Genomic DNA, 72,089 nt, shown 5'->3' on the forward strand with positions numbered 1-72,089 from the left:
AAATTATGTGTTAAGCAAGTGATCCGTAATAAGGAAAGATTGCATCAATTTAACATGAACATATATTTGAAAAACAGTTCGAATTTGTGGTTGTGATGTAGCCAATCCTTTATTTTGTTTTCCGTGTGTTGTTTGGAGGGGGGGGGGTTGCAAACTGGACAAAATCTGCTTTATGTTTATAATAAGTTTACTGTAGGCACAAACAACTTCATTCTAAATAACTCTCTCTCTCTCTATCTACACACACACACGTCTGTATGTGTATGACTAATAAAATAATGTTATTTGTGCCTTTACATGTACTTTTTTTTTTACGGATATGCGCTTATTTATTGTGTACGTTTTGGCACTACCATATCATATACTCACGAGCCGGCACTGAATCCAACCTGGATTTTGTACACCAAAACTCGATTTTCAATTTATTCAAAATATATAAGATGTAACAGTTATTTGGCATACTTTGTACAAAGGCATTGTTTTCAAATTTATCGCTTTAGTTCAAGTATTTTAACCTAAGTTGTACACTGTACAGTCTTATCAAATAATCATCTAGCTTTCTTTTCTGGAAAATACAATTGAAATATATACAAGCACTCGTGGAAATATTTCGGTTTTGTACGGGGATGAAAATTTTATGCTAGATAACTCTACCCCTTTCGTACTTAGAATATTCATTTCAATGGAAGTGTAAATAGACACTGCCATAAGATATTCAATGTTTGCAATATATCTTGAATTTCACTTTCCCCTTACGATATAGAGTATCCTCTAATAAAAGTGACATGATAAAAACCAAGCTTGAGGTAGATACTTCTAACTACATTCATAAATCCATTTCAAATTATCCAGCCCTCTTCACAGGATGTGATCACAAGCAACAGGCAATGTCACTTTTAGTATGGGAAAAAATATAGAAAATGGCCTGTTTGCTAAATTGAAAATGGGATTTTCAAAAATGCTGAGACACCTATACATATATTATTAATGGAAACTTCTTATATCAATATTCGTCGTCATATCTTGAAGGTGGTGTGACATAAACCTAGCTCAAGCTAGGCGCAAACAACGTTTTAAAATTCGTTCCATACTGTTTAGGTGTCTTCCTGTGATACGATCATAAACAATAGGCAATATTTTTATATGGCAAACAAAGTATAGAAAATGTCCCCTTCCCCATTTGTATATAGAATGTCTTATCGTTCTAATTTGGGGAGGCACGGTGGTTCAGTGGAACCACCGTGCCTCCCCTGATACATAGAGTCCCGGGTTCAAATCCCGCTCCCATCAAGTGAACCTTGTGTTGGACAAACACCGTGTACGTGGGCTTCCTCGGGGTTCTCACGTTTCCTCTCTCTTTCTCCATTGCACCATTTCATTCATTTCTTACCATCTCCGTCTCCTTTAGCCTAGCCGGCATAATCGTGGGACGGAAAACTCACTGCTATAATTTCCTTTCGTTCTACCTTGAGGAGCTCGTGAGATATTCTATTTTTCGCACAAATTTTTGAAGCCTTGTACCCCCTTGCAATATGCTCGTAAAGAAAGCAACACGATAATAATAAAAAAAAAAAAAACTAGCCTAATATAATACTAACTATATTTCAAAATTCGTACCGAACAGTTTAGCCTTCGTCCGGAGGTGCGATAACAAACAACGTACAACGTTACCTTTCATGTTGCGAATAAAATTCCCCCTTCCCCGCCAGAGAATTTTCAAAAACGCTCGTACATTTGCCCACTTATTTTTAATGTAGAGTGTAAACGTTATTCCGATTTTCCTAATCCTAACTTAAGGAGCTTGTGAGATATATTTCTCGCGAATTTCTTAACCTTCCTTACCTATATCAGAGTACGCCAGTTAATTAAAGTGATGTGATAGAATAGCTCAAAGTAAGAACTATTTTTTTTTAAAATTAAGTTTCAATTGTTCAGCCTTTTATTTGTGATATGACCAGAAACAAAAGACAAAGTTGATTTGAATATGTCAAAAAAATATAAAAAATCCCCTATCCCAACCGTTAAAATGGGAATTCTAAACACCGATGGAACACATATCCACTCATTTTTAATGAGGAGTTGAAGGAACCTTGAGGGAGGGATTGAAGAAAGTGATTTATCTTAACTTGAAAGGGTCATGAGATATTCCTTCTTACGCATCTATTTTGAATTCCACTTATTTCTTTCTTAGAATATGACGTTTAGTTTCATTGATATGATAAAACCCTAACACAATGTAGGAACTAGGTTCCAAAATGAATTTCAATTTTTTCTACCGTATTCCTGTGATGCAATCGCACACAGGGTAAGTTTCATTCTATATTCGTATTAAATTTATAATAAATTATATTTTATTAATAATATGTGACATGTGAAAAGAAAATGATTTCCAACCCACACAGCAGATTCTTACAAATATTATTTTGTCTTATATAGAGTTATCAATTTACAAACACCCACAGCACGCCCCAGTTTCTGAGACAGAAATTACTTTTTGAATTTTCCTTGCTTTCATTTTACTTTCATGTGAATTGCCATTCTCTCTTTCTCTTTCGTGTGGTTGGTTGCCTTCACAAAATTACGTTGCCAATGCCAACGCGTGATTCTATTTTCTTCAATATTCTCCCGCATACATACTCCGTCCATCAAAAGAATTACCTTGGATCTCTGGCAAACGGAAGCAGAATAGGTCTTTTATCCTTACGTTATGACGGAGAATCCCTGGTTACAAATGAGTCCGAGAGGCCTGCCAGAATCAACAAATCCATCATTCGCTTGAAACATGTTCTACACTTTTTATCCATCTTCACATCAACCAAACGCTGCTGAAGAGAGGTTCTGCTTATTTTACCTATTTCTTGTTTCCCCTACTTTAAAAAAAATGAGTAAAGAAAAAGAGAAAGAAAGATATTTGAGAGACTATACATGAGTTCCAGTTTAAAGTTAGTGTTTGATTTGAATAGGGACATGTACTATGAAAGACTTACAAAATTATTTTTATTTTTCGCATTATACCTCATATAGTGGCATGTAATAGATATTTACTATCAGCAACCATTCCTTTTAAAGATCAATTTTTCATTTGTTTTTTCTTATGTATACAAGTTTAATTGTACTTGCGTTTAAACATAATGGTGTATTGCTCATTACGTCTTTATATCTAGGTATAATAATGATATCATGAAAGACAATACGAAACATAAATCTGACCAGTAATCGGATTTAGTCTTCCCCGCTGGTCAAGTACATTGGATTCCTGGTTTTATTCCTGGAGGGAATCCTACTAAACACAGTATATTGGTTCAAATTCCACAGTATATTGGTTGAAATGTAGCTTCGCATCTCACATTACCTGAAGGTTGAAAAGGGACTTTAATCTTCAACAGATATATAAAATGTAATAACATTTATATCCGAGGATCTAGACTTTCACTAGATTTAAATATATGGACATGCGAGCTGATAGAAATGAATCTTTTAAGCTTTACGTCCTACGGTTATCCCGGCTATGCTAAAGGAAACAGTGATGATGAGAAATGAATGAAATAGTGGAATGAAGAAAGGAGGAGGAAACGGGAGACCCCAAGAAAACCCACATACACGGTGTTTGTTCACCACAAAGTTCACTTTGAGCAAGATGCGAGCTGATGGAGTGGACCAGCTCATTCGAAAACTGTCCCTCTGATAGTGTATTAGATGTTTTCAATAAGTATACGTTGTCTTCTGCTTTTAAATTATTTTCATTAATCATATTAAGATGTTAAACATTTTTAAAAATTGAAAACCAATAGCTGAATGTTTTGTGCAACTGTAAACCTATAAGGAAATGGTAGTAATATAACCCGATAGTACTTCCTTAAAATGTTTTGGTTTTATTAATTACAATTTCAATTAATGTGGATGATGTACTTTCTACAAATATTGGACAAACAAACAATCTCCGTGATATAAATAAACACTTAAATAAACACTTTGTGTCTTGTTTATTATTTATAAATTATATTGATTAAACCTTCTTGCGTCAGATGATCAGCGTGAATGCGTTCAACGCTTCATTTTTCTTTTTTCTTTGATATATATATATATATATATATATATATATATATATATATATATATATATATAACATGCATACCATTAATCCGATCACTGACGAGGTTCATAAGTAATCTTGACTATTTTTGAACATCTAACACTTCTTATTTTAACTATTTAAATAGTTAAATAGTTAAAATATAGATTATACAATATAGATTAAAAAAACTGCACCTACAAGTAATTGGATTGAATTAAATGGTTACCTGTTATGTGAAGAATAATCAACGTACTAAGGGAAGAAGTTTGTAGTATTGCTTATGGCTAATAGAGATTGAGAGAAATATTATATCTCACGAACCAAACTTATTCAGTTGTCTACACTTTGCACACATGATAGTGTTGATTGTTTATTAATGCAGTATTATATGTGAGGATATGTAATATAAACGAAAACTAAAATCTCGACGTCTATGGAAACGCTTTTAAAAACAAGAACACCATTTGTCCATGCGTCAATGATGTGACGTCAAAGTTGTGACTAAGTCCCATAATATTTTTGTACATAATATAGGATTATATTGTATATGTGGATAATACAATATAATATATAATAAAATGATGAGATGAAAACGAATAAAGGAAAAAATAAGCAAGAGAAAGGCTGAATGGATGAATTTGAGAAGTAGATATAGAGAAGAATGGAGATAATTATTTGACTAGAGAAAGATCAAAGAGGACGTGTTCGGAGTGCAGTAGCAGAACAGAAAAGATCAAAATGAGAGATAAGCAGAAGAAAAAGATATAGTGAAATATAATAATGTTCAAAATTAATTTTATTCTGAGGCCGATGGAAGAAGATATACAGAAAAGAAAATTAGGAAGTGTAAAAGAAGACTACATTGAATAGATTACATTAAGACTATCAGAGAATACATGTAAGAACATGTTATCCGAAGCACAGGCGTAACTAGAGGGGGCTAGGGGACCTTACCCCCCAAAAGCAAAGCTGGCCCTCCCCACCGAATTCTTCAACTGCTAAACTCAAGCGATTGTTACCTTCTACATATATGCATATAATACCCATTGGAAAGTCACTATTCAATATCGCTTTTTGCTTTTCATTATTATTATTATTATTATTATTATTATTATTATTATTATTATTATTATTATTATTATTATTATTATTATTATTATTATTTATGAACTACAGTTTGTGGTTACATCCTTAAGGTATAAAGTGTAACCACGCACGCACCCAGAAATGTTTGGCAGAGTTTCGAAAGTTGAGAAGGGTACAATATTGCAAGACAAAGATACGACATTTAGTGATGAGCGCAAGAGTCTTGGTCTTGCAGTTTTTGCAAGTCTTGCATGCAAGACCAAGACCAAGACCAGGAATCCCGATGTAAGACAAAGATCAAGACCAAGGGGTGCAAGATCAAGACCATACCATTATTGCTAAAAATATCATCATCATCATAGCTATTTTGCTATTAATGCTTCGTCACTTGCTGCAACTGAGAAACTTCTATGTAGTGGTCCTCAACTAGTCTCTTCGTCTTGACGTAGGAATTTTCTGTTTTAATACCTTTCTTCAACTACAGTCTCCTTCGCCCTCCCTCTTTTTCCTTCCACCATACCCTCTAGCATGTCCATGTACAGTTCCTTCTCAACCTACGTCACAACTAGTTCCTCTTCCTCTTCTTAATTACACATAAAAATTTTCTTTTCTCCCCTACTTTTATTATTTCTAACACCTCATTCGTTTTTGGTTCAACTGAGTCAATTCTCTCCTATTTTCTCCATACCCACGTTTCGAAAGCCTCCATTTTTTTCATCGTACATATTGGAATCAGTAAAACAATTGGAAGTTTGTTCAATACAAAGATTAGCTAATCATGGTTGAAAAGAAAAAAAAATCTGACGCCTTTTGAGTGTAAAATTAATTTTGCAATTCATGGTATTTCAGTAATCTGTGCCGTCTTCATTTTCTTTCATACATCTCAGGGCTAGCCTCCCCAGTTTGGGAACCAGTGGAGTATTGTATCTTGAAAAAATATAAAAAGATTACGAAACGTTGTGATTTGTCTTATAAGTAGTGAAGCGTGGACATCCATTGAGAAAAATAAAGGTCGTCGCCTATGTTGTACACTATCATCATATTTACATGAAGATAAACTATACATTTAGAAACATACACTGTATTTCTGTTACTATTGGCGCATTATAGAATTTACTATCTCTTATATCCAGAGTATAATTTGCCTATGAAAAGCATGATTTGTTAAAAGCAAGACTTGCGAGAAGACTCTTGCAAGCAAGACCAAGATCAAAACTGGATGTGTAAGACCACGACCAAGACCACCCGGGTCTTGGTCTTGGAATTCCATTTGCTCATCACTAACGACGTTATTCTGCACCCAAATAAACGATAAATAATTTCCAAGTAGTCGTGCACCCCAGGAACACTTTTTAAATTTTGCTTTTGAAAAATGAGTATATTTATGCTATGCTAAAGAAAAAGATATGTTCCTGATAAATCGATATTTTGGTTTCATAGTGCAAAAGTTACATTGGTATCACAGCAATAACAAGAGCCAGGAGCAACTTTAGCCGAACAAGTCATGTCGTCTCTTCGTACGGCACAGGGGGGGGGGCATGTACCAAGAGACTTAAATTATTGTACCTTGTAACAACCTTGCAGAAACCATAGTTCACTTCGTCATTCTCAATAGAATGGGAATTTTGGAATTATCAGGTAAATTTGTAAATACAAGAAATATAATGTTATATAAAACAAATAATAATTCAGTTTTATCCCATTATTTGTTGAAATAGCATGCAATCAGCATGGAACTAAGCATATCTAGTGGCAAGAGCGCCGATTTTTCTGTAAATTTAGGGGGGGGGCACTGAGACGCAGAAGGTATATATATATGAAGATTAGGGTGGGCCGAAAAATTTTTTTTCAGATATTCAGGACTGAGTAGTTATCAAAAGTTGTGCATTGGTACGAAATGAAGCCATGTCAAATATGTTGATTTTAAAACAATATTTAACCGAGCCCCCGTGGCCCTAAAGTTCCAATTTCTTTGTTCAAATAAAATGGTTTTAGGTAATAATAACATTTTACCAGACAATAATATTAATACATAAAACATGAAGTACATGGTTTCAATATACGCAAATAACTATTAAGAGCTTAACTAACTTTCATAACTACCATATTAACACACGAAAAACCTTTGTGTTGAGCCCACCTCAGAACTCTCAAACTTTAGGAGAATATCACTTTTTCGCATCTGGATGCAAAATACATAACACTGGCTTTCCGAAGGCGGCGCTTACATTGCTGAATTCAAATAAACTAGAAACAATATGGCTGCGAGCCTCTCTTCCTGTATTGCCTTGACTTCGAATTAAACATATGATTTTGAATTACAACTCAAAATGCAAAACGATCATTAACCCCATTAAGAAATGAGATATACCCCATTAAGAGCCAAATTAAAGAAATTTAAGAACGGTGCTCAGAAGTTATGTGATATTTTCTCTTGCAAATGCTACGATAGATTAACCTGTAAGTATGGTAAATCAAATTATATACCGCTTTTGGAGTGGGAGCTCATATTAGATCAGAGAAATCAGAGACAAATGACGAGTTGCAATGTAGTTTAAAGCAGAAACCCATAGGCTCAAAAGAAAGCATGACACACAGATCGATTATGATGCTGCGGTACCAATTACAAGAGGGTTACAATCGTTAACCTCAATCCCGTACTTGGAACATACATTAAGCGCTTCTACCCCGAATTCAGACGATGAAGAGTTCGCATGGAGCTATCGTTTAGAGAATAAAACCTAAGTAAACCTAAATAAACAATAGTGAGCTCTAAGCAAATGAGTACCTCAAAAGATTTAACAGGTATATCGAATAGATCGGCTGCTAAAATTGTATCCGCTGTTTTAGAAGATATGAATTTACTGAACAAAACTAACTAAGACAAGGTAGTAGATAAAAACAAAATCTGTACGAAACTAGCAAAAAAAAAAAAAAAAAAAGAAACCGTCTACAGGGTAAAGCTACTAATTTGAAGGGTCTCTATTTTGATGGCCAAAAATACCAAACTATAGTTCTAATTGACAAGTGCAATAGGCAAAGCACTGAAGAATATGCGGATTATATCGATTTCACCGATTGGTCAGAAGTATTAGTAACGAAACCTCCAATTTCGGCTAACGTACCAATAGAAGAACCAACCGAAATGATTGTGGAAAAGAGGAGGTTTCAGTTTGTCACGTTCCCCTTCCACACGCAGGCTTTGGAGAAGTGTCTAAAGGTAGTAACAGAATATTCTTCAGAAGTATGCGGTAGTGTTGCACGTGACGATTATATTCTCGCAAATCTGGAATCACGAAAGTATCTACCAAGCTTCGGACATAAATCTCAATATTTTGTTCCAAGATTCCACTAACAAGTAAGGGACCATATGGTTGTCGCGCAAATCAGATGCAGACATACGCCATCTGATTGAGCATGAAAAGATATGGAGAACACAGAAATTTAAGGTGCTAAGGGCCATAGGGAGCGGAGTGAGGGAAGAGGAAACATTGAATGTAGGCAAAATTGAAAAAAGTCAGGAATGACGGGAAAAGTTAATTTCGTGCAAACAGGGAAAGAAAGTCAACCAAAAGAAAGAAACTAAAGATAACAAGGGCATCAAGGACGAAGAAAGATCATAATCAGAGTTGCCATCCGGACCACAGTGTTGCCAGCGTTGCATAACATTGATATGGAAAATATAGCACAGTATAGCAATTCATGCACTAGGAAAAATATTAGTAACACAAAAGACAATTGAAAAGAATCTGTACACGTGCGTAAAAAGGTTTAACGATAGTCGTGAGTGAATAATGTACATGAGGAGAACAAATATAGATATGAAAGTGAAGGGGGTACACATGATAACACAGAAACGAAAGTGTTTGGGAGCATCTTTCCATGATGATGATGATGATCGGTGTTCTGCCCGAAGGCAGGTTTTGACGTTGCGTTTTTCAAATGTGGCTACTCCAATGAACATCCTGGACAGTTTGAAACACCTTATGCATATTGCTTTGAAAAAGGACTCACAGAGGAATGCTGCAGAGACGCGTGTGACCAGCTTGCTTTCATCCGCTGTGCTCACTGCGAGAAATGTTTGTGTGTTGACGACGCATTGATTCGTGATCTTCACGTCAACTGCAATTGAACTGCAAATGGTGCGTACTGTTCTCTATTTTCCTCCATTTGTATTCACGCGGGTGTAAAATTCACTCACGACTGCGTTAAACATTTTTACGCACATTACAGAGTCTTTTCAATTGTCTTTTGTGTTACTAACATTTTTCCTAGTGCATGAATCGCTATACTGTGCTATATTTTCCATATCAATGTTATGCAGCGCTGGCAACACTGTGGTCCGGATGGCAACCCTGATTATGATCCTTCTTCGTCCTTGATGCCCTTGTTATGTTTAGTTTCTTTCTTTTGGTTGACTTTCTTTCCTTGTTTGCAAGAAATTAACTTTTCCCGTCATTCCTGACTTTCTTCAATTTTGCTTACATTCAATGTTTCCTCTTACCTCACTCCGCTCCCTATGGCCCTTAGCACCTTAAATTTCTGTGTTCTCCATATCTTTTCATGCTCAATCAGGTGGCGTATGTCTGCATCTGATTTGCGCGACAACCATATGGTCCCTTACTTGTAAGGAGCTTTAAATAAGAAAAGGGTGGGTGTAAGGAACTCGTTATGTAGCCATCTCCACGTGGTGAGTTCTGCGCTGGTTTGGTGTTTGTTGGTCAATTTTTCAACCTTACCTTATGTATTTGTGTCCGTACTATTATATCTACTAAACACCAATCAGGCGAAGAGCTGCACATCAGATCAGAACATTTAAAATCCTGGGGTCAAGTCAAAGTATTAGGAATCATAACCAATTTTCTATACATACTTAAAATAATGGTATATATATTTAAAAAGAACAACAAAATAACACTTTTCGGACCCGCAGGGCCCGGTGAAATATTTTTATCTGCCTCTGTTTTGGGGAAGAAACATAGCATTATACAACTTTTGCAAACTCCTTTCTAAAAAAAATATATTTCAAAAATATTTTCACTATTCACAACTATTTCTTTTTCAAAATTAACGTTCTTTGGGGCCCCCGGGGCCTGGTTAAATATCTTTTAATCCGGCTCTGTTTTGGTGAGGAAACATAATATAACATTATACAACTTTTGCACGGTACTGAAACTTAACTTTCTAAAAATATATTTTAATAATATTTTCATTGCTGGCTACTTTTTTTTTTTGAAAATCACCGTTCTTTCGGGCCCCCGGGGCCCGCTTAAATATTTTTTATTCGGCTCTATTTTAGTGAAGAAACATAATATTGTACAACTTTTGCATGGTACTCAAACTTAACTTTCTAAAAAAAAAAAACTATTTCAATATTTTCACTACTCGCAACTATTTTTTTCCAAAATTAACGTTCTTTGGGGCCCCCGGGGCCCGGTTAAATATCGTTTAATCCGGCTCTGTTTTGGTGAGGAAACATAATATAACATTATACAACTTTTGCACGGTACTGAAACTTAACTTTTGTAAAAATATATTTTAATAATATTTTCATTGCTGGCTACATTTTTTTCAAAATTACCGTTCTTTCGGGCCCCCAGGACCGGTTACATATTTTTTTATCCGGCTCTATTTTGGTGAAGTAACATAACGTAATATTATTCAACTTTTGCATGGTACTCAAACTTAACTTTCTAAAAAAAAAAATATTTTTTTAATAATGTTTTCATTGCTGGCTACTTTTTTTCAAAATTAACGTTCTTTAGGGCCCCCGGGGCCCGGTTAAATATCTTTTAATCCGGCTCTGTTTTGGTGAGGAAACATATTAAATAATATAACATTATACAACTTTTGCACGGTACTCAATCTTAATTTTCTAAAAAAAAATTTTCGGCCTTTTTCGGCCCACCCTAATGAAGATGTTAAGACAAATCGCATTCAAATTATGCCAAATCTATATATATAAAAGAGAACGCACAAATCCTTTGTTCCCTCATCACGCTAATACGGGTGAACCAATTTCTTTTATTTTTGGGGGGTTATTAGGATTTGGACCCTAGATGGTTTTTATCATATCACTTTAATTTTTAATTACCAGTGTCTTGAGATAATTGACCATTCAAGTGTCCATAACGTACAAATCCTTTGTTAGTTCATCATAGGTAAAAATAAACTTATTTATATGCAACCCGCATGACCGTGTCACTCGGCGGGTTAACATAAATGACAGGCGATATAATGTTAACATTTACTGCAATCTACTATGGTTTTTATCATATCACTTGAAAGCGAAAACTTCCGGGATGACCGCAGCGAAGCGGGGCGGGTTAACATAAATGACAGGCGATATAATGTTAAGATTTACTGCAATCTTCTATGGTTTTTATCATATCACTTGAAAGCGAAAAAGTAAAAATTATCTAAGTAACAAAGTTTATTGCGTTCCGGGGTGACCGCAGCGAAGCGGGGTGAAGGCTGCTAGTATTGTATAATCATAAATACACTAGGAGGCCCACATGAGATTTGGGAAAGCCCAGGCCCCCCGGTCCCCAAGATCGGCGCCCTTGTATATTGATTTAAAAAAATACAAATTCATAAGTTTATTAGGGCATAATCAAATATATAAATGATCATATGCAAAGTATTGTCCCTTGGTAGGCTATTGGCATCGCCCTATTTATAAATAAAAGTAAATTTAACGAAAGGAGTGCATAATAAATTAAAGCCACCAGGATGCAGAAGCAATACATAGGTATCTTAAATATGCTAGAACATTTACTTGTTACTTCCACTTATGCGCAGCATGAAAACTCTCCAAATGTCAGGAAAAAAATAAAAACATTGATATACGAGAAACATGTATTGCCTTCCAGTCCAATTATTTCTCTCTGTGTACAATTACTTTACCCAAATGAAGTATCCTGAATTCAGTATGAAAACTGAATTCAGTAATAGGAAGGCAAAATTGATACAAAATTCAGGAGAGCTGTAGGTGCCATGTCCCCTGCTATATTATGTCCCTGGAATGCGCGACTTCCCTGCTTTACCTATATCCACAGAGAAAAATTAAGGAACTACTTAGATTGGTTTTATAAGAAAGGAAAGAATACAGAAGTAGTGTAAGATGAAATCTTTAAGCCATATTAATAATTTCTCTGTTAAAATAAGTATAGTTTTATCAAGAAAGTGAACAAATATCTGTCAACTTACTACGATTGCATGCGGTTCAGATCGGATGGACTTTCCATCAGTGCACCCTGGTACAGACAAAACACAATCATAAAATATAAGATTGGGTGTCCCCTGGCTCCAACCATATTTCCCGACGGTTGAAACTAACGATCCATCTACAACAGTACACAAAGAACCTCATATGTAATTCGGGAATATTAAAAGAATTGTCTTATACAGGGCGTTTCAAAACAACACCGACAACGTTTAGGAGGTGATTCCTGACACCAAGATAAAAAAAAAAGTATAGACCAACCTGGATGCACAAAATTATAGGCTGCCGAAAAAATGAAAAAAAAATGAACTTTAAAGGCCCATAGCTCTAAAACTATGGCACCTACCGTAGTCGGGTCAAGACTTCACTTTGGAACTAGTATGTGTCCTATCCAAATATCCAAGTGGCAGAATCCTGCGGTACTTCCGAAACAATTTTTATAGAGCGAGTTTGGCTACGGGCATATAATTTGAAGCACTCACCAACTATCTCTATAAAAGTTGTTTCGGAAGTACCACAGGATTCGGAAGTACCATAGGATAAGATTTGGATAGGACACATATTAGTTCCTAAGTAAATTCTTGACCCGACTACGGTAGGTGCCATAGTTTAGGAGTAATGGATTTTAAAGTTTATTTTGTAATGTTGGCAGCAGCCTGTAACTCCGAAAGGAAGCATTTGTGCACCTAGGTTGGTCTATACTTTTTGTCTTATCTTGATGTCAGGAATTACCTCCCAAACGTTGTCGGTGTTGTTTTGAAACACTTTGTATATGCTGCGAAAAGTAGAATATATTACTTATAAAATCTGACAATGGTTTAAAATAAAAAGTCCTTTTATACCATTTAATTCACTTTCTTTCTTTCTCGGTTAAAATATTGCGAACAACATTATTATCAATCAATCAATTCTGCTGGTTAAATCTTTGTTCAATAAAACACGTGTTGTTTCAAATTATACAATCACTTTTGCTTGTCCATCAGGGCCAATTATCATAAGTCCTCCCGAAAATTTTAAATTGTAAGATGTGAATTTAATATTTCATTGAAAGGGTGATGGAAAACAAACATATTTTATAGGAAAACGAGTCCCTCAATCTGTCTATAAGTATTCTCTTCCTGTATTGTTAAACTGCTCCTCTACTAATTGCATTCTTTTAAATATTTAAGTTGTACGGCAAGTTAGCCAAATATATTTCTCCGATTCTATAGTTTTACATACCATACCATTATTTGCTTTTTTAGAAAAATGTTTTGCGTATGATTGTATCCTTTGTTCCCAAAGATTTGTGTAATTAAGCTGAAACACTAGTAAACAACAAAAAAATATATATTGCAAAACTTAAAATAAAAAAATACACTTTACTTTAAATACAGAAATGAATAAATATTAGAAAGTGACTGATTTTTTTAAAAAAATATAATATTAAATTATGTCACTTCTTGTATATTTGTGCTTCTATTAGATGTAAGAGTAAACTGGAAACATGATAACTTTAGTTAACGTTTACGAGTAATGTACTTACGCTCAGAATTGCACGAGTAAAACAATGATAGAAAGTTATGAGTTTTCATAATTAGAGTAGATTTTTAGATAGTAGCAACAGAATACAGGAAATATACAATTTTAAGCAAATTTCTGATGCAATAGATTTTCATTGAACGATTACATGACAGTGTCGTGGTGTTAGGAGAATTAAATAAATTAAAGAGATGATCATGAGTGCGGAGTAAGGGATATTCAGAATTATATATATATATATATATATATATATATATATATATATATATATATATATATATATATATATATATATATATATAATATAACAAGGTCTTCTAAAAGATTTCATTCAATTTTCAATTTTCAGAAGTAAAGGGCCATGGCTCCCATAGGAAAATATCCTAGTTAGACCAATGATCCGAAGACATTGGAGAATAGTTTCCAAAGGGTCAAGATGGCTCAGTGATAAACCGTTCACCTCTGGTGCTTGGGGTCTATGATCCGATTCCAGCTCGCGCCAAGTGAGCTTTGTGGTGGATGAACACCATGTGCATGGTTTTTCTCGGTGTTCTCTCGTTTCCTACCACTTTCTTCATTCCACCATTTCATTCATTTCTCATCATCACCATCTCCTTTAGCCTAGCCGGATAACGTGGGACGTAAAACTTAAAGATTTCATTTCTCATTTTAAAGTTTACAAATTGCTGGAAATGACGTCAAAGGTTTAAAATATACTTAAGTGATGACTATACTACTCAAAATTTTCCCCCTAAACAAAAGCATATCAATTTCAGCCTTCGCTGTTACAAATGCACACAATTCGATCTGCTGTAACCCTTCTCACTACCAAATTATAACTTGATTGCTCCCTCTCGTCTTAGTTATTAACAAAAGTATTTTGCCCTTCCTTACGCCTTATAACCAAACCTCTAAAATTCCAGTGCCAGTTTCTCATGTAGGTGGCATGTTACACTCAGCTAGGTGTTGAGCTATTAAAGAGAATTATTTTTATGGTATTAAATAGAGATGCAAGGGCTCGAAAAAAACGGCTTTTTTGAAAAAAACTCGGTTTTTTCTGCTTCGCTCTTTTGCTTGGGAAATTTTGGGCTTTTTTGAAACTTTTGTTTCACATTGATAAAGCAGACTTCGTCTCGCTTCTCTACAACACAAAACTCATTTAATTAGTGGTTGATGCAGATAATAATATAAAACTTCTAAAATAAACCATGAATTTCGAAAAGATTTTTTAAAATACTTAACATATTTACATTATGAATTCCAAAGGATTAACCAATATATATAATATATTTTTAACCTCTTTATATACAAAAGTAAGTACTTATTTTAAAGAAACAATATACATAAATAACTAGCAAAATTGTATGTAGTATTTTTACTTCAAAATATCACACACCCTTTTTTTGAAACAAAATAAAGTAAAACATAAGAGAAATACATTTATCACACACCCTCTTAAAAGTTGCACATCAAGAGCTTCGTTTCGGGCGGTTCTGTACATTCTTGAAATTTTTCAGTTAGGTTCTAACTTTCACATACATTGTATAAGTACTTCGAACAAAATTTTCATTCATTGATTACATACGTAATAATCTGTTATCACCTATCAAGTGCTTCGGATCTGCAAAATCGGTAAAGTTCCGAATTCTGTAATGCAATGACTGTTCCTTAAGCTTATTCAGAATCGGGAAAGTACCGAATTTTCTGTTTATGGATCATATGCATAATAGACTGTTCATCTGAGTGTGTGGTTTCCTAGGCTCTAGAATATATAACCACCATCACGGTTTACCCAGTTCTGAAGGTTTCTGAATTTTTAACGAGGAATATATCGTTACGATTTTTTTTTACATAAAGGTACGGAATACATTCAAGAAGAGTGAAAAGAATCAATCACTGTTCCAATTCACAAGGAAGGTGAGAAAACTGATTGTAATAATTAACGAGGCATTTCTCTTAAATTTCTATTAATAAGATTGATCCCATACGCAGATGAAATTATTGGAGTTTATCAGCGTGGAATTTTCGAAGTCGATCAAGTATCAACCAGATATTTACCATTCGACAAATATTCAAAAAGAAATGGGATTATATTACCCAGTACATCAACTGTTTATTGATTTTAGAAATGCTTACGCCTCGGTTAGGAGGGAAACATTGTACAGTAAGGGACACTTCCGGATAGTACACTTTTGTCGTAAATTTCCATATGGGTATACCATCCAGAAGTGTCCGTTACTGTACAACATTCTTACAGAATTTGGAATACCGAAAAAGCTTGTTAGATTAATGAAAATGTGTTTAAATGAATCCCAGAGTAAAGTCCGAGTAGAAAAATGCGAGCTTCCACATCAAGAATGGTCTAAAACAAGGAGTTGCGTTGTCGCCATTATTATTCAGCTTTGTTCCGGAGTATGCTATAAGGAAAATCAAAGACAGCAGCCAGGGTCTAGAGCTGAATGGTATTCACCAGGTATGGCGTATGCTGATGATGTAAATCTTACAGGAGAACATCGAAATAAATTCAGAGGCCTTATTAAACGCTTGCAGCGACATTGATTTAGAAATACATTCTGAGAAAACTAAACACATGGAAGTTCACCAGGATCGTAATACGGCAAATTATGAATGTGTTAAAATATCAAATAATACTTTCGACAAAGTGGATACTTTCAAATATCTAGGATCAATAATACGAGGCCAAAATCATATCCATGAGGAAATTAAATGTCGACTGAAATCAGGAAATTCGTGTTATTATTCAGTTCAAAATATTTTGTCGTCGCGAATCCTGTTGAGGAATTTAAAGCTTAAAATATATTAAATGATAATCATGACTGTTATGTTTTATGGTTGTGGATCATGGTCGTTTACGCTAAGGGAAGAACACAGACTGAAAATATTTGAGAATAAAATCCAGAAATGAATATTTGGACCCAAGATTAACGGGAATGGCACAAATTTCATAACGAAGAACTACATATTTATACGGTTTACCAAACATCGTTAGAGTCATCAAGTTTAGGAGGCTCAGGTAGGCAGGTCATGTAGCCAGAATGGAAGAAGGTAGGGATGCTTTCAAAGTTTCAACTGGAAATCCAGTCGGAAAATGTCCATTAGGAAGACGTAGGCGCAGAAGAGAGGACAATTTTAAGATGGATCTTGTAGAAATAGGAATACAGAGTAGAAACTGGATCGAATTGGGCAAGTCAATGGAGAGGTTTTGTGAAAGCGGCACTGAATCTTCGGATTCCGTAGACCGTTGAGAGAGTACATTTAAGTTAAGCACAACTGCATAACAAACACGAGTGAGTGGTTACCTTTTGCGCTTCTGTCTGGAAGTCCGGGACTCATCCCCGCATTCGACCATTTTGACAAAAGGTTTTCTTAATTCCATCTGTGAATGTAGAGATAGTGCGTGTACTGTGAGTTCTGGCGTACTTCCTTTCTTATCGGTTTTAAATCGTTGTTATTACTAATTACCAGCAGTGACGAATTTGCGAAAATGTTAGGATGGGGATGTCTTTCGGATTGAAGTCTGTACCCCGAAATTATGGAAATTCTAAAACAAACTAGATATTAGTTATGCCTTTACTCATAAACTTCAAGCTCTCCTCAGATAAAAATATTAGGATTTTTTTTTAAGAAAAACTAAACATTCATAAGAAAAACTTCTCCCAAAATACTTTTCTAGATCCGCCACTGATTTCAGTAAAAAATGGTCTTCAAGGTTGTATCCGGAATAATATTGCTGAATATAGCCACCTAGTAATATCATGAATACTGTCACACAAATTTGAATGGGAATAACACAGAGAGTATTAACACCAAGGCAATTTATTTTGGTCATGTTTTACATTGATATGTTGTACACCTGACACACGAATCATTTTTCGAAATGTCCCCCCTTGGCCTCGATGCAGGCACGAAGTCTGTCCGGCCACTAGTCAATGGCATTACGCACCACGCCCATGGGAAAATTGTTCGCTGCTCGGGTCAATGATTGTTTCAGACTGTCGACAGACGGATGCCGTTAATGGCAGACCTTTGCCTGAAGGACTGCCCAAAGTTTGTAGTCCAACGAGCTAAGGTCCGGGCTGCTAGAAGGCCAAGCTACGAGTGAAATGAAGTCGGGGACGTTTCGTGCCAGCCATACCTGGATTGTTTTCACTTTCTGGCCTGGACCGGAATAATGCTGGAAAGTCCACCTTTCTCCAGGGAACATGATAGCAGACAGTGATTTGACTATAGGTGTTAGCATTATGTTCTGGTACACTCTGTTAGATGTTTTAACACATTTTTCGTAAAAATGCAACTGGGTTGAGCCTGAGTAGCTCATTCCCCACCAAACCATCACTGAGGCAGGATGATGTGCCCTCTGAACCCTTGGACCTGCCTCAGCAGCTGCGGTAGATGACGTGGCACACACACGGTCATTTTGGGCATGGCAGGCCTGCTTGATTGTGAACACCGTTTCGTCAGTAAACAGAATCTTTCTCTGCAAATTGTTGGCGTAACGCCGCAACAGTCTCTTTGATTTAAGGACCCTCTACGACATTAATGTTTGGGTCAGAAAATGACCAGTCCGCCTCTTATAGGCCCATAGATGTAGGTCACTCCTGAGCACATGTGACATGGAATTTCTGCTGATGTTCATCTCAGCAGCCATCACACTTTGTGTTCGAACAGGATTTCTTCGAATTCTTGCTGCGACTGCTTTCTGGACTTGTGGGATTCGTAATGTTCGTGGTCTGTCATTCCTTGCGCGGTCAGCTGCCATTCCAGTCTTGGTGTATTGCTGTATGGCGCGATACACGAATTTCTTGCTGATTTGTAGGGGTTTCAGGAGGTTGAAAATCTCACCGCCTGTCTTTCCGACCTTGTGTAGTGCAATTACTGCTACACAATTTTCGTAATTGCCTCACTCCATCAGAACTCAGTACAATATCAACGTATGTCATGAACAGTTAAACACACACTACATGCATCTTCCGCTTTATACACACATGGCAGCACTGTGCCACTCCGAATGCCTACAGCGCCACTCCAAACTTTGTGACAGTATTTATGATATAACTAGGTACAAACGAAACGAAATATTTGTTATGCCTGTACTCATAAACTTTAAGCTCCTCCCAAATGACAATTAGAGATTTTTAGAAAAATCAAACATTCAGAGAAACCCCTCACAAATTCTTTTCTAAATCCCCTACTGGTTATTCCTATCAAATGATATTTAAGGTTGTATCTGGAAGATTGATGCTAAGTCACTGCACAGCTACAGTATAACAGCTGTGCAATAAAACACGGGTGACTAAAAAGAAATTATCTAGAGAAGAAAAACTTTGTCGATAACTCAGAAGTTAAAATAAAGTTAAATGTCCTCTAAAATTGCCCGTACTTTATGTTCATTTTAATTCACAAAACATGTGCTCCATCCATCATGATGGTAAATTCCAGAGCGAAATATGACATTTAGGTCATGAAATCTTGTTTAACTTCGGAGTATACTGTAAGAAAGCTATCTAAATAGAAAAATCATGAAAATGAAAAAAGCCAAAATTTCCAAAATTCTTGTTTTTTTTAAAAAAAAAATCCGGCTTTTTATGTGCAAAAAAACCATCGATTCAAAAAAAGCCGGCTTTTTTTGCATCTCTAGTATTAAATGTCAGTGATTATTAAATTGCACTTTTTTGTTTTTACAAAATCTATTTTCGAAATCACAGTTCCTGTCTCTTCATATAATATTTCGTCATACTTTTACAAGTTTATATTACTTGTCTAATTAGAATTATTTATTTAAGTAATTCTCAACGTTGCTTTGAGACGTTGCTTTGAGACTGTTCAATATATTTGCATTTCATAACACACAAGATAATATTAATTCAAAAAATACAAACAAACTCGCTAGATGAACATTATTATATGTGGATTAATGCGATTTTAACACAACACACGTAGCTACCGATTCTTTCTTGGTGTCCTGTTTTACACACACACACTCACCCCTGCTGGGGAGAAAAAGTATTAGTTTTTATGTTGCTGCCTCTTCATTTACTTACTGGCGTTAGTTTTTATTGAGAAGAACGCTCAGTTCTGAACATACCGCCCGCCTTGAAGGAATTCCTTCAAGAAATCTATGAATGATTAATTTGGTTCATGAACTTAATATGCACAACAATAGGTAACACAAGTTATGAATGACTGATATAAACAGAATAATGCACACACAACACAACACTATGAATAACGCAATGTACACACTATGAATAACACCAACACTAACTCTCCTTAGGAAGCGGACACAATTGACGAACAGATCTTGTTGTTGTGCCTCTGGTAGTTTTCACTGTCGCCACTTGTACTTTTCCGTCCTTCCCAGGAAACAATTGCATAATACGTCCAGTTTTCCATTTTAGAGGTGGAATGTTATCTTCTTTGATGAGCACCAAATCACCTTCCAGATGATTGGGGAATTTCCTTCTCCACTTGGATCGTTCTAGAAGACTTGATAGATACTCCTGTGACCATCTGGACCAAAATTGCTGATGAAGTTGTTGTATGTATTGCCATCTCGAAAGTCTGTTGACAGGAATATTTTTCAAGTTAGGTCCTGACATGGTAGTGAGTGCGTCGCCTATTAGGAAATGACCAAGTGTTAAAGGATGTAGGTCGTTTGGATCATTTGATAATGGTGTTAGGGGTCTGGAGTTTAAGCAAGCCTCAATCAGTGTCAAAATAGTGTTTATCTCTTCGTAGGTGAGTGAAGCATTTCCCACAACTCTCTTTAAATGATATTTGAGAGATTTAATTGATGATTCCCATAAGCCTCCAAAGTTTGGTGATCTTGCTGGAACAAAATCCCGCGTGATCTTATCAGTTGCTAGAAAATTATGTAATTTTTGTTTATGGTGGTCTGATTCAAATAAAGTCTTCAATTCTTGTAGTAACTTTGCATCAACGAAGTTACTTGCATTGTCAGAATACAGTTTAGCGCATTTTCCTCGACGAGATATGAATCGCTTTAATGCTCCAATAAACGCCTCTGTAGTCAGATCACTTACGAGTTCAATGTGTACCGCCTTAGTCGCAAAACACACGAAAAATGCTATATATGCCTTATGAAGTTTGGCTCCCCTTCGGTTACTCGATTTAAGGTAAATAGGCCCACAGTAGTCAACACTGCTGTGAAGAAATAGTCTTGTTGGTTGAACTCTGACAGCTGGTAGATCTCCCATTATCTGTTTAACATCTTTAGGATTGTTTCTGAAACATGTGACACACTGATGCACAATTTGACGAACCAAATTTCGTCCACGTATTGACCAATATGATTTTCGCAAGGATGATAATAATAATTGAGGCCCGGCATGCAATAGCTTCATATGTTCTTCTTGGGCGATTAACTTTGTCAAATTTCAGTTAGTGAAAGTACAATAGGATGTTTCTGTCCTTCAGTAAGATCTGCTGCATTTAATCTTCCTCCGACTCTGATGATTTGACTCTCATCCAACTATGGGTTCAAATTTCTCAGTTGACCCTGGTTGTCGACTTCCTTTCCTCATCTCAACGCATTTAATTCCTTGTGAAATGCTTGTTCCTGTGATAGTTTAATAAGACATTCGAGTGCTTCATGTAATTCACTTACTGTAAGATGTCCATGCTGTCTGTCACAATTCGATCTTTTCATGTTGTGTACAAATCGTAGACAATAAGCAGTTACACGTTGCAATCTTCTTAATGATGAATATCTGTCTAAGAGTTGACACGGTATTGTAGAAACCATTACTGCTGTATTTTTTCGTCGCTCGGGAACATTTCTTATGTCACAAACATCTTCCCTCGTCCGTGAGTCTAATTTCTCAGATAGCCAGGAAGGCCCATGCCACCATAATTCATTATCAAGAATTTGTGACGGTGTTAATCCTCTCGATATATGTTCTGCTGGATTCTCCTCTGTTCTGATGTGTCTCCATTCCTAGTTGCAAGTCAATTGTTGAATTTCCGCTACACGATTTGCAACATACGTTTTCCATTGAGAACAAGGTCATCTTATCCATGCTAATACAATGGTGGAATCTGACCATAAAACAATCTTATCGATCTTGCAATGTAATGCTTGTATTACTTCCTGAGTTGGCTGTGCAAGTAACAAAGCTGCACAAAGTGCTAGGCGAGGAATAGTTGTCCTCTTCAAAGGTGCTACTCGAGATTTTGAGCATAGTAAGTTTGCTGTGAATTTTCCATTTTTTGTACTAGATGTTACATATATAGAAGCTCCATATCCATTCTGAGATCCTTCGCAAAATTCGTGAATTTCTAGCTGCGATTGTGTTTCTTGAATAACCTTCCGCTGAACATGTAGTGATTCCAACTCTTGAAGTTGCTGCTCAAAAGTTTCCCACTCTGAATGCAATGGGGCTGGAACTTCTTGATCTCAATTCAATTTTAATTCCCACAAACGTTGCAGAAATACTTTTGCCTTCAGAATAACTGACCCTATTAGTCCTAAGGGATCAACTATGCTCGCTACTGTAGCAAGAATAGTCCTCTTCGTGATTTGTTGAGGGTTGTTTCTTGGTTTGATAGAGAAACAAAATGTGTCTTTAATGGGATTCCACAACAATCCTAAACTTGTGATGCAATCATCATTTGGTTGAATGGTGAAATTTGATTCTTGAAGTTCACTGGGTATTTTTGAAAGCAGAGAAGTTTCGTTGCTACACCATTTTCTCAAACAAAAACCACCTCTTTGCAGAAGAGTTGTGAGTTGACCTTGTAATTCATGTAGTTAATTCTTCGTGTTTGTTCCTGTTTGAAGATCATCAATATAGAAATCCCTCATTACAACTTCTGCTGCCGTAGGAAAATTCTTCTTCTCTTCTATGGCTAGTTGCTGAAGACATCTAGTGGCTAGGAAAGGAGCTGCTGCAGTACCATATGTTACAGTTTTGAGTCAATATATCTTTATTGCTTCTTGAGGGTTTTCTCTCCACAGTATTTTCTGGTAGTTTGCATCTGAATCATGTACCCTAATGTTGCGATACATCTTCTCTATATCAGCTGTCATGACGTATTGATGTTGCCTGAATCTTGCTGTTATGGAAAATAATTCTTCTTGGATTGTAGGCCCGACTCTCATCGTGTCATTTAATGAAAGTCCAGAAGTTGTTTTGCACGATGCATCAAATACAACCCTGAGTTTGGTAGTAGTACTGGTCTCCTTCATAATGCAATGATGGGGAAGATAGTAATCTGGCATCATTGTATCGCTCTCTGCTCTAGTTATTTCTTCCATATGGCCCAAATCTTCGTACTCTTTCATGAACGCTATATATGCCCTTTTTTCTGAGTATCCTTCATAAGCCTTTTTTCCATTGAATAAAGTCTTCTCGTTGCAATCTCCTTGGATTTACCAAGATTCCAAACATTTTCTTTAAAGGGAAGAATGATAACGAGTCTCCCAGTCTCGTCTCTCCGGTGTGTTTCTTTGAAGTGTCTTTCACATTCTGCCTGCTCTTGACTTAATGGATGTTTCGTTGAACATTCTTCTATCGTCCAGAATTTTTGTAATTGCTCGTGTATTTTTTCTGTTGTGGAGAGGTGACACATTTGTCGAAATGTATGGTTGATTGTCTATTTTTCCAACTACAATCCAGCCAAACAATGTTTTGTGCAAGGTTGGATACCCTGCTTTGAATTTTATTTACCCTTCTCAAAGTATATCAAAGAATGCTTCCGCCCCCAGTAACATGCCAATACGCTGTGGTATGTTGAAGCTAGGATCTGCTACGTTGGAAGGTATTTCCCACAATGACGTGTCTACACGAACCATAGGCAAGTCTTATGATATTTGCGGCAATATGATGAAGTCTAATGTGGCTGAAAAATTGTAATGTCTTGACTTAGTTGTAGACTGAACGCTATGGCATGACCTTGTATTAACATTACCTATACCATTTATGTGTACAACGCTATTACTGTTTGTTAGTCCCAATAATTGAACCATCCTGTTTGTTAGGAAATTGGACTGAGAAGCACAATCGAGAAGTGTTCGACACATTTGAAAATTACCCTGTTTATCTTCCATATGTCTAAGAAGCTGTGGATATGGATATACATATTTTATACTACAGCTGTGGATAGCATAACGCTTGATGGTCTCTAAAGATTATGCGGTACACTGTTTGTAGAATGAATATTCTTACCTTTACATTTCTGCTCGAGTGATGTGGTTGCAGCGAGCGTGTTTTGACCTTGACCTATTTCCCTTTCATCTTGTGGTTCATTCGCTCTAGTGGGCGACGGACAACACGAGTAGTGCAGTAATGTGTTATGCTTTTTATTGCATATTTGACAATTACCTGATAAGCACTCATTTGCCTTATGCGCTCGTTTGAGACAATTTATACACAAAGAAAGACGTTTAACTTCTTTAATTCTATCTCCTATAGATTTTCTCAACAATGATTGGCATTGAAATAATTTGTATGAGCCTCTACAGCTGGGACATGCATTGTTGTCGGAACACGTTATGTGTGCTGTCGTTGAGTAAGAATTCTTTCTGCCTGCCTTGTTTGTTTGTTGATATTTGTTATTTGGAACTGAGGGTGTGTCTTTAGGTCTACGCTTATTATCAACTGCGTCTAAAGCTTGGCAACGCTGTTGTAAAAATTGTGTCAGCTATAACATGCTCGGTAATTCATTCGTTGATTTTGTTTTCTCCCACTCCTTGTGTGTTGTATTGTCTAGTTTGATCGCAATCAAATAAATAAGTAATGCATTCCAGCTTTCTGTCGGTTGACCTAATGATTTTAAAGCCCTCAAATGTTTTACCTGCTGTCTAAAAGAGATGTAAGCGAAACAGCCGACTCACGTTCCACCATTGGAATTTCAAATAAAGCTTTGACGTGTTTGTTACAATATACTTTTTGTTTTCAAAACGTTCTTTGAGTATAGTCCATGCTACGTCATATTTTTCAGAAGAAATTACCAAGGCTTGTATTACTTCAAGCGCCTCCCCACGTAGAGAAGAACGCAAATAATGAAACCTTTGGACTGGCTGCAATGTGCTATTGTTATGTATTAATGCCTGAAACGTGTCATAGAAAGACAACCACTCATCGTAGTTTCCAGAAAAGGTCGGAAGGTTTATAACTGGCAACCTAACTGATGGACCAGAATTGCTTGCTTCATTGTTTTCATTTTTCTTTGCACTGGAGCTGTGTTGATTTATGAACACTTGCGCGTTAGCTGCTAAATCAAAATAAGTACTCTCGAATTGCTCTCATTGTTGCGTTTCCTGATCAATTTCTGATGAACCCTGTAACATTTCTATTTCGGATTGTATTGCATCAAACTCATCATAGCACTGTTTTATTTTTTCGTAACGTAACACTAACTGCGTAATATTCTGATCTTCTGTAAAGCTATCTACAAAAGGTTTAAAACGAGTTTGGCCTTAATTTGACCTCTCTTGTCAAATTTGACCTCTCTTTCAATGCCTTCTTTCATTCTGTCCGTCATGCTTCACTCAAATTAAATACACTTTCAACACTTACGTTCTAAATGAGGCTTTCCTATTGCAGGCTTATTTCGTATAAGTAATACAAGGATAATATTACATTGAAATATGCACTCACTACCTACCTTGTTAACTGCACTGTTGAATCCTGATCCGGTGTGGATGGACCATTTGGTCGTTGTAATCCTTGTGTAGGCGCTGGTTTCTTAATAATTCTTCGACGTTGCTTTGAGATTGTTCAATATATTTACATTTCATAACACACAAGATAATATGAATTCAAAAAATACAAACAAACTCGTTAGATGAACATTATTATATGTAGATAAATCGATTTTAACACAACACACGTAGCTACCGATGCTTTCTTGGTGTCCTGTATTTTACACACACACTCAACCCTAATGGGGAGAAAAAGTATTAGTTTTTATGTTGCTGCCTCTTCATTTACTTACTGATGTTAATTTTTATTGAGAAGAACTCTCAGTTCTGAACACATTATATAACATTTTCGTATTATAGAATGTTGAAAGGTGAAATACATTAGTAACAAAATTTTTATTACTCGTGAGTACTTTTACGTTAAGGTAAACTACAGGGTCACAAGAATGACTTCATCGATGAGGTATTGTTAATTTTGAGACTTAATAGCTTATACAACTCAAAAATTATAACCAGAAGAAAAGTATACAACAAGAAGTTGAATACTAAGATGTTATAAAATGAAAAGGTACGAAACCGCTTCGTGCTAAAATCCAAAGTAGAGTACTCAAACGAGGAAAGCAAAGGTTGTAACAGCGCTAAGAGCATATTAAACTTTGCATGTAGCAGACTGCACAAAAAGCATTAGTTTACCAAGAACAAAAACTGTTATTAAACTATGCGTTATGCAATAGATGTTTCAGAAAATAAGGGGAAAGTGAAGATGAAAAAAGGTAAAAAAAAAAAAAATGTAGGGGCAAAAAATATCTACAGGAAGCTAAACAACGAGTGGCGAGCGAAAATAGACAGAGCAAAGAAGTGTTTCACAGATGAAAATAGTAGGATAAAGAAGAATTAAGAAAGACTTAGAGAATGAGAATATAAGTAACTTATCATTTAGAAAATGTATAAAAAGGAGAACAACTATGGGAATTCAGAATAAACAAGAGAGTTATTATGTTCCCACTAAAAAAATAATAAGGACGAGAAGTCAACGAGAGGAGTGAAGTCTTAGGAAGATAGAAACAATATGTTGAGAACTTATATGAGAGTAGGAATACAGCAAGTGAACTAGATACTGAAGTAGAAAATGTAGCAGGGGAAGTTACATTCTTATAGATTAGTTTGAAAAAAGCTATATCGGATATGAGGATTGAAAGATATCTGGGATATACGAGGGTCTTTGCCAAAGCTCTAAGTTCACTTATGAACAGAGCAACAGAGAGAATATGGATGGTCTTTCTTTTCAACGTAGCCCCTGGCAAGTCAACACATTTCGCCCATCAATATTCAAGTTCGTTAATGCCGCAAGTAAAAAATGACTTGTCAAGGCGTATAAAATTTCGTCTACGGCATGTATGACGTCATCATTGATGTCAAAATGCGTACCTTTTAACTTCGTTTTGAGCTTTGGAAAGAGATGAAAGTCACAAGGTGCCTAATCAAGGCCAATAAGGTCTTTGGGGGACAATCCGTAGCTGCAATCGCGAATTGCTGAAGTTGTATGAAAAAAATTAAATGAAATCTTTGAGTTTTACGTCCCACGATTATGCCGGTTAGGCTAAAGGAGACGGTGATGATGAGTAATGAAGGAAATGGTGGAATGAAGAAAGTGGGAGGAAACGGGAGAACACCGAGAAAACCCACGCACACGATGTTTGTCCACCACAAAGTTCACTTGGCGGGGGCTGGGATCGAACCCGAGACCCCAATCCTGAAGTTGTGATCACTGACTTGTGACTAGAGATATTGATGGAGAAGCACACCTACTGTCAGTTTCCCAAAACGTTCCTGTCGAATATTATCACGCAGCTGTCGCAGCTACATAGTACTCCCCAGTCACTGTTCTCCGCTTTGAAAGATAATCCACTATTACTATCCCTTCTAAATCCCATAAAACTGTAGATATCATCACTTTTCCGGTTGAGGGCACTGACTTGGCCTTCTTCTGAGTGGTGGATGAGGTGTGTTTCGACTGCTTGGAACTTTTTTGGACTCTGGTTGGTGATGGCGAATCCAGGTCTCATCTTCTGTTGTGAATTGAACACGAAAAGCATTTGAATTTGTCCGAAAGAGATTAAAATTGTCCTTTGAAATATTGCCCCTGGTGAGTTTTGATCAGATGTCCAAAGTTTATGCACTCATCTTGCGGAAACCTTGCTCGTTCCCAGATACCGGTGATAATTCGGTCAAAGCTTGTAGTAGATAAGTCCACTACCTCAGGAATCTGCCTGATGGTGATTCGCCAATCATTCACGATGATTGCAATTTGTCAATGTTCTCTTGTCTTACAGCTTCCACGTGCCTTTTTGATCAACTGTCATTTTCAATGGAAGTTCTATCCCTCTTAAAATCGGCTGCCCATTTCTTCACTGTGGCGTATGAAGGAGTTCTACCACCTAAAGTAGAAACCATGTTGACGTGCATTTCCTGTGGGTTTAAACCTTTCTTGTAAAGATATTCAATAACAGCTCTTGCCTTCAATTTATCCATTTCGTCACACTTTACAAACTCTTATGTCTTTCTGGACCAGTACCAACAAAACAAAAGTTGATATTAGTAACAAATTTATATGACATCATAGGAAGATTCAATAAATACGGCTTAAAGATATTACATGTCTAGTTCTAATATTTCTTGGTTAGGTTTAAAATTTATGTAACAACAATCATAAATAGTATTAATCGAACTCATTACAAAATTGGGGACAGGGACAAGAGTGACTTTTATTATAGTGCAATAAAATATGTGAAACGATCAAATAACGAAAAAGTTTCATAGAAACTAACGATTACCTTAGTAATTGAACCCAGAAACATGTAAGGGCTACACAACTATTAATATGATATCACGTACAGCAAAGATTATGCTTCAAATACTGAGCACAAGGCTAGAAGGAAGAACGAATGAAGAAGTAGACAAGGAACAGTTTTGGCTTAGGAGGGGCAAGGGCAAAGGTGGTAGCTATTTTCTTAAGAATAATTGATGAAATGTTAATAGAAAGAGGGAAGGATGTTTTTGTTGTGTTTTTGTAATTCTTATTAATCATAGCAAAGATTACGAACATATTTTACAACCGAGTAAAAGGCTATTAGTGGGCCGGGTTAACTTGAAATATAAAAAGAATTGTTCACTTTATGACTAAGGCATGAAATTTTCAGAATATGATGTACATATCACAAGGTTTATTTTAAGGAAACATTTTGTACTTGACCTTGTAACGCCCCATTGTAAACTATTCTACAATTGTATTATTAGTACAAGTTATTACTTACCTCTTGTAATCCTCTTGTATTTTGCAACCCTGCCGAAGCATCATGTTCGCGGGTTCGCGCAGGGGATTCTGGGTACTGGAATTCGAAGACGAAGGCATCATGGCATGATTAATTTGGTGCGCGTTGAAAAACTATGTCAAATCTCTGATTTACAGCCGCCATCGTTACGGTTAATAATTTGTGTGCTTCACTTTATGCCTCAAGGAACTGTTTCATGGATTTTGGCAAGTGTGCCACTATCTAGCATAGTATGAAATTCCGAATGTAGTTGGGGAAGTACATATTAGCCCAGGCTGCCACGTGAGTCATCTTTGTGTAGGTGTATGTTTTAAGTTGGCTCCGTTTGGTTGCTTCTGCATATTCAAATATCTAGTGAATAACATTATCAGAGTGGACTGCTCATCATGTTTTTCAGTGAACCATATTTTTACTTGCAGTCAGAAATGATATATCCAATGTACAACTAAATCTTTAGCAGCGGGGCCCCCCCAACTCATTCGCCATGTCCGTGAAGCGCATCAGAAGTAAGTACCTTCCTTATCAGTCCTATTCAGAAATATCCGTGCCTTTATGTAATATGGAAGCATCAGGAGTTTATGGTAAATTTGCCAGTGAAAATATGATATTCCGGAAGTGGAATCCAGAACATTGTCATCATTGTGATTTATTCGAGTGGCAAGTACGGATACAGGTTTATCACTTGTTCCTGCTAATCTTGCTTGTGCTGTTCAACCATTTAATCGTATGTAACCTTGTGACTTATGTGATCCAGTTCTCCCGAGTGATGATTTAAGAAGTCAAGAACTCAGCATTCTCCCAAGAAGTTGGAATGGAACTTTGTACATAGCCTTTCAGTTTAAGTGTCCATCCATAAGAGTTAATATCTACACGTTTAAGTTTCATCAATACACTATTTGTGTCTCTTACGAAGCGTTCAATTAATATGTTCTCAGAAGGATGCGCCACTTATTAGTCAAATCTCCGTTGACATTCATAATACATGCTGCATCTTCATTGTCTGCTACATTGTCCAGTGAACGTCATGGATTGTCAGCATCAGGATCAGTGTATTTACTTTTGGCGACGGTGCCCCCCCGCTCTCGCCTGCCCAGAGCAAGTTGTGTGCAAGGCGAAGAATTCTCTTCATGTCCTATCTTCTAGACGTCATAGCTTAAGGGAAGTTCTCCACTACAGTGATCAGTTATTCTGTCTCAGTTTTTGTGCATCGTATGCGTTTTTGAATAGCAGTTAGTGTGTATTTCTTGGTGTCCAGTTGGAAATGTGTTCCGTTAATAGTGCAAGTGCATTTATGAAAGGTATAGCAGTCTCTGCTTGTTTACACCTGTCAGAAGGGTAAGTACCCTGTGTTGTGAATGCCCGCCTTCGTAGCAGGCTGACCATAATTCTGCTTTGTACAGAATTATCTTGTTTTTGTTGCTGATTCATTGGAATCGTATTTGCATAGCGCCCGTATGTGGATTTGCTGATGCCCGCCTTAAGAATGTAACTTCGACGATTGTCTGTTTGATCTTATCAATGCTGTAGTAAGCTATAGGAACACCACTACCTATATGATTGTCTAGTTAACTGCTGTGTATTGAATTTATCACTGTCGGATGCAGGAGTGTGCTTTCAGTATTTAGGAGACACCTGGCCGTCTAGCACAAGTTGATTCAATATGTTGTCCTTTTGTTTCTCCACTTAAAGCTAGTGTGACTTTTACTGTTGTCAGTCTATATGGATCACGTTACCGTCGCTTCCTTTTAAGTTCTGTCCAAATACGCCACTACTTGACGATTACATGGGTTTTATTAGTCAGAGCATTACGTTTGTATAATCATGATGCTCACTTGTACCTGACATCCTGATCAGCACTGGCGTTCAGTAATACATTGTCTGTTTTACTCATAATGTCTAATATTTACATTTGTCTAATTTGTCCACCTTTTATTTACATTCATGTCCTCATTCATTTGGGACGAGTCATTTGTCTTATGTTTACATACTATGTAGCGAGAACCTATCTAGCATGATGTTTCTTTGGGGTTCCCTACTGCCATGGTGGTTACTAGTAAGTGCATCATATTATACTTCTGAGTATTACATAATTAGTGTAAACCCGACTAGTCGTGGTAAGTAAATCTACGTTTGCTCGAGCCATTTATCCTATTATTTGTTAGTGTCATATTACTTTTTATGCAAGTTTATAAAACTATATATATATAGGTACATGTTTCAATATTTTGTTTCATATGAGTGTTGAATCCCATATCATTATTTTCAATTACAGTATAGCCATACGATGGGTGTGAGTTTATTCAATTAAGTAACTAAGCAAGTCGCTAAGTATAACATTGCAGGGTTATCTCAGAAAGTATTCAAAATGGTAACTTCAGTATGATTTTGGTGTAATAATTGGTGAGATCCCTTATTCTAAATCTGTGAATGTTTCAAGTCAAATAAAATGTTGCAACACCCTACCATAAGTGTTATGTTTTGCTAAATTAACTCTGCAGCCTTGTATTTCAGGTTTGGCATTTTCATAAGCTTCAAATAGGTAAGGAAATCACAGCACAAGGAAAGGGCTGTGTTCTGTGCATTCGTAGAGTGTACAGGGGGCAGTCTCGCACATGTTGGATTCGTTTTACCGTTGTACTAAAAGTTTGTTTGTTTGTTTGTTTTTCTCGTTCTTTTATTAAAGCGCAATCTTATGCAGTGTTAGCACCCTTTTGCTATTCTTCTCCTGTGTCATAGCATTAGCACAGGTGGCGACCCTACCATATATTCATCATCTCAGTGCTCCGGCACTGGGCAATCAAGCTTAGCTGTAGCCTGCCAGGGATTGGGCCCTCTGGGGCGCTACAGCGGTTTGTTTGTTTTTGGCGACCCAGCATCAGGATACGGTTTTTGTTTGTTTTTGGCGACCTGATCGCCAGGATATCGGCTGGTACCTTTTGATTTTTCTTGTGTTTTAGTGGTTTCTATTTTTATTTCTCTATATAGGATTTTGTTGGTATTGTATTGCAATTCTTGTTTATCAGTATCTTGTACATTTTGTATATTCCTTAGCTTCCGAAGTTGGATACCGTCATCTTCGAATTTTCCAAAAAAAAAAAAAGTCTTGCTGTCTTAAGTTAACTTTCATCGTAGGTGAGGTGCAGCGCTCTTTATTGACATTGTCGAATTGGGTTGGGGACCCGCATTATATATCAGTGAAGTAAAAGTCAATTGAGTGTTTAACGTCGAATAAACTATTTTTTCAGTGTATCCTTTTAATCTTAGTGCATGTATTAAACTGTTAGTGTCAGAATGAACAAGTCTAAGAGGAAAACTCGTCAGTGTGGCCATTCAGGCACTTTATTAGAGTGTACATCCTGTAATACTTGGTACTGTAGACAGTGTGCAGGATTAAGTGAAGAAGCTTTTGCCGAGAAGGGCAAGCCTAATGTTTCGTGGGGTTGTAATTCATGTTTGGTACAATCTCCTGATTTAGCAGATAATACTATTGAAATAGATGATGTAAACACTGGATCTTTAGTAGAAAAATGTCAAAGTGGAAGTAGTAGTGAAGTTGGTGTTGCTTCCAATTTTTCTGAGCTGCTAGCGCAACTCACTGCCCAAATAGATTCCATTAAGGTGGTTGTAACAGAAGAAGCCGTGCAGCTGAAGTCAAAGGTGATTGAAGAAACCACGCAGTTAAGGTTGGATGTAGCCAACGAAAATTCCCAATTAAAATCGGCCGTAACCGAAGAAGTCTCTCAAGTTAAGTCAACTGTGATTAGTGTGGGAAAAGAAATGTCGGAGCTGAAGGACACCGTGGATCGTCACATTAAAGAGCAGGACGCTCGTATTGCAGCCCTGAGTAACCAATTGGAAAATAATACGGCGGACTTGAATCATCAATTGGAAATGGTGAACGAGAATTTGGCCTCTCAAGAAGAAACCTTACTTAATTGTTTAAAGGACAATAGTATGTGTAAGCGTCAATTGGAAGCGTTGTCTACCCAAGTGAAAGAAATCCACCAGACCAGCAACTCTTGTTTAGGACTACGGGACGAACTTGAAGCCTTGAAGGAGAAGGTCGATAGCCTTTTTGATCAAGATTACGATGAAGAAGTGGAAGAACAAAGTAACCAGCTCCATTCTGATGTTGTTAATGTGGAGCGTAGACACTTCACAGACTTTGAAAGATTTCTGGGTCTCGTTAAACCTAGTACTTGTGAGAGCAGTAGTCAGTCTGAAATTCCAGTGGTCGTTTCTAGTCCGTTAATTGGAACTACTTCAGTAACCACCACTTCTTGTTTTCGTACAGCCAACGTTAATCTGTCCCAGGTACAGCATTTCTTTAATAATGTTAGTTGTGTTTCCACTGCTTCTGCTCATGGTATGCCGCATAGTCATTGCACTCATTCCCAGCCTGGTCATGACAAAGGTTTGAACGGTCGGAAAGCTGATGGTTTTCCTAGTTATGAGCGAAATAATTTATTCAACCCTTTTCTTTCTCAGCACGCTAAAGATAGGAATGATTTGCCTTGTGTTTCATCGGTTAGTGTTGGTCGAGGTGACTCTGCCTACCCAAGAACTTCCACCTTGGAGCCAGATGTCCCCTCTTTCTTGTCCAACGGTTGTCCACTGTCTAGCATCAATGGTAATAATAATAATGGTCATGGCCTAAAATCATTACGTTTGTCTGACTTAAGTCATTTCCCTGAGTTTACAGGTAATGTGTTGGAGATTTCCCCACTTGATTTCTTACAACAATTAGAACAGAATTTCAAGTTGTTGAATCTTGATCCCGAATATCAGGTGTTAGTTGCTATGAGAGCTATGAAAGATTCTGCTGCTTGTTGGATCTCACAAGTCTCAGATCAAATTCATTCATATCATGACTTTAAACGTCTTTTCTTGTCGCAGTATCTAAATCCAAAAGTTTGTAGGGCTCAGTGGAGATATTTGTTGTCTACTAAATATAACCCCAGCATTCACGGAAAAGCTTCTGAATTTGTATGGAAACTTTCTAAAGGTTTAAGAATGCTCAAGAATAACATGTCACAAATAGAATTAGTGGATTATTTAATTGATACACTACCTCCAGAGTATCAATTTACTTTAAGTCAAGTAGAAATCACTTCGGTTTCTGAACTCGCTGAGCGCCTAATGCGGCTAGAAGTACCTGATAAAACTAAGCTATTAAACAGTCCGCTAGTGTCTTTAGAGTCATTTAGTTCTAAACGTAAAGCAGGTAATGATAACGATCCTCCTAGTAAGAGTAAGAAACGCAATGTGCATTTTGATGTTAATCTCGCCACTACTATGATCAATGAAAACAATAATGAACAAGGTAGCTCTAGTGTAAATTCCAGTTCTGACAATAAGGTAACTACTAAAGAGAAATGGGCTCAAGTAGGATATGCCAATGTAAGGGATTACTTAGGTAATAATCCTCCTGGTAATAGTAACAGCAACAGTAATGGCAATAATGTTAATTTTAGACGTAATAATCGAAGAAGGTTTGGTTTTGGTAATCGTAACAATAATAACAGTAGTAACAATTTCAACAATAGACAGAATAATGATAATTTTAACAACAGACAGGCTAATCGTAACATTAGACGAGTAAATGTTAGAAATAGAAATTCTAGTAGAAATGCTAATACTCAATTAGGAAATTCTGGTGAACAGGCTGAACCTATTTCTCCTTGTTGTAATTGTAGTCATTGTCCTAACTTCAGGAATAATCATGAAAGCATGGGTGTAAATTCACAAACTGTCTCTGAGCCTTATGCTCAATGTAATGCAACTTTAAATTAACAGGGCAGACTCCTGATCGGTCGCCTGGAGCCCGCCAAGATTGTAGTAAGCGACCAGAAGCTATATTATCTAACCGAACTAACGGCACGTGGTACTGCTATGTACACCTTGTCTCAAAAAGGTTGAGCGCATTCTTTATTGGTGTTTTGAGGCAAAAATTTTCAAAGTCCAACTTCGGGTATCTTCGGGAAATAGTAAACCAGGTTCGAACCTCCAAGCCAGCCTTTGCTATCGGGAAAAAGTTAGCAGATGGGTTTTTCTTCTTTTAAATATAATAAGACTTGTTACCAAGTGTTGAAGAAAAGCAACATTGATTGAAATATGTAATGATACAATATTTCGAAACTTTGTATTAATGTCAGCTCATGTTTGTTTGTCATTTAGCTCTCCATACGTGATGGAACATTTAGAAACGTAAACGAATGTTACCATATGTAAAAGAATGCTCAAAGTTAAGACATAGAACATAATTATCACCTGAGTACTAAAATAAAAATCAAAGTAAAACAAAAACGGCGTTTCTAGTGGGTATGAATGTCATAATTTTCTTGAAAACCGTTATACATCGCTAAAAATACCTTAGCACAAGTCCTTGTGTTAGCTCACTGGTAAGCTGTCGGATTTCAAATCATAAGGTTGAGAGTTCGAATCCCATCTGGGCCAATGCTATTTTAAAAGTTATATTTTCCGCAATACATGAAAAATTATATAAAATAATGAAATTAAATACATCAGTTTTTATATATATAACATAATCATTGCAGAGTGTAGTAATTATTATGTTTAAAATATAACATCTGAAATAGGTGGGTGTTCACAGTAGGTCTGTATTATATATATGAGAATGTTAAATACAAGTTAAGAAACTCGTTCACTAGCAATAAATAAATCATGTAGTGTATTTATTTGCAGCTATTTGTCATATAGAGGGTAATTCTCGACATTCATAATACAGCATGTCATTTATGTTCTTGAAAACTTATTCGATGCATAAACCGAGGGTTTAAACAGAGAATCCAAAGTCGCAACGCTCGCAAGAAATTCATGAACCCCAAAGGTCACGTGAGCAGACTGGAATTGTCCTTATGAAGCACGCTACAGCAGAAAGTCTTTACATAGATTTTCAATTCAATTCCTGATATATGCTTTTGCAATGTGGAAATGGTGATGCCTTTAGTCGCTCTCTCTCGCTCGCTCGCTCACTCTCTATTTATACAGAATATAAAAGTGGATGTATGTGTGTGTTTCAACATAATTCTGATATATCTAGCGCAATTATAACTGTATTTCTTACAGTCTGGAAAAGAGTACTGTCGGGATACATATCAAAAATGCTAGAAACGGGTCGATAGTAGTATCGAATCCATAGCTTCGTGGTCGCTTAGGTGAATAGTTCTACTTTCAATTCAAGTCCAATTAAGCTCCCATTAGCACCCAGGGTGGTTACGTAGCGACATAAAAATATCGAAATCAACCGATATTAGAATCGAATCGTAAGTTTTCAGCGCCGTTAACAGTGTCGCATTCACATTAGTCCACATTAGTCCACATTTCACATTAGTCCCATTGCCTATAGGGCAATATATTTGCAGAGTGAAGTTTAAAACTTGAATAATAGTTTAATTTTTTCCGTATGAAAGAGTTAACAATCAAGAACAAATATACTATTTCATTAACAATCCTCTTTTACTGTTCTAATATGTATAATAATAGCGTAATAAATTTAAAAATAATTCAGAACACGTTTCACATTTGTTATTTTTTTGTTACGTAGTTCTAGCTGTAGCATGTAGTGAGTGGTATTTAAATGTAATAAATTCACTAACTAAGCATATTCGAATTAAGTTTTATTTTTAAGTTAGGGATGAAGGGGCGGAGAAATATGTAGTTATTGGGGGCGCCGAGAGCAAAAGTGCGTAGGGGCACTGAGCTTTTAAATGCAACACTGGTCGCTAAATTAATTGGTAGAAATTTTAATGTCATTTAAGACCAAATTTAGTCCTAACGGTGACAGTATCCGTTTGCTCTCCTGGGAGAAATGAAAGGGGCTAACATCAAAATTATATATATATATATATATATATATATATATATATATATATATATATATATATATATAAAGACCGACATTAGTGTCGAATCCATAATTTTCGAGGTGGATTAGATAAAGAGTGGCACTCCAGGTGGTTAATGATATAGAAAATTAGTTTTTCTTTCTTTTTTTACGTTGGTCTACTTTTCCTTGATTTGAGACTTTCAAATTTCATCCTATTTTCTACTGAAATGTGTCTGTAAGGCAACAAAGAAATAATTATATATGATAAATTTAAATTCATTTTAATTCGGAAGTTGAGAAACACTTTGCCATTATATATCGTAAAGGTCAGATCCATCAGTATTGTAACAGAGAGGTGCTTGAGCCATTGACGGTAGAAATTCAAACTCCGATAAGTGATAATTTCACAGTCTTGTTTTATTACAAGTGTAGCCTCTTTAGTCAACGGAGAAGAGGACGTGGATCATGGGTCAGAGTTGATGTCGATGGGTGTTGGTGGGTCGGAGTTGGTCGCAATGCTTCAGAGTGGTTCATAGTTGGTGGTGAGTCAGAGTGGATCACGATGGATGATGGGTCAGAGTGGGCCAATGGGTCATTTGGGTGGTGGGTGATACTGGATCATGGTGGGTCGTGGATCAAATTTTCATTGACCCACACCATCTCTGGTTAAAATTGTACTAAAGATAAGAGGCACCGAAGATGCATGTCGGCTATTATGCTCAAATTTTGCACATAGATAGTACCCCACCAGAAAGCAATAAATCTGAAACGGTTCACGGTATCACCTCCTAGAACTCGAGATGTAGGGGTTTGTCTGATTGGCTAAAGTAAGACGTCAATGATTTATCCATCAACAAGCAAGCTTTTTATGATCGTTTTCGTGGGGAAATCAGAAGAACACGTGCCTAGTAATCGTAATATTGATAGTTCGCGTCCACCCCGGGGTATTTGTTTTGTGTTTTTTTGACTCACCTAAATATAAACAAATCACACATATAGGCATTTTAACATATTTTGGGAGAGTAATTTTGTGGTTCGTTGTCGTTTCATCGCGTCTCTGCCGCTGGTAGTAAAGTTTTCAAGATGGAACTCGGGCCACCGCGGATTGTCGCTGCGGGGCCACCAATTTTTGGCGAGAGGTCAATAGTTGACCATCTTTAGTCCACCGACGCTTACAGCTTAGGGTAATGAACGATGTCTTTGCCTTGTAGACGTCATGACTACCGACGTCGGCAGTCAACTAGCTTTTAGTATTCCTTTACTAACCATCTATCGTTCATGTTTATACACGATATTGTAATAATAATAATAATAATAATAATAATAATAATAATAATAATAATAATAATAATAATAATAATAATAATAATTATTATTATTATTATTATTATTATTATTATTATTATTATTATTATTATTATTATTATTATTTGTAGTAATAGTAGTATAATTGATAATAGAATAATTATATTGTCTATGTATTGTCTAGGTAGGACCACACACAGGATTTGGTTCGTTTCAGTTTGACTCGACTCTAATCCGAGTCGAGTTGGAGGATATTTTTCGCGCCGAGTCCTAGAGTAGACCTCAAAGATGTCTGTTTCGAGTCGAGTAGAGTTTCAAAGAAAAGTCGCTCGTTCCCATCCCTACTAATGAGAGCTTAATCGGAGTTAAGCGAAATCGAAAGTCACACTATTTATCTAAGCGACCCCGAAAACTATGAATTCGACACTAATACCGATCATTTTCTATAGCAATCTTTTATATGTATCCCCCTCCCATTCACCATAGGTAACCCGACAGCACTCTTTTTCAGACTATAAGAAATTTGGTTAAAATTACTCTAGGCCAGTGGTTCTCAATCTAATTCCTATCACGATCCCCTTTTATCACATCCTCTTGCCAGCGACTCTTTTATAATTTGTGTTTTATAATAAGCTTGTGTGGGATTTTTAACATACCTATTTCTATAATAGTAGAATCCATTTCTTGTTTATAGTGAACAGTGCCGTGGCATGGAAAATCAGCGCTCGGGGCGAGAGTATACGACGGAGCGAGTGAGATCGACAGACTAGCTGCGAAGCGCCACCATGGTTGGCACGAAGCTCAATAAAATTTTCAAAAGTAAACGCTGCCTTTCCGACTTCTCGCAGTCTCGCAACATTTATGAATTACATTTAATTGTATATTTAGTAATTTTACATTTATTGAGTTTTCTAAGTTGAGTGTTAATGCCTCCAGGAACAAAAAAGTGATTGGGGCAATAGACATTTTATGAGATTTATTATTAATGAAGGTTAATTTTCAGAATTAAAGCCTTCTTTAGTTTCTAAAAAAGAAAAGCTTTGTAAATTGGAAATTTATTACAGCATAGATTTAGGACCTTTTTTGCGACACAAACACATACACGCGGGCGCGCACGAATACATGAACTTCTATTTTTGGTCTGAAAAGCGAATAAGACTCCCTATTGCTGCGAAATATGATATTTCTGTTGTTTCTGTCTTTTTCACATTACTACAGCGATTAATGTTGGGGGATGGCGGGGAAATCCCCTCTCGTCAAAGTTTATCCCCGGCCCGGCTCGCAGAAATAACATGATATTTTTACATGGAATAAGTATTTTCTTTCCATATATTTATCAAAAACATCCCCCTCTAGTTCGGAAGTTTAATTCAAATACTGGCTTGGCAGGATGTCCCTATAGGTTTCGTGAGAGATGGTAGGAATTGCCCTATATCTGTCAGTAATTTTATTTTCTAGATCTGGCAGTATAAGTTGAAAGCGAAAGTTGATAAAATGCGATAATCCAACATTGCTACAAGCGCGAACGAACCAAAAGAATTGGGTCGTATTGTGTTGTGAGGAGTTCTTTTGTTGTGTACAAGCGCTTTTGTTGGTATAAAAACATCTTTATACTGGAAACTCACCCTTCAAGGAAACGACCAAAACGTGTAAATGTTGATAGTGGCGACGATATTTTAGAAGAGCCAAATATTGCTGGACACCTCTAAGCTGGAAAACAATGTTGGATCCAGCAACAATTTATGCTGGTTTTGCTGTAAATTATGCTATTAATTTGACGAAAATTAATGGTCCAGCGATCAAATTCCAGCACAACTTTTCTTTTAATTTGGAGCGGAGGGGACACAAGTTAGAATACCATGTTGAATTCTAGGTTCCGTCTCCTTAGGATGTTATGAACATTCATCCCATGGAAAGCAATGGCAAACCACCATTCACCTTGCCAAGGGACTTTTAGGTCAAATACCTGCCTTCGGACAGAATATCACATCATCATTCATTAGCAGCCATAGAATAACACATTGCAAAATTTTGACCTAGAATATATGCGAGACTGCGAGACCATGCGAGAAAGTCTCGCGCGAGATGCGAGATGAGACTCAAAATTTTATGCGAGACACGAGACGAGACTTCACATTTGCGAGACGAGACCTTACGCGAGACGAGACCAACGTTTGAGGTTGCGAGACGAGACGAAACTTTTCCATTTCTCGTCTCGTCTTGTCTCGCGTGCATCCCTACTTTCCTAACATGAGTAACACACTTCCTCCGAAATTTGTGCCCCCTTTTTTCGGCGCCCGGCATTGACAGTGGATACAGTAACTGTACTATCTATATTCCCAACGACGAAGGTGCTGGTTCAAGATGGATGTTAAACTCCTTCTTTGAAGAGGCCATTAACGTATCTGATCTAAGCCCACAACTTCTTAACCAAATAATAGAATGATCATGCTACAAGTCTTTGCAACTAATTTTCTGTAACAAAGACTTGGACAAGTTCTGCCTGATGAGGAGAGAAGAATATCCTGGTCTGGTATCTGCTGCTTTAAAAGTAATAATTCCATTTGCTACATCGTACTTGTGCGAAAGTTTTTTTTTTATGGTAAACATTAAAACAAAGACAAGAAATCGCTTTCAGTTGAAAATGGCTTCATAATGTTCGTCACGAAGATTGAACCGGGCATTGCTGCACTAGTGAAATTACACCATGCTTAGGTATCTCATTAGGTTTCAATTTTAATTGTATTTCAATGTGCAGGTTTTGTTCCATGTGTATTTTTCTAGTATTTCTATATACAGTTCTCATTAGTATCATATCATACGTCTTTCATTTAAATTCATTTCTAAACAACTCTGCACCCTTTGAAAATGTTCAGTAGACTTATTTTTTATTGTTCTTTACAGTATGTATAAAAAATAAAAGTATGCCTATCAGAACAAAATTCAAAATAATTTCCGGTATTAGATTCTAACTATATTTATCTCTTCCGCTTATCTTCGCGACACCCTAGGGGCCACGACTCCCAGGTTGAGAAACCCTGCTCTAGGCATACATGAGTTATGTCGGAACATACATGCACCGTGTACATACACTTTTATATGTATAAATGCAGATAAGAGAGAGTTGAGAGAGAGCGATTAAGGTATTACCGCTCTCAATCTCTTCACTTTACTTTTGCGATTCGTGAATTTGTTACGTGACAGTTTGGGGCTAGCTAGTTTTTTGTCTTGAACCACGATCCGATTTTCGATATTCTCTACCTAAATGCTGTAATGCGAATATTGAGAAGTTACCTGCGTATGAAAATAGCTGCAAATAAATACATTACATAACTTATTTATTCCTATTACACGATTTTCTTAATTTGTATTTAATATTCACATATAACATACCGACGTTCTGTCAATACCTCAGATGTTATATTTTAAAGATAAGAATTGCTTTTATATTCAACTGATATGTACAGCTGATGAATTGTAATGTAACTATTTTACATAATTTTCATGCATTGAGGAAAGTAGAATATCATAAAAGAATCTCACCTGAACGGGTATCGAACTCACGATTTAATCGGGTATCGGGGGTGTACCACTGAGCTAACATGACCGCTTTTCGGAAGCTGCTTCTGAAATATAACTGAGCTCATACGTATTTTTTTTTCGTATGGAAATCACAATGACGAAACGAGAGTGTGAATATATAGTTTCGAAATATTGTATCATTAACTATTTCAATCAACTTTACTTTTTTTCTACACTTAATACCATTTCAACATGTCTTATTATATTTAACAGAAGGAAAAACATATCTGTACATTTTTTCCCGATTGCTAAGGTTGGCTTGGAGGTTCGAACCAGCAGCTTTAGTTTACTGTTTTCAGAAGATACCCGAAGTTGGACTTCGAAAGTGTTCGTCTCAATACAGCTATCATAATATCGCTCAATCTGTTTGGTATATGGTATATGTTTTTATACGTGTAAAGTCAGTATAACAATTCATTCTTTAAACAGCTTTTCGTATGTATTAATACTCCTTTATAAAAACTGTTTTTGATATTATTATTACGGCGCACCATTTTCAGATTTCTTTCGCTAGTCGTTGACCAAGTCGTTCCCCACAATAGGCGTGTCGTGCAATTAACCAACCACACGTCAGGTACTAGCTTTTACCTATTGCTTCCTGCTCACAGCTCAGAACATTGGTAACTATGGATAGACGTACAGCAATAATTACTTTATGGGAGTTGGAAGGCTATTCTGCAACTGCAGCTAGCAGGCGAGTAGGTGTCCCGGCCTCTAGAGGAAGGCGATGGATTCGGAAATATGGTCCTACACATCAAACTGGTAATTTACGATCTTCTGGTTGTCCGCATGTGTCAACCGAAGCCGAAGATGCGAGATTAGTAAACGAAGCCCGGTCAGACCCACTATGGACGTCTAGACAGCTAAGGGAAGATTCTCTTTTTCCTGGTAGTAAGCATACAGCTCTGCGAAGGCTTCGTCATGCTGGGTTACGTGGCTCTGTTGCTGCCGTGAAGGAAAAACTCTCAGACGACCACAAAATTTACCGTCTCGCGTTTGCACAGGCGAATGTGGGTCGCAATTGGGAAAACGTAGTTTTCTCAGATGAATCCATATTCACAACATCAAATGAGGGACGCCGTTTTGTGTATCGGCCGAGAGGCACCCGATATGACCCTGGATGTGTTGCTGCTTGAAATCGCAGTGGCCATGTATCTATTTCATGTTGGGGTTGGATTTTCAGGCGCGGAGCAGAACAGCTTCACAGAATTGAAAGACACCTGGACAGTGCTCAGTACTTAGATATTATGAGTAATATCATGGTGCCATCTGTACGAGTATTTCCGCCTGATGGTGTAATTCAGTTCCAGCAAGACCAGTCGCCAATACATACTTCCCGTGTGGTTCAGGAATGGTTCGCAGGGCAGCCTGAGATTGATTTAATTGACTGGCCGCCTCGTGGAGCAGACCTCAATCTCATGGAAAATATGTGGGCAGAAGTGAAGCGTGCTCTAAGGGATAGTTGGCCTGAGGCAGATCCACCAAGAACCCAGGATGACCTGTGGCATCTTGTTTCCGAAGCATAGCTAGAGGTAGGTGAAGGAGATAAATTTGTCACCCATTTAATAGATTCTATGCCCCGAAGAATGGGGCGTGTAATAAATTCAGAAGGGTATTGGACACAATATTAATGTCCCCGCCATAACTCCCGAAAACAGTCCTTTTGAGGGCTACCTAAACGCTTCTGAAAATATTTCTAGAAGTAAACCACTCCTTGAATCCGATTTCTGTGCAATTCTACTAACAAAAAAAAAAAGAGATATTCTCTGCAGGCTTTGAACTCAAGACGACCTCATTAACAAGCCCGTACTCTACCAGTGAGCTAACATGAACACGCAAATCCAACCTGAAGAAACACGACTTTCAATTTCCGGTATTCCATAACTCTGATGGTCATATACTTTGCAAATGTTGTATTCAACTTGGGATATTCCGCAACACATAAACAAAGCGACAGAGAGAGAGCGAGAGAGAGAGAGAGAGAGAGAGAGAGAGAGATGAATATACAAAAGCATATCCAACGTATTCGAATGAGACTCTAAGTAACGATATTCCGTTCTAAAGAGAATTTGTGTTTCTTCCCGTGACGTTAAGGGGATCGGGAAAAGTTATGTGTCTTGAAGCAGGATCCGACTTTGGATACTCTGTTTACACACTTTCTATATCCGTAGGAATATACTGTATTTCACGAATGTAAATGACATGCTGTATTGAGAATATTGAGAAGTTACATCTGTATGACAAATAGCTGCAAATAAATACACTACATGATTTATTTATTGCTAGTGAACGAGTTTCTTAACTTGTATTTAACATTCTCATATATATAATACAGACCTACTGTGAACACCTACCTATTTCAGATGTTATATTTTAAACATAATAATTACTACATTCTGCAATGATTATGTTATATATATAAAAACTGATGTATTTAATTTCATTATTTTATATAATTTTTCATGTATTGCGGAAAATATAATTTTTAAAAGAGCATTGGCCCAGATGGGATTCGAACTCTCAACCTTATGATTTGAAATCCGACAGCTTACCAGTGAGCTAACACAAGGACTTGTGCTAAGGTATTTTTAGCGATGTATAACGGTTTTCAAGAAAATTATGACATTCATACCCACTAGAAACGCCGTTTTTGTTTTACTTTGATTTTTATTTTAGTACTCAGGTGATAATTATGTTCTATGTCTTAACTTTGAGCATTCTTTTACATATGGAAACATTCGTTTACGTTTCTAAATGTTCCATCACGTATGGAGAGCTAAATGACAAACAAACATGAGCTGACATTAATACAAAGTTTCGAAATATTGTATTATTAAATATTTCAATCAATGTTGCTTTTTTTCAACACTTGGTAACAAGTCTTATTATATTTAAAAGAAGAAAAACCCATCTGCTAACTTTTTCCCGATAGCAAAGGCTGGCTTGGAGGTTCGAACCTGGTTTACTATTTCCCGAAGATACCCGAAGTTGGACTTTGAAAATTTTTGCCTCAAAACACCAATAAAGAATGCGCTCAACCTTTTTGAGACAAGGTGTACATGGTGAATGTTGTGTTTAGAAATTTAACTCAATCTTCTTTCTTACAGCTAATGTCTAAAGAACAACAGAATGATGCTTTTGTTAGTAAATGTTTAACTAAATTGGAAGTAGGCAATTTAAATTATTGTAAACATTTAAACTTAGTGTATGTTAAGCAATCTAATGTTTGGAAATTAATTATTCCTAAAAGTTTAGTTCATGTAGTAATAGACGAAATTCATAAGGAAGCCCATTTTGGTTCCAGGAAATGTTATTTACATTGTAGAAAACTTTTCTATTGGCCGAATATGAAGCGTGATATTGCTAAATTTATAAATGATTGTGAAATTTGTGCAACAACTAAACCATGTTCACAGGCCAAGGTACATCAAATTTGCCATGTGGAGGCTGACCGCCCACATTGTAAATTAAGTGTAGATCTTATAGGGCGTTTACCAAAGAGTAACTCTTATTCTTACATATTATCTGTCTTAGATGTCTATAGTAAATTTCTTGTGTTGTATCCAGTAAGGAATGCTAATGCTAAAGAGATTACTTCTATTTTTACTAAAAGGTATTTTTACCATTATCCTATTCCCCAGGAACTCATTACGGACAGGGGAGCACAATTTGTTTGTTGCTTGTGGCGTCGTTTCTGTCGCAGAAATGGCATTCAACATTTGTTGTTGAGCCCGTATAATCCAAAATCTAATCCTGTAGAAAGATATCATTCAGAAGTTTCTCGTTTGTTAAGAGTATTTATTAACAAAGACCATACTCAATGGAGTCAAAAATTATCAGAGATTCAGTCATTGTTAAATAATTCTATATCTCTTACTACTGGTTACGCTCCTTCAGAGCTTTTTCTTAATTTCTCAGCTCTAGATAATTTCAAGAAAGAATTAGATTGGCCTTCAGAGTTTGGTGAAGTAGACTATAAGTTTAGACATCAGTCAGTATTGTTATCAAAGAAAAGTCTCAAGAAAAATGATTCTAAAGTGAAAAATAAAGCTGTCGAAATTAAAATTGGTGATCTTCTTTTCGTAAAAAATCAGAAGCATAGCTCTATGATGGATAAGACCATTAGCAAGTTTTTCTTGAAGTATTTGGGTCCATTTTTGGTCATAGGTGTGGAGAATAATGCAGTAAGTCTGGTAAATTTAAATAATGAATGGATTGGTACTCATAATTTAGATAATGTTAAATTGTTTAACTGTTCCTTGGAAAAGCGCCAGGAATTGTTGGTGAATACATACCTATAAAAAAAAACTATTTGGTCAAAGTTTTTTTTTTCTTCGTCCAGGGCGAGGTTGTGACGCCCCATTGTAAACTATTCTACAATTGTATTATTAGTACAAGTTATTACTTACCTCTTGTAATCCTCTTGTATTTGGCAACCCTGCCGAAGCATCATGTTCGCGGGTTCGCGCAGGGGATTCTGGGTACTGGAATTCGAAGACGAAGGCATCATCGCATGATTAATTTGGTGCGCGTTGAAAAACTATGTCAAATCTCTGATTTACAGCCGCCATCGTTACGGTTAATAATTTGTGTGCTTCACTTTATGCCTCAAGGAACTGTTTCATGGATTTTGGCAAGTGTGCCACTATCTAGCATAGTATGAAATTCCGAATGTAGTTGGGGAAGTACATATTAGCCCAGGCTGCCACGTGAGTCATCTTTGTGTAGGTGTATGTTTTAAGTTGGCTCCGTTTGGTTGCTTCTGCATATTCAAATATCTAGTGAATAACATTATCAGAGTGGACTGCTCATCATGTTTTTCAGTGAACCATATTTTTACTTGCAGTCAGAAATGATATATCCAATGTACAACTAAATCTTTAGCAGCGGGGCCCCCCAACTCATTCGCCATGTCCGTGAAGCGCATCAGAAGTAAGTACCTTCCTTATCAGTCCTATTCAGAAATATCCGTGCCTTTATGTAATATGGAAGCATCAGGAGTTTATGGTAAATTTGCCAGTGAAAATATGATATTCCGGAAGTGGAATCCAGAACATTGTCATCATTGTGATTTATTCGAGTGGCAAGTACGGATACAGGTTTATCACTTGTTCCTGCTAATCTTGCTTGTGCTGTCCAACCATTTAATCGTATGTAACCTTGTGACTTATGTGATCCAGTTCTCCCGAGTGATGATTTAAGAAGTCAAGAACTCAGCATTCTCCCAAGAAGTTGGAATGGAACTTTGTACATAGCCTTTCAGTTTAAGTGTCCATCCATAAGAGTTAATATCTACACGTTTAAGTTTCATCAATACACTATTTGTGTCTCTTACGAAGCGTTCAATTAATATGTTCTCAGAAGGATGCGCCACTTATTAGTCAAATCTCCGTTGACATTCATAATACATGCTGCATCTTCATTGTCTGCTACATTGTCCAGTGAACGTCATGGATTGTCAGCATCAGGATCAGTGTATTTACTTTTGGCGACGGTGCCCCCCAGCTCTCGCCTGCCCGAGCAAGTTGTGTGCAAGGCGAAGAATTCTCTTCATGTCCTATCTTCTAGACGTCATAGCTTAAGGGAAGTTCTCCACTACAGTGATCAGTTATTCTGTCTCAGTTTTTGTGCATCGTATGCGTTTTTGAATAGCAGTTAGTGTGTATTTCTTGGTGTCCAGTTGGAAATGTGTTCCGTTAATAGTGCAAGTGCATTTATGAAAGGTATAGCAGTCTCTGCTTGTTTACACCTGTCAGAAGGGTAAGTACCCTGTGTTGTGAATGCCCGCCTTCGTAGCAGGCTGACCATAATTCTGCTTTGTACAGAATTATCTTGTTTTTGTTGCTGATTCATTGGAATCGTATTTGCATAGCGCCCGTATGTGGATTTGCTGATGCCCGCCTTAAGAATGTAACTTCGACGATTGTCTGTTTGATCTTATCAATGCTGTAGTAAGCTATAGGAACACCACTACCTATATGATTGTCTAGTTAACTGCTGTGTATTGAATTTATCATTGTCGGAAGCAGGAGTGTGCTTTCAGTATTTAGGAGACACCTGGCCGTCTAGCACAAGTTGATTCAATATGTTGTCCTTTTGTTTCTCCACTTAAAGCTAGTGTGACTTTTACTGTTGTCAGTCTATATGGATCACGTTACCGTCGCTTCCTTTTAAGTTCTGTCCAAATACGCCACTACTTGACGATTACATGGGTTTTATTAGTCAGAGCATTACGTTTGTATAATCATGATGCTCACTTGTACCTGACATCCTGATCAGCACTGGCGTTCAGTAATACATTGTCTGTTTTACTCATAATGTCTAATATTTACATTTGTCTAATTTGTCCACCTTTTATTTACATTCATGTCCTCATTCATTTGGGACGAGTCATTTGTCTTATGTTTACATACTATGTAGCGAGAACCTATCTAGCATGATGTTTCTTTGGGGTTCCCTACTGCCATGGTGGTTACTAGTAAGTGCATCATATTATACTTCTGAGTATTACATAATTAGTGTAAACCCGACTAGTCGTGGTAAGTAAATCTACGTTTGCTCGAGCCATTTATCCTATTATTTGTTAGTGTCATATTACTTTTTATGCAAGTTTATAAAACTATATATATATAGGTACATGTTTCAATATTTTGTTTCATATGAGTGTTGAATCCCATATCATTATTTTCAATTACAGTATAGCCATACGATGGGTGTGAGTTTATTCAATTAAGTAACTAAGCAAGTCGCTAAGTATAACATTGCAGGGTTATCTCAGAAAGTATTCAAAATGGTAACTTCAGTATGATTTTGGTGTAATAATTGGTGAGATCCCTTATTCTAAATCTGTGAATGTTTCAAGTCAAATAAAATGTTGCAACACCCTACCATAAGTGTTATGTTTTGCTAAATTAACTCTGCAGCCTTGTATTTCAGGTTTGGCATTTTCATAAGCTTCAAATAGGTAAGGAAATCACAGCACAAGGAAAGGGCTGTGTTCTGTGCATTCGTAGAGTGTACAGGGGGCAGTCTCGCACATGTTGGATTCGTTTTACCGTTGTACTAAAAGTTTGTTTGTTTGTTTGTTTTTCTCGTTCTTTTATTAAAGCGCAATCTTATGCAGTGTTAGCACCCTTTTGCTATTCTTCTCCTGTGTCATAGCATTAGCACAGGTGGCGACCCTACCATATATTCATCATCTCAGTGCTCCGGCACTGGGCAATCAAGCTTAGCTGTAGCCTGCCAGGGATTGGGCCCTCTGGGGCGCTACAACCTCTGTTGACCTTTGAAGGTCATTGACCTTGACGCACTACATAGTAGTTCAAAAAGTATTGAAATTGCCTAATAAATGTCAAATACTGCAAACTATAACCAAATTAACAATATATGTGGTTAATAGAAGTGGGTACAAGTTATTTCGATACATGACAATGACTTCCGCCATCTTGAAATCCATTACTTTGAATCTTCGTCAACTTTCTTAAATGGAAAACAGCATGTGATACATTACTTTAATAGCAAATTTTCTCAAAAATTCAATGCTGTGCTTATTTTTGCTCTTTTCAGTTACTGGTACGAAGTTATGAGTCATTTGTAGTGTGTACCTAATAACAACAAACAGAAAAGGTCAGAAGGACCCACCGACAACGCAACCTTAGTGACTTATTCAATGTGCTCTTCGGTTTTGTTGACTGTTATTTAATCTGAGTTTCCACAGCCGCAAAATCCCAGCTAGAATATTGGACCATACATTCATAAATCTGTTTTGCAGATGGACATCAGTAATTTCCACTACAGACAACAAATTTCGGAAAAAAAAGGTGATAGTAAAGTTTAATAAACAGTACCAGAAAAACAAAGACAATATTGTAGTCCTTTTATTGTATCCCTGTGCTGCAGTACCAGTTTTCATATGAGCTAAATTTTTCTGAAATTAATTATCACAGATTCCTGAACAGGCTAATAATACCGTGCATTTCCTTGCTGTGTTCCGACATTTACAGCGTCCAGTACATCCACTTCTGCAGGAGCAGTGCCAGTTTGTAACAAGATTGTGAAGCTCCTGGAAGAGTCGGAGAGGTTTCCAATACATTTCTTCATTTATCCATCCCCAATCCGTAGGGCTTGGTAGATGTGGATCCAGAACTAAGACTTGATTCCAAATATTTGCCTGGTACAAAACACGCTTTATATGTAACTTCAGAGCATATTGTTTTGGTGGAATTTTCAAGCGTCAAAGATTTGTTTGAAAAGAGCTGCTTTTTGCTTGATTAATACAATGACTTGTCCTGTCATACATGAGAACCACAAGGCCTTCTAACTTTTCCAGGAAACACTCACTTAAACTTGTTGACATCTGAACCAGTTCCTCAAAGGCTTCGGTTACTTCATGGAAAGTTTTCCAACTGTTTCATCCTTTTTTTATGCCAAAGAATACAGATGTGGTGTCGTAGGAAACGCATATTCACAAGGAAAATAGCATATCAATATGTTACGGGCACAGCATGAATGTTCTTGCTCAACACTGTTGAAAACCAAAACTGTGATACAGTCAGAGCAACTTTGGTGGTGGGTAAGTTGACCACATTCGTACGGTCCTCTGTGCTAGCTCGATCCAAGATCATGTTAATAAAAGAAAATAGTGATGGCGGAATATTATTCTTCTGACAATCTGGATGAAACAGCCCGTCAAAGGTAAGCTTCATATTCAATGTTTCATTTCGAAAAAATTGAGCCGCTGTAAGTAAATGAATACCGTCCTCATAGTTAGATGCCTTTGTAAAAGTGTCTCCAACATCTTCTTCAAGATGCCTGAGATCTTCTTCAAGAGATCGTCAAGAGATCTTCTTCAAGAGATCGTCAAGAGATCTTCTTCAAGAGATCTTCAAGAGATCGTCAAGAGATCTTCTTCAAGAGATCTTCAAGAGATCGTCAAGAGATCTTCTTCAAGAGAGTGTATGTCTGATGAGAATCTTGGTTAGAAGATCGAAACGTAACATGTATAGTATTTATTTTTTATGAATAGCACTGTCTTGTTCAGCAGTTCAGTGTTTTATTTCTGTTCTTTTTTGCAAGACGTGCAGCAATGTTGTGTTATCTTCTTCAAACGTAAGTAAAAACATCCCTACCCTGCGAATGTGATTTTAAACCTGGGAGGACACCAAGTAGTCTGTTTTTCAGTCTAATTGTGTGGATACGGTTTTCCACCCATTTGCTGGAAGCGAATCTTATACATTTCACCTAGATCAACCAGCCTAAATATAGCAGCTACAGTTTCGGTACGTCTATCTTTTATGAACGCCACTAGCTGTGCAAAGGCAATTCCATGTAAACGAGCTTCATAAGCATTTTGAAAATTGCGGGTAACCTGTCTTGTTTTGTTATATAGCTTACGCAAACAACTACAATGATATTTGACTTGGATCATATCTCCAGGAACAAGTTTTGTCAGGAATTCTGTATCTTCTAACTGTATTGCACATTTACAAATATTTTAATCCAATTGTTTCGTTGATGCTAAATGTAATCATTAAGCACCAGAACATTCATTACAGAAGAAGCAAATAGAATCCGTTGGGTCAGGTTTGCGATCAACTGAACGTGTACGTAAAACAAATGCAGATGACTGTATTTCAATTGGTTTGTGTCTTTGTTTAAGAAGTATGGTCTTTCTATACTTGACCTTACATGACTTTTGTCATTTCCCACTGTTCACACTCAATGTGACCTCAATGCCATCTTCATTATCTATTATATTAATAAGTTCTTCTATGTTTCCCAGGTCTCGAAGTTCTAAGAGATCACTTGCCAAAGAGATATATCCTGCACCTGCAGTTCCATGGTGGATTTCACTGGACAGCGAAATCCTGCAGAACTTCGCCGTTATCCGTCTGGTAAATAGCACATATGTCCCAGTTGGTTATGGGGAGTTTTGGCTTTTAAGAAGAGGAAGAGTTGACGTACCAACAATAACATGACGCTTTGACATTGTAGTAGATTATTTTTTCACCAGAGCACTAACACACGAATTAGTACTTAAGATTGTCTTGCACTTTCACAATACACGAACAGAGTATCGTCGAAACCTCTGAAGGAACATTTTCAGTGGATTTGGTTCATAATGATAAGCGTTACCGGGACCCTCGCTGACACTTGTAGGCGTCTGAATTACCGTAACGATTGTCACATGCCTTCATAAAACAATTACACAGCTTCACCTCCAAAATAAACTCTCAACAGAAACACTATGTTCAGAAACGTACATGTATTTGATCTTCAAAGTTCAATTTCCCAAGAAACCGGTGACAGTTGTAGGACACAAATTGGTAAATATGATTAGCATACCTTGTTTAATTTGAAAAACGAAACGCTATAAAAATTAAACAACACATCAAAAATGAGGCATAACTTCGTACCAGTGACTGATAGAGCAAACATAAGCACAGTATTGAATATTTGAGATGATTTGCTATTAAAATGACATATCACGTACTATGCTTCCTATTTAAAAAGTTGAGGAAGATTAAAGATGGCGGATTTCAAGATGGCGGACGTCACTATCATATCCTCAAAAACTTTCTCCCACCTGTATTAGCCACATACACTGTTTATCTGGTTATATTTTACAGCATTTGATATTTATTAGGAAGTTTCAATACTTTATGGACTACTATGTAGTGCGCCAAAATCAATGATCTTTGAAGGTCAACAGAGGTCAAGTACAAAATATTTTCACATCTGTGGCGTGTACATCATATTCCGAAAATTTCATGCATTAGTCATAAAGTGCACAATTGTACACCTAACCCGCTCTACTATATATGACCTTTTTTCAGCCCCATTTAATGTAGTAGAAATGATGCATTTACCGTACCGTGTTCTCCTTTACAATTCCTTTCTTCTGACCCTCATATAAGATAGCAGAAGTAAGGTTATGACTCGTTCTCTTTTGTGGTATTTTTTGCAACCCCTATTTAATATAGCAAAACCAAAAAGCAATATGACGTGTATAAGACCTCGTTTCCTTACAACCCTTATCTTACACAGCTTTTTGAACATGCTGATTACAAATATTATATTAGTTTATGTGGGATACGTCCTTTTAACCGATTTGTATGAAACTCGGTATATAGGTATTTTCAAACATTCTGTTTACGAATATTATATTTGTTTTAACCTACGCCTTGTAGTGTATGTGGAATACGCCCCTTTTATAAAAATTTTAACCGATTTGCATAAAACTCGGTACATAGGGGTTTTCGAACATGCTAATTACGAATAAACAAAGGAATAAATTTGGGTGAACTATTTAGTTGTGATGTGACATTTTCTAATTTGAATTTTGTACTATTTTGTATAGTTTTGTACTAACCAGAAAATTTGTAATATTTAAATAAGAGCAGAAGGAGCAGTTGATCTATGTTCAAGAAAAATTCAAAACTGTGGAGAAAGCAATTCTGAATCCCAAAAGGGTCCTCCTGTTACACGTGGCTAGGATGAACCGCGACATCATTCTACGCCTTGGATGGGAAACACTATTGCATCCATCAAACTCCCCGAAAATTTCACACCCGATTATCACCTATTCCATTCCTTGAACAATCACCTCCGAGGACGCCAGTTCAAAACCCTAGTAAAGTTGCAAAATGAACTTGATACCTTCTTCGCTTCACGGAACACCAAATTCTACCGTGATGGAATCCATGGCCTACCAGAACGTTGGCAGAAGGTTCTCGATGCTGATGAGAACGATTTTTGATCTTCCAGGTAGTCTTAGGTGGCATATCGGTGTTCGAAGGTGGTGGGTGAGAAAGCGATAGAACTTTCTTGGTTGCCTTTGTAGTATAGGCAGACAGAACAATTTTAGATGTAATTGAAAGGAGGAAGAAAACTGATATGAGCATTGGCTATGATGTATCTATCTTGAGGGTAGTACTAGTAGGTATTGTGGAAGGAGAAAGAGGGGGAGCGAAAGAGGCTGTATTTGATAAACGGTATTAAAGCAGAAAATGACTACGTGAGTAGTAAGAGATTAGCTGAAGACTGTAGTGTATGGATGCTTCTCACTTCTGGCAAGTGACTTTTGTCACTAATGGCTACCTATGATGATGATGATGATGATGAAACATAACTTATTTTATACGTATTCAGAATTCTACAAGAATTTTGTAATAGCTTTTCTCCATTAGATTGTTCCTACTTAGTACCTTTTCTAGTTGAATATATAACAGTTTTCTTGAATATTTTTTGAAAGATTTAGGCCCATATTTATAAACACTTCTTGAACTATTCCTTGACTTGATTTCAAGGCTTCCTCGGATAAGTGCTCCTTGAAGTTTAAGGACTACTTGAAAAGAAGTCATATTTATGAACCTTCCTCGGCCGTTCCTTATCGAAGGTTGAGTTCAAGGTAGACTCAAGGGTAAACGTCATAGAAGTGATGAGGTCATAGCCAACAGCCAATAAGCACTCATAAAATAAAAGAAGTACGAAATTCGCATTTTATAAATTATTCCTTTCAAACTACTATGATTGTTCAATGATTTGTTGCTTCCAACCTTCCATTCTTGTTTAATATTCTGTTGCATTATGTCAGTGCTTGCACTAGTAATTAATATGATACGCACGAATGAACAAGCTCAAACTTATTAACAATATGTGCATCTACAATTGGAGTCTTTGGCAGTCCAATCTAATATTTAAATAACTTAAGCAGAAGCCTAGTAAAGCAAAGACTGCTACATATCTAATAAGATTTTTCCCGGCAAAGATAAACTACCACAAATTTTGCAGTTTTTGTAAATACCTCGAAGAGAAGTAACATGTCACTTTTTGAAATGAAATCTTTGAGTTTTACGTCCCATGATTATGCCGGTTAGGCTAAAGGAGACAGTGATGATGAGTAATGAATGAAATGGTGGAATAAAGAAAGTGGGAGGAAACGGGAGAACCCCGAGGAAACCCACGCACGCGGTGCTTGTCCACCACAAAGTTCATTGAGGGGGGCTGCGATCGAACCCGGGACCCCAAGCACCAGAGGTGAACGCTCTCCACTGAGCCACCGCGGACCCCGTCAATTTTTGATGTTGAAATCTGGTTTAGTTGTTCAGAGGTTCGTTCTCCGTGCTTTTCCATTTTAAGATTTTTAAAGACCATATTCAATGTGTTTTTTCGTGTTTTCAGTTGTATGTAATATAGTATTACAACTATCAAATTTTTTGTGTGCTGGAGTACATAGTTAAACAGGAACTTCCCATGTTCTGTTAGGCTTACTAGATAGGACTAACTACACACGAAAATCGTCACGTATAAATAAGTTATATATCCGTGCTGCAAACAAATCATTATCAAAATATACATGGCGACTACAAGTTCCTTTACCCTTGAAAAAAAATAACAAACCACTAAACCTACGTAAATAGCTACACGGATACAACTGAATGACGTGAACAACAATGCTTTCTAGAAGTTTTTCTGAGATAGGAAACATTAAGTTAAAGGTTCAGTCTCTCGACCGCCATTCTCATAACAAAGGATAATACGCCGCCAGGTTCTGTGAGACATTTTGAGGAGCATTGCAGGTGTAACTTGAGCAAAAGCTTCTTTCACAGTTTCTGTCAGCCCGGTAGTAGTATCGTAACGGTTTTGTGCAACAATGCCCTTTATGAACCCCCATAGCACATTATCATAGGGAGTGAGGCCTGAGTGCCTCTCATGCACTCAACAAATTGCGATAACACATACTTCAATACTCTAACTGGAAGTATCAGTCATCGTTCACACAATTTGAAACAATGGAAAACCTTACATTTGTATTTATAATTAAAGTAGTAATGGAAAACTTAGATTAGCGTTTGTCAAGGGGTAACGGGACTTTCTGGCCACTCTGTACTACTAGACATATACTTTAATACCAAATACGATTTCCATAGAAAATGACGTCAATATAAACACACACAAAGAATTTAGGCAATATAAACAAATACTTATTATAATCCTGCAAATGTCATAAAAATGAACATGATCATCATCATCACAGGTATTCTGCCATTATTGGCAGGTCACTTCCTGCAACTGAAAGCTTCCATGCTCCACGGTCTTCCGCTAATCTCTTCACCTTCACGTACGATTTCTCTGTTTTGTTATCATCCATTAATTTTAATCTTATTCGCCCTCTCCCTCTCTTACCTGCCACCATACCCTCTAGCACATCCCTCATGATACAGTTCCTTCTTACCTAATGTCCCAGCCAGTTTCTCTTCCTCTTCTTAATAATATCTAAAATTGTTCTTTTCTCTTCTACCATTTCTAACACTCTTTCATTCGTTTTTCGTTCGATTCAACTAATTCTCTTCATTCTTCTCCACAACCATATCTCGAAAACTTCTAGTCATTTTTCATCATTTTTGCCTAAGTCTATGTTTCTGCCCATACAGTATAATACTCCATACGAAGCAGCGTATGATTTTTTTTTCTCAACTCTTTATTCATGGTTCTACAAAATAGTATTTTCTTCCTCCTAAATGCTTCTTTCTTCATTCCTATCCTTACTTTTTTTTCTATGTTCACATTTCATATCATTATTAATAATACTACCTAGGTATCGAAAACTAATCACTTGTTCTATTTTCTTACCTCCTATTTCTATATTTGACACCAATCCCTTCGTTCCAGTCACCATGGCATTTGTCTTTCTAACATTTATTTTCATTCCATATTCTACACAGCCCTTCCTCAAGTTTTCTAACATCTTATTGTTTCCCTCTTAAGATTCTTTTACAAACGTCATATCATCTGCAAACCGTATACACCTAATCATTCTACCTTCTACTGAAATGCCGTCTCCATTTTGTAGTCTCTTTTCTACTATTCTTCTAGATAGATATTAAATAATGTAATTAATGTAGTAATAATAAAGAGTCTTCGATCTTTCTTTTCCAACCAACTTTCTTTAGAATTTCCAACAACAGTATTTCCAGTTCACACGGTAAGAAACCTTTTCTAGATCAATAAATATCACATACAACACTTTCCCTTTTTGTATAAATCTTTCACCGATCACCCTTAATAATCAAACTGCATCTCTTGTGCCTTTACCTCTCCTGAACATAATAATACACATTAAACACAGTTCTTTTTTCTTTTGGTATAAATTTTCATATTGAATTGCGGCTGTACCTACTAACGCTATTAGTAGGTCTACATCTTCCTAATCTCTCAATATGTTTTTTTTTTCTTTTTTTTTTGTTAATCTTGGACGGGGAAAACCATGAGGAACGAACTTCTGAAGAAAACACAAACTTGAGCACCATAATCGCCGTTGCTTGTTTCACGTGTGCAGGATCTTTAGGCCGAGTTCAAATTGACGTTCTACCTAAAAGCTACAGTATCTATTTCAGCATCCCTTGAGGCGGAACTTCCAGTGCAATCCTCTCTACCGAAATAATAATAATAACAATAATAAAATTTTAACAAAAATATCAAAATTACCCTGACGAAGTGATAGCAAACATCTTACACATGGTGCCTTCCAGTTTCCTAAGTTCAAGCAGCCAGAGATCTTGGCAGATCAAATGCCAAAGTAATAGCCATTATTATTTGAATATACACTGCTCCACAAAACTTAAGCAACTCGAAGAAAGTGGCAGAAAATAAAACGACACGAACACTGCACCAAGTATAATGAACAACCAGAGGGTCCAGATGCACAATGCAACACAAGTGAAGACGAACAATATAGTTAGGATGTACAGAGTGACTAAAAAGTTCAGCACAACGATACCTCAACAGGTGAAGCTGGATTGTGCGAGGGCATAGGCAGTCAATATGGCGTGTGACCACCACGAACAGCTATACTAGCACGACATCTGGTCTCCATGCTGCAAATCAGAGTGTTAATCAAGTTTTGCGGCAGATGGCGCCACTCCTCGAGGAGAGCTGTTTGCAGATCAGGGAGAGTGCGTGCTGGTGGACTGCGCTGCGCTATTCGCCGCCTAAGAGCATCCCACACATGTTCGATGGGTTTAAAGTCCGGCGAATATGCAGGCCATGCAATACGCGTAATGTTTTCGCACTCCAGATGCTCGGACACAAGATATGCATGGTGTGGGCAGGCATTGTCATCCATGAATAGGAAGTCTGGGCCAAATGCTCCGCGGAAATTGGGCACATGTGTATTGAGAATTTCATCCCGGTACCGTTGTGCTGTCCAAGTGCCATGTTACACAATATGGAGGTCCGTTTTCCCATCCAGCATAATTCCACTCCACACCATAATGGAACCACCGCCATAGGACGGCCGTTCAGCAATGAAGTTTGGATGATAGCGTGTTCCTGGCTCTCTCCACACTAAAGTCCGACCAGAATAAGACGACAGACTGAACCTTGACTCATCGGAGAACATGACACGCCCCCACTGGTGTTCCCCCTACGCAACATGTTCCTGACACCATATGTAACGCGCACGTTTGTGCTCCAGTTTCAATGGCACACACAGCACAGGCCTTCTTGCATACAGTCCTGCCCTATTGAGCCGCCAACGAACAGTTTCACGACTCACGCGTTGTCCTGTAGCCTGAAACAACTCATTGGCCAGCTGAGATCACGAAGCTTGACGGCTACGTTTGGCAGCAATTGTGAGAAATCGGTCATCGACGGCCGACGTTTTCTTCGGACGGCCTCTTCCATGACGTCTATTGACTTCACCTCCATTTTGGAAGCGACTCCACATCCTCGACACAATTTTTTGTTCACATTGAATTCCTGCGCCATTTCCACTTGCGATCGGCCCAATTCCAACCGACCAATTATTCGCCCGCGGTCAAAGACACTCAAATGTCGTCTACCAGCCATTGCAAGGTGTGTACCCCACACAAGAACCACTAACGCAATGCTTGGAGCCTCGGTCACTACTGGGCTGTGGTGTACGCCTCATGGCATAATTTGTTCACCGCGCTTGCAACGGTGTTGATTATGATATAGAGTGGGTGCTCGCCTTGCTTGTGTTTCTCTGTGTATGTGCATGTCACTAGCCAGTGTTGAATGGGCCCCACACGTCACTTATACCACGTTCTCTCGGGTTGCTTAAGTTTTGTGGAGCAGTGTATAAAAGGCTGATTCTTTATAGGGTTTACAAATTCAATCAGTTATAATTCTTGATTTTAACCACATATAGAGTTGGTTTATATGTCATTATACAGACTGCAAAACACTTCAAGTTTAACTCACGTAGTGAGTAGTTGCGGAGGTGACCACACGCGGCGCCACCGGTCACTCGTTGAAAATGGAGACTTTCGTTGGTGAGCTAAGTGCGTGTTTTGGTTTGAAGGAACGAAGTCAGCAACGAATGTACAGCGTAAGTTTCACATACAATACAGCAAAGGAACACCAAGTAGACCAACAGTGTACAAATGGCACCAGGCATTTGTTGAAACACTTTGTTCTGTGCGACACACAAAGGCTCCAGGGCGCTCACCCGTGACTGACGATGTGGTGGAAACAGTTAGGGACAGTTTTGTCCACAGTCCTTGAAACTCTACACGATGTGCATGAAAAGAAACTGGTATCCCTCAGACCACTGTTTGGCTCGTATTGCGTAGACGTTTGTCCATGAAGTCATACAAGAAGACTGTACTTGGTTCAAGCACTGAGTGAAGCGGATAAACATACCCGACATGAATTCTGTGTTACCATGTTGGATCGCATTAGTGGTGATGAGTCATTCTTGAAAAATGTGATACTCAGTGATGAATCAACTTTTCACCTTTCCGGCCGAGTCAACACACACAATTGTCGTATTTGGGGCACGAAAAATCCACATGCGCACGTGGAGCTGGTTTGTGTTTGAGGGCCAAAGTGAACGTGTTTTGCGCTGTTTCCAGAGCAAAGGTGTATTGACCATTCTTCTTTGCTGAGAGCACCATCACCGGCATCGCCTATCTTGATATGCTCTAGAACTTCGTTGTTCCACAGTTAGATGAAGATGACCAAGATAGCCGCTTATGGTGGCAACAAGATGGCGCCCTGCCGCACTACCTGATAGACGTAAGAGAATTTCTTGATCAGCGTTTCCCAAATCAGTGGATAGGTCGTGGTGAATCAATTGCCTGGCCGCCACGGTCTACAGATTACACGCCACTTGACTTCTTTTTGTGGGGGTTTGTGAAAGATAAAATGTACACCCCTCCCCTACCTGATAATGTTAATGAACTGAAACATCGCATCACAACGGCCATCGTGGACGTTGCCCCCGAATTGCTGGCTATTGTTTAGCAGGAAATCGACTTTTGTTGAAATGTGTCCAGGATGACCGCAGGTGCACACATTGAGCCATATTGGATTTGTCATTAAAAAAAAAAACTTGAAATGTTTTGCAGTATAATGACATAAACTAAGTCTGTATGTGGTTCCAATACAGAATTATAACTGATTGAAGTTTTAAACTCTATAAAGTATCACCTTGTATAACAAGTAGTCCTGAGCGACAGACTGACTGATCAACGCCTAGGCCAAACCGCTTAACCTAGAAACTTCCAATTTTGAGAGTGCATAGAAATGACAATGGAATGAAATCTTTCAGTTCAACTTTCCACGATTATACCCTTTAGGCTAAGGGAGAGGGATAATTAAGGCAAATGAATGATGATAGAAGAATTGGTGGAATGAGAATATAGGAGGAAATGGGAGTACCGTGAGAAAACCCACTAAAACGATGTTTTTCGCCACAATCTTAATTGGTAGGGAATCGAACCAGAAACCACACGCACCAGAGGTAAGCGAGTATTCTATACCTGAGCCACCGTGCCCCGTGTATAGACATGTGACATAAGGTACCGATAAGGAAAAAAATTTGAAAATTCGATGAAAAGAGGGAGAAATAGAGTAAAGAAATGATACTAAAACATCTTGCAATACCTGAAGGTTAGAGACATAAAATTTGCTATGTGAACTTCTCATCTAAAATAATTAGACACGTGTTTCAGATTTGTTTGATATTTTATCTAGAAGGGAAAATAAAGTGCTGAGAACGAAAAGGATTTAGGAATTACAATTTCTGAAATAAGATCCCATATCAAGAAATCTCTGAAGTTTAGTGACATGAAATTTGTCATACGAACTTTTCATTGAAAATAATTACTCACATGTTTAAGCGTTTGACCTAGAAGGGAAGTAAATGGTTGAGAAGGAAAAAGGACGAGAATTACAATTATTTTAACAGCTTATCCCATAAATAATGTCGTCTTTTCGATGACTGCTATAATAACGCCATCTGACGACTAGTGAAGTAGATGGCACGTGAAATGACGGCAAGCACCCAGAAGAAGAACGATTTGTTGCTTGTGTTTGATTATGGCACCGTCGGAGGACCGGATCATATACGGCATATTATGTTGAATGAATTACACTAGGGATATCAGTCAGCGTAGCGACACGAAACATCAATTTCGTATATAGTTAGGATAGTTTGGATGTGCGGAAGTACCACATTAGTCTGAGGATACTAGCCTCATCGATGAGCAACGAGAAGGGACATCTGTGCAGCTGAGCAAGAAACCCTGCGAACAGCAGTGAAGACAAATTCAATGTAAACTGTTGTAGAACTGGGCAGGGAACTCCATGTCACCTATTTCGACCGTTCATCGCTATCTGCAGGGCCTTAAGTACGTGTGAAAACTCGATAAATGAGTATCCCATGCACTAACGCCTCAACAGAAGCAGCAGTTACTGACATCTACAGTTCCCTTTTTATCTGTCAAAGACATGAGCCATTTCTGGACAGAATCGTGACAGAGAATAAAAAGTTAGGCCTCTACCTTAACATTACACGCAAACGTCAATGAGTACCTAAAGAAGGGATGGCCACAGGAACTGGGCCAAAACAGGACCTCCTTTCCTGCCACGAGATTAGCGGGGGCGTCTACTGTATTGCTCTGAAGTGTTAGCTATGGCATATGAAAATGAAGATTTCATCAGTAACATATGGTTCAGTGATGAAGAGCCATGTGTACTTTGATCGCCACATCAATCGACAATTGATTATTGACCCTGTCTTGCATGATTTGTGCGGCTTTTACCGCACGAAAAATCTGTCGTTATAACAACAATGAATGCAGCAAGATGAAGCTATTGTGCACACTGCAAGTGAGTCACTTACTCTTCTGCTCACAAGAGTTTGGACATCGCTTGAATTCCTGTGGAACGGATTTTCCATATCCTTCCCACTCCCCTGTTTTCATGACACCAAATGCCTACAGACGGGTATGCTGAAGGAAGCAATTTTTTCGAGCAGATAACTTCCTACCACTATACAGGAGTTAAGAGAAAAGAGTCGGTTATTTGCTTTGCCATTCCACCAAACCGTATTCACTAACATGTTCATCGATCTACAGGACCGCTATGAAGAATATGTGCGACATAATGTTCAACATTTTGAACACATGATCTACAAGAATGCTTCCTTGTAAATTTACAATATGTGTTGAATAACATTTAGTTGACATCCATTTGCCAACCTTTCTTATGTTTCATTATGTTGTACAAAAAATAAATAAATGTCAACGATGTGATTTCAGTACTGTTTGTTTTGCCGCATACAGTAGAACAAGATGTTAAAGCTTATGATGTTTGGTTACAATGAAGCATACTTTGCATTTTTTTTTTTAAGAATAGATTTTACAATTGATTGCAGTGAAAACAATATTGGGAAGGTATTGAACATAAATATTACCGTCCTATGAAAACGTCTGACAATCATAAAAAAAAAAAAGATATGGGCGCCGAGTAACCAAGCCTGGACATTGTGAGTAGCAATCGTTTGTACGACAATGTTTGCTCTGCATGAAGTTATAAAAAATAAAATTTCGAACAACAAAGTTACAAATATACTGAGAGAAGTTTATTTATTGTGGTAAATTTCTTAAGAATATATTTGGTCTAGGAATTAATTCGTGCGGGTGGACAAGAGATGGCGCAACGAACGGAACGTCCCACAGTTCCGTGTATCCACACATGTGTTGCAAACCCCTGTCATCGCCTATCGTTCGTAGTATAGGGCAGTGGATTAAAGCGTCAACAACACCAGTTTGTAGTTAAGTGAACATGGCGCAATTTGTGCCTGATAAAGTGTTTTTGCGGGGTGTCCTGCTGCATTACTTTAACATGCAGAAAAGTGCGACTGAAAGTCATCGTATTTTGGTGGAAGTGTATGGTGACCATGCTCTAGCTGAGCGAACGTGTCAGAAGTGGTTTGCACGGTTTAGAAGTGGTGATTTCGGCTTGGCAGACCAAGAGCGAGCTGGACAGCCAAAAAGATTTCAAGACGAAGAATTGACAGCATTGCTCGAGCAGGATTCGTGTCAAACGCAGGAACAACTTGCAGCAGCATTAGGCGTTGATCAAACAACAGTCTCCAAACGCTTGAAAGCCATGGGAATGATTCAAAAGATGTCACATTGGGTTCCACATGAATTGAAAGACAGAGACGTTGAAAGACGAAAAACCATTTGCGAATTGCTGCTTCAACGACAGAGCAGAAAGGGGTTTCTGCATCGAATTCTTACGGGTGATGAGAAGTGGATCCATTACGAGAACCCTAAACGAAAAAGGCCTGGGTGAAACCAGGTGAACCAGGTCCATCACAACCAAAACGAGATATTCACTGTGCAAAGGTTATGCTGTGCATATGGTGGGATATGAAAGGTGTGGTGTACTATGAGCTGCTGCAACCGGGTGAAACTATGAATGGAGAACGTTATCGACGACAATTAATGCGTTTGAAGCAAGCTCTGGCCAGAACACGACCAGAATGGGAGAACAGACATGATAAACTTATTGTTCAACATGATAACGCTCGCCCACATGTCGCAAAACCGGTCAAAACCTATTTAGAAAATGTCGGATGGGAAGTTTTACCCCACCCGCCGTATTCACCAGACGTTGCTCCTTCGGACTACTACTTGTTCGATTGCATGAACAACGATTTGATTGGACAGCGGTTTACTTCTTCAGAAGATATCGAAACATGGGTCTCTGACTGGATCGCTTCCAAGGATGAGGACTTCTTTCGCCACGGAATCCGTACATTGCCTGACAGATGGGCGAAAGTGGTGGCTAGCGATGGACAATATTTTTCTTAAGGTATTTATGTATTTTGTGTTTGTACTACAGCTTCAATGTGTGCGTACCAACCGCACGAATTAATTCCTAGACCAAATACTAATCAACAACCGATATTAAAACTTCACATTGTTTGTTAGAATATTTGGCGCTGCAATATCACAGATATTTGCGCTATGCTTACTTTCAAAATAGTTATCATAGTATGAATACACAGTGATAAAGATGGAATAAGGACTACAATCAAATTAGCAATACAGAATTATCAGTCATTAGAAGAATCATTGTCACGAGGTGGATCCGGTGACAGAGAACGTTCCTGGTTTTCACATAATACGCACGCACAAGCATCAACATAAAAGCCTTTGTATGACACACACACGTGGACGCTCCTCTGTTCCAAACGTTTTGGTCTCTGTGCAAGAACAGCTAACCATTTCCAATATTTCTTCACTTGTACAGGTGCTAAAGGTGCATTTCTTGATTCTAAATGTTTCACTGCTTTTCCTGTGAGCAGGGCCGCCCACAGGGGGGTTGTATGGCGCAAGCTGCGCCATTGAGAAAAATTTTGGGGGGGATTTTACTCTACTTTCGAACTAGCAATTTTACTGTCGGAATAGCATTAAAACTCGATTTTGAGAAGCTAATTTTAAAAAATTTTCCGGGGTGAACCCCCGTACCCCCTGCTTCGATACTCGATGAATGAAGTACCGCGCATGTAGCCGTATGAAAGGAAAGGTTGGTTCGTTTTAAGAGAGAAGGGCCGCCCACAGGAGGGATGAATGGCGCAAGTTGTGCCATCGAGAAAAAAATTGGGGAAAAATTTTACTCTAATGTCGAATAAGTAATTTTGCTGTCGTCAAAATAACATTGGAACACGATGCGATTTTTTTTTTTTAAATCTCGAGAATGAATCCCCCTACCCCCTGCTTAGAAACTCGATGAATGAAGTACCGCGCAAGTTGCTATATGAAAGGATGAGCTGGTCGGTTTATCGCTTTGTGGATATATCTGAATCAGTCTGGATCAGTGGGTGAAGAAAGGATTCATTAGCTCTTACAGGTGTTTGTTGAATGTGTCTGGTTTTCCATACCTAACAATATTATACCAGATACTTCTGTCATTACCAGCAACGAGTTGCTCAGCAGAGAGGATTATGAGTAAAGTAAAGATTGTAAAAAATAGACTAAGAAGCAGCATGGGAGATGTATGGTTCTCCGACATGCTTGTCCTTTCTTCCGAAAAAGACATTTTAGAATGCATTCCCAACAGCGATATTATAGACAAATTTGCTTTGTCGAGTAAGCAAAGAAAAAAATTATTACTCTATAAAGGACATCAAGGGTAGGGTAATGTCACCACCACGACCAGTGATAATTTAATCCAACAAAATCATTCCTGTAAAAAAAAAAAAAAAAAAAAGTATGAGCGGCCTTAAAAAGAAGTGAAATCACAAAAATGAGCGCCAAGTTCTGGCGAACAACAGTTACAAACACTCAGGGAATCACTTTCAAATTTAGATTTGAAACTTGCCTATGTTGTCTGTTGAAAATTATAAAGTAGTTTGACATAATTGTGAGCTAGTGGTAACCATACAGACAACAGCCAAGTTTCAAATCTAAATTTGAAGTGAGCCAGTGAGTGTTTGTAACTGTTGTCCACCAGAACTTGGCGCCTATTTTTGTGATTTCAATTCTTTTTAAGGCCACTCGTACTTGGCTCTTTTACAGGAATGTTTTTTGTTGGATATCACTTCTTTTTGTAGGCTAATTTCGAGGATAAGATTTTCTTTTGGTATCCCAACTCAATAACTTGAAACTTGCGTCTTACTTTTCATGTACAAGGGAATTATATCAATATTTTGTAAAGAAAAAAATAATACTACTAATTGTAAAAAAGAATGCCTGTGCCATACACAGTATGTAGAAGTTTTTATACCCTTCAATATTCTTATAGAACATATTTAGTATTGTACACTACCAAGACTACTAATAAAAGTAATGCCATTTTTATAATTACTACTGCCCCTACTACTACTACAAGCATTCTATAATACTACTACAGGAAATAAAAACAACAACAAAAATAACAATTACTAGTACTATAAAAACTACTGCTACACTGGGCAATTGTTTTTAGAGGACTTGAGTTTTGAGGAGGGAAGAGATTATTAGTTTTGGGGGGAGTGCGCCATCAGCTTTGGGGGGGAGTGCGCCATCAGCTTTGGGGGGGATGGGCACCCCTGCCTGTGAGGATTTCTTTTAGGAATATAGCTACAGTCAATATATCCTACAACTCTAGGAAACTAACCATTTGATGAAATTGAACTTGAACTGTCCTCAAACAATCAGGAATGGGGAATTAATCAGGTATATCAGGCGACGAACAAAGACTGATGATAATTTCCTCACAATTTGACAAATTTTTGAGTGGCTCATGAAATGGTTATCTTCAATGTGTATCTGTAAAACAAGCACAGAAATACGTTACATAAAAAAATCAGGAATATTCTTTTTGGATTTTTTTTTCTTTGCTAATTTAGTAACTTTAAAATTTATTCAGATGTTTAAACTGATAATTATTCAGATGCACCTTTCCCGTATGAAACAACGCTACGGTACCTACAATTATGACAAGTCACATTTGTGTTTACTTTTGATTGTAGGAATGAGTAGATGAAAAATGGTAAAAGCTTAGCTATTTTTTTAAATAAAATCCCTTTTGGAGCAGCCTCACTGCTGTTAAGTTTAACAACTCTAATTGACAGTTTGCTTTGTTTATTATCTGTAAAATAAATTAAATTAATCAGAAAATGAAAATTATAACTAAGTTTCTTAGATTATGTTATTTTGCATCAAATGCTGTAGCTAAGACTCACCTACATAATTTTATCAATTATCAATTATGAAGATGCAATGGGAGAGTAGGAAGAAATACCTACGTGTATATTCTTTTCTTTAACAACTTGTGTAGTTCTTTATCTTGTTGAAAATCATGGAACCATGAATAAATTGATTTATTCTGTTGTTATTTTTATTCTGAGCTATTTTCTAAAAGTATGATATAAATTAATTACGAAAGTAATGTTCATATTAACAAAGAGTATTGCGAATTATGCGGTTGATTCATCAGAGATAAACTTTGATATCTAGCACTGAATCGTGATTTCCAGCTGCAAAACTTTCAAGAAAATAAAAGAGCAATTATGGAAAAGATTAGGGGTATGTTTAGTACAAGGGGTCCAGAAGCAAGTAAAAAACACAAAATTTACAGGAGAAATGAGTGATGCAAGTACTTAGACGTAACATAACGTAACCAAATCTAACCTAACCTAACATAAACTAACGTAAGCTAACCTGAACTAACCTAAACTAATGTAATATTAGTGGAAATAAGCGAAATCTATCAAGTTTTTAGAAAATTATGCGAGACTCCTACACTAATATAACATAAACTAAACTAACCTAACATAACCTAAACTAGCCTAACCGAACTTAAACTAACCAACCCTACCCTAAACTAACCGAATGTGAACAGAAATTACCTAAATTGTAACATTTTTTTAGAAAAATGAAAATGAAATGAAATCTTTGAGTTTTACGTCCCACGCGTATGCCGGTTAGGCTAAAGGAGACGGTGATGATGAGAAATGAGTGAAGTGGTGGAATGAAGAAAGTGGGAGGAAACGGGAAAACATTTTTTAGAGAAAAGAGCTGGACCCCTTCTGCTAAACATAGGCCAAAGATTAAAATGTGGATTATTAGGAAAGATAAGACAAAGATAACAACATAAACTTTTTTTTGTATAATTCGCCATTAAAATATAACCACATAATCGCTGGTACCTACTGTTTATGTGACAAATAAAATTTTGCTGTGAAATGTTCAACATCATTAAATAATCGAAATTGCATCGTGTGTTTGGTGATGTAACATTTTATTGGGGATTACAAAGTTTTATATTTTCTATTATAGGAAATGTAACCCAGTATATAATAGTATGGTCTGAAAATAATTAAAGACAAACTGATTTTACTACTGGTAATATTGAGCAATAAACTATTAAACTAGTTTTTGAAGAAAACAGTGGAAATGGCAAACTACATTTTTTAAATTCATATGTTATGTGCTTCAGAGAAAATACCACCTACCTGATAGTTCCCATTTACATAGAATCTTAAAACCGTGAGTACTTTCAGAATTGCTGGTAGTGAACGTTCCCGCAAAATAATATTTTCTAAATCGTCACCCAGTAATGGAAAAATTTTTCTCAGAAATATTACTTTCGAAAACCTGGAACGAGAAAAGAATACAGTTTAAAACGAAAACTTGAAACGGGAAATGAATACACTTTGAAACTAAAACCAAAATCGACACACTTTGTGATAATAAACCTATGATCAACAGAAATAAAAACCTAACCTAAACATTTCCAGTTAATACCTGAAAATCAAATGAGCGTGTTAGCGGACTTTAAAGGTGGAAGACAGGCCATGACCAGTTTGCAACAGGAAAGTAAGTGTGGTGTTAGTAGTTAGGGTAGGTTACTGTAGTTCTATTTCATACTTCAAACTGAAATTCTACTTCTGCGTAGAAGTCATGCTACAGAAATGACCAGGGCGAATATATGAACAATGGAAGCGAGACCGGTTTTTGAGTACATGAACCTTTGTACAATACACATAGGCAGGAGAGATGTTACAGAAATAACCAGCCGCTGAAATATGGACAACCGAATAGGCCTTTATGTCCGCCCCTCATAATTTCCGTAACATTAATCCTACACAGGTGTATTCTGTGAAGGTCCCTGTATCTCTGCTGAAAATTTCATGAAAACCGAGGAATATTACAATGGTAAATGACACTCAAGACGAGCAGCGTATATGTGACGTACAAGAGTATGGAGCAAACCAAAGCTTCAAAAACTACCAACCGTCACTGACGCGCCTGCTCCCTTCGGACGTAGCCCCGTGCTACAGAGCGGGGCCATTAGTTACGCCCTGCCCTGACTCGTTTAGATAGCATTCGTGCTTTTTAAAGGCTATCTAGCACAAATTGATTTTTGATTTTTGAACTGTCGTCCTTACGGCATGTCTGCACAAGATATGTCATATAATGTTTAAGTCCCCCTAAAGTTAATCTACACATATGAATGCAATTCCCTCCATAAGAAACAATTTACAAGATCCATTTCCTGTCCAAAAGAAGTCATAATTAATGAATTCAAACATGTATACTTAATCTGGAATAATACCAAATTGTGAAAATTTTACATTGTGTACAATTAATGCCTACCTAACCTAATCTTGTGTCTACTTCGGTAGCAAATCGTAAACATTTTATGTAATTAGTGTCTGCTTCCCTTCTGTAACACAATTGCATTATACTTTTTGGCTAAAGACAACAAAACACTACATTCTTAATCTAATGATACGAACGTGCCGATAGGATGAGATACAAGTTGAGCACGTAAATAATTTACTTCTGCCAATTTAATTTTACACAAACACAAACCAGTATCAAGTATAAGATTTGTTTACACAAGTAATGAATTTTGGTAATAGGAAATATATAAGGTCCTACTTCCCTTTCTCTTCATGTTCCTTGGTTCCTGAGTTGCATGATTTTCTGTCTTAACCTTGAGCAGCACCCATGCGTATGGTTCTTATGTTATTGTATCTTGCACTAAATGTATTACAAGGATCTACTGTGAAAATTAATAAATTAAATCATCCCAACCTAAACCATCCTAACCTATTTTGTTATTGCAGTTAATTTTTAAAATAATATGTAGGTATTGTGTTAAGAAGTTTGCTGTAAACTTGAAACTATAAATTATATTTGGAATTTTTTTATACATGGCTAAATGAAAATTATGATTAGAGCAATTTAAACATGGAATACAACGCCATGAAGTGAATGTCTCTTGGTTCAAAAAATGTGACGAAATAGTTAAAACGAAAGGTCCGAAGAGAGAAGTTCCCAACGAGAATAGGATCTACGATCCATAGAGAATACAACTGTAAAAACTGCCAGAAAAGTAAAGGAAAATGAGTGGAACTACTCATACTTTGTGTGTAGAATGAATATTTGTTATTTTTGCCACTATGTTACTGTTATTAAAATTAGCATAAAAGTTAAAATCAAGATGCATAGTTGACTTACCTGTATTTCCCAAGGAATTGATTATCGTCATACAGCTCAAGTGGATTTTCCATGTGCCTCGTATGTCTTGACGCATCATTAGTCATCGCAAAGTAATATTTTTTTAATATTTGTTCTTCCGCATACATGACACATTCAACAAAATCATTTACTTCCATGCCAGAAAACGAATCTCTATACTGTTAAAGAACTCAAGGAAGGCTTAAGGTTAGTCGATAGCTACCTTGAGCCAAGGAGAGATTTTCATTAAGGCTTCCTTGAACTCAAGGGTTCCTTGACATCAAGGAAGGATTATAAATACCGATTTCAGTCAAGGGAGGCTTCTCAAGGAATCCTTGAGTTAAGGTAGCCTTAAGGAGTGTTTTTAAATATAGGCCTTAGTTCTAAATTCTGTTAACGATCAGGTCATTGTTGTCCAACAGTAGAATGAAAATATCAAAATTAGATAATTTTGTCATGCAAATTAATGAGCTCATTAACATAAATTAAATTACGTTTTACACATACAATCTTCTTTTCTTTTACAGAATATGAATCGAAAGAAAAACATATAACCTACAAATTTGTGTCTCATTTTGTGAGATCGCAAGATAAAAGGAATGACAGACAATAGAGACGGAAAATTTTAGCCTGTGCTCAGCTTCCTAATGAAGTTAGGATTAAGTTGGATTTACTGTGGAAGTTGAATGATGTAAAAGTGAGATAGACCTGAGTTTGAGTGAAATATAGCTCGTTGTGTTTCTCTTTTAAAGTTGTAATAAGAAAAATCGCATTTCAGGAAGGAATGTCACGAGTGCAAAATTTATGGATTAATACCGTGAATGGAAAGCGACCTAAAGCTAACACTTTACATATATACGAGTATAACATGGTTCTAAAAACTCTCCCATACTCTTGTTTCTAGAACTTATATTTTCATTCATTTTTCTCATTTACAGTTTTTTCCCCTTTGTTTTGTAATTGATAGTGATTCAAACTTTAACTGTTTTGAATTGTTAATGACGTGATAGTTGTATATAACCGCATAACATATAGTTATGTTGAGAAAAAAGTTAAATTGGTGAAATTAGATTTATTACCTCGTAAATAACAGATTGCGATAAACTTACTGTTTAACAGATCTCATAAAAAGTGTATCTTTTTAAATTTAGTTTTTCGTTCTTCGCTTATACAGGGTGGCTCTTTTAAAACTCATGTATTTCCTTTGGGTCTAGAATTTCGAACTGAAGTTCGATTTTCATGCAGTTTGTGGCAAATGATCAAAGAAGGAAGGGAGATTTATAGGACTATGTTTACTGGTTTAAATTCATCCGCGTTAATATCGATCACGCCTCAAGAAGAACAGCAAATTTTTCGCCAGTGTACCTTACAATTGGAACGAGGTATGGTGCGGTGTGGAAACTTGATTTTTTGTTTCGTCAGATGGTAACGTCACCAAGGTCAAGAAGAAACAGGAAACTGGTCCACTGTATTGGGAATTGTGATGTACTGTTCAGTGCTACTGTGTGAGTATGATCAGGGGGCAGTAAGAATAGTATATTCTTTGGAACAACACGAGTTTGTCGTTAAAAGTTTTGGAGAACAAAATTTGTTGTTGCTATGCAAAGGGCATTCAGAAACAAATTTGCTTCACGTTCTGCCCCAGACAGGAGCATAATGTGGTCGCTAGCAAATAAATTGGAAGAAACAGGATCGATTCTCAGTGAGACAGACAATTATTAGAGCCCGCAGGCGGCTGTTGTGGAAGATGTCAGTTATCGACTCCTTAGGTCGCCCAAGAAATCTCTCCGTCGTTTGTGGCAAGAAACCAGATATAGCTATTCACATGTGATTTATGGGTGTTACTACTAACACTTAATTTGTATTCTGCAATTTCGCTTTAAAAATCCAAAACATGATTTAAATTGTAAGGTACACTGGCGAAAATTTGCTTTCTTTCTTGAGGCGTGATCGATATTACCCCGGGTGAATTTAAACCAGTACACATAGTCCCATACATTTGCCATCCTTCGTGGATCATTTGCCACAATCCGCATGAAAATCGGACTTCAGTTAGAAATTCAAAACCCAAATGAAATTCGTGAGTTTTTAAACAATCACCCTGTACATCGAGGCTAAGGAAGACAGTGATGGGGAGATGGATAACAATGG

At 37.1% G+C, this 72,089-nt stretch overlaps 2 protein-coding genes across 2 annotated transcripts; both read right to left on the minus strand.

Annotated features, from left to right (window-relative positions):
• Positions 1-20,188: 20,188 nt before the first annotated feature.
• On the minus strand, positions 20,189-21,145 carry LOC145679430 (uncharacterized). The gene has a single exon (XM_081750012.1). It carries the CDS (start codon positions 21,143-21,145, stop codon positions 20,189-20,191), a length of 957 nt encoding a protein of 318 aa, XP_081606138.1.
• Positions 21,146-22,863: 1,718 nt separating this feature from the next.
• On the minus strand, positions 22,864-23,232 carry LOC145679431 (uncharacterized). Its single transcript, XM_081750013.1, has one exon. It carries the CDS (start codon positions 23,230-23,232, stop codon positions 22,864-22,866), a length of 369 nt encoding a protein of 122 aa, XP_081606139.1.
• Between the last annotated feature and the right edge of the window lie 48,857 nt (positions 23,233-72,089).

This window comes from Thermobia domestica, chromosome 2 (assembly GCF_964235325.1).
Source record: "Thermobia domestica chromosome 2, izTheDome1.hap1.1, whole genome shotgun sequence".
NCBI classification, from domain to species: Eukaryota; Metazoa; Arthropoda; class Insecta; order Zygentoma; family Lepismatidae; genus Thermobia; species Thermobia domestica.

What these genes read in the sequence shown, in the direction of transcription:
- LOC145679431 (XM_081750013.1), bottom strand. Translation starts at nt 23,232, where the DNA reads ATGAAAGAGTACGAAGATTTGGGCCATATGGAAGAAATAACTAGAGCA.
- LOC145679430 (XM_081750012.1), bottom strand. Translation starts at nt 21,145, where the DNA reads ATGGGAGATCTACCAGCTGTCAGAGTTCAACCAACAAGACTATTTCTT.